The sequence below is a fragment of the Ranitomeya variabilis genome, chromosome 1 (genome assembly GCF_051348905.1).
Source record: "Ranitomeya variabilis isolate aRanVar5 chromosome 1, aRanVar5.hap1, whole genome shotgun sequence".
NCBI lineage: Eukaryota > Metazoa > Chordata > Amphibia > Anura > Dendrobatidae > Ranitomeya > Ranitomeya variabilis.
Window position 1 is genome coordinate 24528560 of NC_135232.1, and position 72089 is coordinate 24600648.

The window sequence follows — 72089 nt, forward strand, 5'->3', positions numbered from 1 at the left end:
ATGTGTCCCTATTACTGCCCCTGATACCCCAATACTGAGCCGCTGCTGCCGTTTGTGTCCCTATTACTGCCCCTGATACCCCAATACTGAGCCGCTGCTGCCATATGTGTCCCTATTACTGCCCCTGATACCCCAATACTGAGCCGCTGCTGCCGTATGTGTCCCTATTACTGCACCTGATACCCCAATACTGAGCCGCTGCTGCCGTATGTGTCCCTATTACTGCACCTGATACCCCAATACTGAGCCCCTACCGTAAGTGTCCCTATTACTGCACCTGATACCCCAATACTGAGCCACTGCTGCCGTATGTGACCCTATTACTGCACCTGATACCCCAATACTGAGCCGCTGCTGCCGTATGTGTTCCTATTACTCCACCTGATACCCCGATACTGAGCCGCTGCTGCCATATGTGACCCTATTACTGCCCCTGATACCCCAATACTGAGCCGCTGCTGCCGTATGTGTCACTATTACTCCACCTGATACCCCAATACTGAGCCGCTGCTGCCGTATGTGTCCCTATTACTGCCCCTGATACCCCGATACTGAGCCGCTGCTGCCATATGTGTCCCTATTACTGCCCCTGATACCCCAATACTGAGCCCCTGCTGCCGTATGTGTCCCTATTACTGCCCATGATACCCCAATACTGAGCCGCTGCTGCCATTTGTGTCCCTATTACTGCACCTGATACCCCAATACTGAGCCCCTACCGTATGTGTCCCTATTACTGCACCTGATACCCCAATACTGAGCCGCTGCTGCCATATGTGTCCCTATTACTGCACCTGATACCCCAATACTGAGCCACTGCTGCCGTATGTGACCCTATTACTGCACCTGGTACCCCAATACTGAGCCGCTGCTGCCGTATGTGTCCCTATTACTGCCCCTGATACCCCGATACTGAGCCGCTGCTGCCATATGTGTCCCTATTACTGCCCCTGATACCCCAATACTGAGCCGCTGCTGCCGTATGTGTCCCTATTACTGCACCTGATACCCCAATACTGAGCCGCTGCTGCCGTATGTGTCCCTGTTACTGCCCGATACCCCAATACTGAGCCACTGCTGCCGTATGTGTCCCTATTACTGCCCCTGATACCCCGATACTGAGCCGCTGCTGCCATATGTGTCCCTATTACTGCCCCTGATACCCCAATACTGAGCCGCTGCTGCCATATGTGTCCCTATTACTGCCCCTGATACTCCAATACTGAGCCCCTGCTGCCGTATGTGTCCCTATTACTGCACCTGATACCCCAATACTGAGCCGCTGCTGCCGTATGTGTCCCTATTACTGCACCTGATACCCCAATACTGAGCCACTGCTGCCGTATGTGTCCCTATTACTGCACCTGATACCCCAATACTGAGCCGCTGCTGCCGTATGTGTCCCTATTACTCCACCTGATACCCCAATACTGAGCCGCTGCTGCCGTATGTGCCCCTATTACTGCCCCTGATACCCCAATACTGAGCCGCTGCTGCCGTTTGTGTCCCTATTACTGCACCTGATACCCCAATACTGAGCCACTGCTGCCATATGTGTCCCTATTACTCCACCTGATACCCCAATACTGAGCCTCTGCTGCCGTATGTGACCCTATTACTGCACCTACTCTGTGGTTCTCTGTACCCTCTAAATTCTAAAGCACCCCTCTATAATATAATAATGCCGGGTGCAAGTGCCCTAGAAAACAGAGCCCACATTTTGCCCTTTTGAAAGTAATAATGCCCTCTGTGTGCCTCTTTGATAGTCACAGTAACCTGAGTTCCCCTATTACAATAAGTGCTCACTTTACATTTAACAATGTCCAGAGTCTCCCCCTGTACAGCTCCCCTATACACAGTATAATGCCCCCTAACTGTATAGTACCACTCACACAGTATACTGACCCCTTAGTAGCCTTCAAACTGTTTGATGGTTCCTGTTATGACCCCAATGGCAGAGGGTCTCAGAAATAATTACTAAGTCTGCAAACACAAAAAAACAGCTCATAGGGCAGTGGTAACTGAGCTGACCATATATCTAATCCTAGCACCACAAATAGCAGCAGCCGGGGAACGTGCCTACGTTGGTTCTAGACGTCTCGCGCCAGCCGGAGAACTAACTAACCCTAGAAGGGAAAAGAAAGACCTTTCTTGCCTCCAGAGAAAAGACCCCAAAAGTTGGATACAAGCCCCCAACAAATAATAACGGTGAGGTAAGAGGAAAAGACAAACATAAGAATGAGCTAGGTATTTAGCAAAGAGAGGCCCACTAGCTAATAGCAGAATATAGTAAGATGACTTATATGGTCAGCAAAAACCCTATCAAAATATCCACGCTGGATATTCAAGAACCCCCGAACCGTCTAACGGCCCGGGGGAAGAACACCAGCCCCCTAGAGCTTCCAGCAAGGTCAGGAATCACATTTAGTACAAGCTGGACAAAAAATGAGAGCAAGCAAATAACCAAAAAACAAAGAAGCAGGACTTAGCTTAATTTTGCACGAACCCGGACCAGCAGACAGGAGCAAACAGAAAGGATCTGATTACAACGATGCCAGGCACTGGACTAAGGATCCAGGAAGCTTATATAGCAACTCCCCTGGACTAACGACCCAGGTGGGTGCCAAACTGAGGAAAGACAATCCCAGAGTCATATCACTAGTAACCACAAGAGGGAGCCAAAAAATCTAATTCACAACAGTACCCCCCCCTTAAGGAGGGGTCACCGAACCCTCACCAAGACCACCAGGGCGATCAGGATGAGCAGCGTGAAAGGCACGAACTAAATCGGCCGCATGCATATCAGAGGCAACCACCCAGGAATTATCCTCCTGACCATAGCCCTTCCACTTGACCAGATACTGAAGCCTCCGTCTGGAGAGACGAGAATCCAAGATCTTCTCCACCACGTACTCCAACTCGCCCTCAACCAACACCGGAGCAGGAGGCTCAACAGAAGGAACCACAGGTACAACGTACCGCCGCAACAAAGACCTATGGAACACGTTGTGAATGGCAAACGACACCGGAAGATCCAAGCGAAAGGACACAGGATTAAGGATTTCCAATATCTTGTAAGGACCGATGAAGCGAGGCTTAAATTTAGGAGAGGAGACCTTCATCGGAACAAATCGAGAAGACAGCCATACCAAATCCCCAACACGAAGACGGGGACCCACACCGCGGCGGCGGTTGGCAAAACGCTGAGCCTTCTCCTGTGACAACTTTAAGTTGTCCACCACATGATTCCAGATCTGCTGCAACCTATCCACCACAGAATCTACCCCAGGACAGTCAGAAGGCTCCACATGTCCCGAGGAAAAACGAGGGTGGAAACCAGAGTTGCAGAAAAATGGCGAAACCAAAGTAGCGGAACTAGCCCGATTATTAAGGGCAAACTCAGCCAACGGCAAGAAGGTCACCCAATCATCCTGATCTGCCGAAACAAAACACCTCAAATAAGCCTCCAGAGTCTGATTAGTTCGCTCCGTTTGTCCATTAGTCTGAGGATGAAAGGCAGACGAAAACGACAAATCAATGCCCATCCTAGCACAAAAGGATCGCCAGAACCTGGAAACAAACTGGGATCCTCTGTCAGACACAATATTCTCAGGAATGCCATGTAAACGAACCACATTCTGCAAGAACACAGGAACCAGATCGGAACAGGAAGGCAGCTTAGGCAAAGGCACCAAATGGACCATTTTAGAAAAGCGATCACACACCACCCAGATGACAGACATGCCCTGAGACACCGGGAGATCTGAAATGAAATCCATGGAAATGTGTGTCCAAGGCCTCTTCGGGACAGGCAAGGGCAAGAGCAACCCGCTGGCACGAGAACAGCAAGGCTTAGCTCGAGCACAAGTCCCACAGGACTGCACAAATGACCGCACATCCCGTGACAAGGAAGGCCACCAAAAGGACCTAGCCACCAGATCTCTGGTGCCAAAAATTCCCGGATGCCCTGCCAACACCGAGGAATGAACCTCGGAAATGACTCTGCTGGTCCACTTATCAGGAACAAACAGTCTGTCAGGTGGACAAGAGTCAGGTCTACCAGCCTGAAATCTCTGCAACACACGTCGCAAATCAGGAGAAATGGCTGACAAAATAACTCCTTCTTTAAGAATACCAACAGGTTCTGTGACTCCAGGAGAGTCAGGCACAAAGCTCCTTGAAAGAGCATCAGCCTTCACATTCTTAGAACCTGGTAAATACGAGACCACAAAGTCAAAACGGGAGAAAAACAATGACCAGCGGGCCTGTCTAGGATTCAGGCGTTTAGCAGACTCGAGATACATCAAATTTTTGTGATCAGTCAAGACCACCACACGATGCTTAGCACCCTCGAGCCAATGACGCCACTCCTCAAATGCCCACTTCATGGCCAGCAACTCCCGATTGCCAACATCATAATTCCGCACAGCAGGCGAAAACTTCCTAGAGAAGAAAGCACATGGTCTCATTACCGAGCAACCAGGGCCTCTCTGCGACAAAACGGCCCCTGCCCCAATCTCAGAAGCATCCACTTCAACCTGAAAGGGAAGTGAGACATCAGGCTGGCACAAAACAGGCGCCGAAGTAAACCGGCGCTTCAACTCTTGGAACGCCTCCACGGCTGCAGGAGCCCAGTTAGCAACATCAGAACCTTTCTTGGTCATATCCGTCAAAGGTTTAACAACGCTAGAAAAATTAGCGATAAAACGACGGTAGAAGTTAGCAAAACCCAAGAACTTCTGAAGACTCTTAACTGACGTGGGTTGAGTCCAGTCATGAATAGCTCGGACCTTGACTGGGTCCATCTCCACAGCAGAAGGGGAAAAAATAAACCCCAAAAAGGGAACCTTCTGTACTCCAAAGAGACACTTTGAGCCCTTAACAAACAAAGCATTCTCACGCAAAACCTGAAACACCATCCTGACCTGCTCCACATGTGAGTCCCAATCTTCAGAGAAAACCAGAATATCATCCAGATAAACAATCATAAATTTATCCAGATACTTCCGGAAAATATCATGCATAAAGGACTGAAACACTGAGGGAGCATTAGAGAGCCCAAAAGGCATCACCAAGTACTCAAAATGACCTTCGGGCGTATTAAATGCTGTCTTCCATTCATCTCCTTGCTTAATGCGCACAAGGTTGTACGCACCACGAAGATCTATCTTGGTGAACCACTTGGCACCTTTAATCCGGGCAAACAAGTCCGACAACAGAGGCAAAGGATACTGAAATTTAACAGTGATTTTATTCAGAAGCCGATAGTCAATACAAGGTCTCAAAGATCCGTCCTTCTTGGCCACAAAAAAGAATCCCGCACCAAGAGGGGAAGAGGATGGACGGATATGCCCCTTCTCCAGAGACTCCTTGATATACGAACGCATTGCGGCATGCTCAGGTACAGACAGATTAAATAGTCTTCCCTTAGGAAATTTACTACCTGGAATCAAATTTATGGCGCAGTCACAGTCCCTATGAGGAGGCAGAGTGTTGTGAAATTGGATTTTGGGCTCCCCCGGTGGCCACTGGTTGGAATTGAACTTGTGTGCATCATCCCCTCTGTTCACCTGTTCCCATCAGGATGTGGGAGTCGCTATTTAACCTTGCTCCTCTGTCACTTCCATGCCGGTCAACATTGTAATCAGAAGCCTTTCTGTGCATGTTCCTGCTTCTAGACAACTCCCAGCTAAGTCGGACTTTTGTCCTTGTTTGTTTTTTGCATTTTGTTCCAGTTCACAGCTGCAGTTTCGTTTCTGTGTCTGGAAAGCTCTTGTGATCTGAAATTGCCACTCTGATGTTATGAGTTAATACTAGAGTCTTAAAGTAATTTCAGGATGGTATTTTGATAGGGTTTTCAGCTGACCATGAAAGTGCCCTTTCTGTCTTCCTGCTATCTAGTAAGCGGACCTCGATTTTGCTAAACCTATTTTCATACTACGTTTGTCATTTTCATCTAAAATCACCGCCAATATATGTGGGGGCCTCTGTCTGCCTTTCGGGGAAATTTCTCTAGAGGTGAGCCAGGACTGTATTTTCCTCTGCCAGGATTAGTTAGTCCTCCGGCTGGCGCTGAGCGTCTAGGGATAAAACGTAGGCACGCTACCCGGCTACTGTTAGTTGTGCGGCAGGTTTAGTTCATGGTCAGTTTAAGTTTCCATCCTTCCAAGAGCTAGTTCATATTTATGCTGGGCTATGTTCTCTTGCCATTGAGAACCATAACAGCAGAGCACTGGACCTGGACTCGCAGAATACATCCTGATAATCAGACAAATACTCAGGAACTTCCGAAGGAGTAGAGGAAGCAATAGACACCGGCGGGGAATCAGCATGAATTCCCTGACAGCCCCAACTTGACACAGACATTGCCTTCCAATCCAAGACTGGATTGTGGGTCTGTAACCATGGCAACCCCAAAACGACCAAATCATGCATTTTATGCAGAACAAGAAAACGAATCACCTCCCGATGTTCAGGAGTCATGCACATGGTTACCTGCGTCCAAAACTGCGGTTTATTTTCCGCCAATGGCGTAGCATCAATACCTCTAAGAGGAATAGGATTTACCAACGGTTCAAGAACAAAACCACAGCGCTTGGCAAATGACAGATCCATAAGACTCAGGGCAGCACCTGAATCCACAAACGCCATAACAGGGTAAGAAGACAATGAGCAAATTAAAGTCACAGACAAAATAAATTTAGGTTGCAAATTACCAATGGCGACAGGACTAACAACCCTTGTAAGGCGTTTAGAGCATGCTGATATAACATGTGTAGAATCACCACAGTAAAAACACAACCCATTCTGACGTCTATGATTTTTCCGCTCATTTCTAGTCTGAATTCTATCACATTGCATTAAATCAGGTGTTTGTTCAGACAACACCACCAGAGGACTAGCGGTTTTGCGCTCCCGCAAACGCCGGTCAATTTGAATAGCCAGCGCCATGGAATCATTCAGACTTGTAGGAATGGGGAAACCCACCATCACATTCTTAATGGCTTCAGAAAGGCCATTTCTGAAATTTGCGGCCAGAGCACACTCATTCCACTGAGTAAGCACGGACCATTTCCGAAATTTTTGGCAATACACTTCAGCTTCATCCTGGACCTGAGAAATAGCCAGCAAGGCTTTTTCTGCCTGAACTTCAAGATTGGGTTCCTCGTAAAGCAATCCGAGCGCCAGAAAAAACGCATCAATATTTGCCAATGCCGGATCTCCTGGCGCTAGCGAGAAAGCCCAATCCTGAGGGTCGCCCCGTAAAAAAAAGATAACAATTTTAACTTGCTGAGCTGAATCTCCAGATGAACGGGGTCTCAGAGATAGAAACAGTTTACAATTATTCCTGAAATTCCTAAACTTCAGAAAACAGTTCAGGAATAGGTATTTTAGGTTCAGACATTGGACTACTGGTAACAAAATCTTGTATGCCCTGCACACGAGCAGCAAGCTGGTCTACACTTGTAATCAAGGTCTGGACATTCATGTCTGCAGCAAGCACAAGCCACTCAGAGGTAAAGGGGAGGAAGAGAGGAAAAAAAAAAAAAAACTCAGAATTTCCTTTCTTATAATCCCACTTCAGCAATGCATAAACATTTAATGTTGGCCTGGCATACTGTTATGACCCCAATGGCAGAGGGTCTCAGAAATAATTACTAAGTCTGCAAACACAAAAAACCAGCTCATAGGGCAGTGGTAACTGAGCTGACCATATATCTAATCCTAGCACCACAAATAGCAGCAGCCGGGGAACGTGCCTACGTTGGTTCTAGACGTCTCGCGCCAGCCGGAGAACTAACTAACCCTAGAAGGGAAAAGAAAGACCTTTCTTGCCTCCAGAGAAAAGACCCCAAAAGTTGGATACAAGCCCCCAACAAATAATAAAGGTGAGGTAAGAGGAAAAGAGAAACATAAGAATGAGCTAGGTATTTAGCAAAGAGAGGCCCACTAGCTAATAGCAGAATATAGTAAGATGACTTATATGGTCAGCAAAAACCCTATCAAAATATCCACGCTGGATATTCAAGAACCCCCGAACCGTCTAACGGCCCGGGGGAAGAACACCAGCCCCCTAGAGCTTCCAGCAAGGTCAGGAATCACATTTAGTACAAGCTGGACAAAAAATGAGAGCAAGCAAATAACCAAAAAACAAAGAAGCAGGACTTAGCTTAATTTTGCACGAACCCGGACCAGCAGACAGGAGCAAACAGAAAGGATCTGATTACAACGATGCCAGGCACTGGACTAAGGATCCAGGAAGCTTATATAGCAACTCCCCTGGACTAACGACCCAGGTGGGTGCCAAACTGAGGAAAGACAATCCCAGAGTCATATCACTAGTAACCACAAGAGGGAGCCAAAAAATCTAATTCACAACAGGTTCCAACACTGTAATCCCCACACTGTATGATGGCCCCATAGATAACCTCCATATAGTATAATGTGCCAGATAGTCCTCAATATAGCACAAGGCAGCACCCCTATAGGCAGACCCTGTAGTTTAAAGCAGCACCCCCATAGGCAAACCCTGTAGTATAAGGCAGCACCCCCCCATAGGCAGATCCTGTAGAATAAGGCAGCACTCCCCCCCCCCATAGGCAGATCCTGTATAATAAGGGTATGTGCACACGTTGCGGATTTTGCTGCGGAGTGCAGAGGTGCACTCTGTGCGCATCTACTCCCCCTCCAACCTCCAACTGGCTGTCATTTACCGCCCCCCAGGGCCAGCCACCATCTTCTTTGACCACTTCACCACCTGGCTACTTCATTTCCTTTCTGCAGACATCCCCACTATCATCATGGGTGATTTCAACATCCCCATTGACACTTCCCTCTCAGCTGCCACTAAACTTCTATCTCTCTCTTCCTCCTTCGGCCTCACTCAATGGTCTTCTGCAGCCACTCACAAAGATGGTCACACACTGGACCTCATCTTCACCCGCCTCTGCTCCCTATCTAACCTCTCTAACTCACCTCTTCCTCTCTCTGACCACAACCTTCTCACATTCTCATCTCTCTCCACTCCATGTCTAGAGTCCCCACCCCGCAAACTTTCACACCCTCGCAGAAATCTTAAACATCTTGACCTACATTCATTCTCTGAATCCCTCCTCCCTCTCACAGACATAAGTTCCATACACAATGCGGATGACGCTGCCGCTCTATATAACACCACAATAGCTGTAGCTTTGGAATCTGCTGCCCCACTTACACATACCAAAGCTTGCAAAATCAACAGACAGCCCTGGCACACCAGCCTGACCAAAGAACTGAGGCGAGCTTCCAGGGCTGCTGAGCGCAGATGGAAAAGATCCCACTCCAACGACCACTTAATCGCATTCAAACAGTCCCTCACTACTTTCAAGACCGCACTCGCCACAGCTAAACAAACCTACTTCTCATCTCTCATATCCTCCCTGTCTCACAACCCTAAACAGTTATTCAACACCTTCAATTCTCTCCTCCGTCTCCCAGCACCTCCTCCCTCCTCACTTATCTCTGCTGAAGACTTTGCCTCATTCTTCAAGCAGAAGATTGATAACATCAGAGACAGTTTTGGTCAACAAGCCCCAGAGCCCTTCCTCCCAACTTCCCTACCCTCCACCTCCAAAACCAACTACTCCACCATTACAGAAGATCAACTCGCCACTCTACTCTCAAGACCGCATCTCACCACCTGTGCACTTGACCCGCTCCCATCCCACCTCATCCCAAACCTCACCACAATCTTCATCCCAACCCTAACCCATCTCTTCAACCTATCACTAACAACTGGTGTTTTCCCCTCAAGCTTTAAACATGCCTCCATCACACCTATCCTCAAAAAGCCCTCTCTTGACCCATCCTCTGTATCTAGCTATCGCCCTATATCACTTCTCCCTTATGCCTCAAAACTACTGGAACAACACGTCTACCTTGAACTGTCCTCCCATCTCTCTTCTTGCTCCCTCTTTGACCGCTTACAATCTGGCTTCCGGTCACACCATTCCACTGAAACTGCACTAACTAAGGTCACCAATGACCTCTTAACCACCAAGAGCAAGCGACACTACTCTGTTCTCCTCCTCCTCGACCTGTCGGCTGCCTTTGACACAGTGGACCATTCCCTATTATTACAGACCCTCTCATCCCTTGGTATCACAGACTTGGCCCTATCCTGGATTTCATCATACCTAACAGACCGGACATTCAGCGTCTCCCACTCACACACCACCTCCTCACCTCGCCCCCTCTGTGTCGGAGTCCCACAAGGTTCAGTCCTTGGGCCCCTGCTCTTCTCCATTTACACCTTTGGCCTGGGACAGCTCATAGAATCTCATGGCTTTCAGTATCACCTCTATGCTGATGACACACAGATCTACATCTCTGGACCAGATATCACCTCCCTACTAACCAGAATCCCTCAATGTCTGTCCGCTATTTCATCCTTCTTCTCCGCTAAATTTCTGAAACTTAACATGGACAAAACAGAATTCATCATCTTTCCCCCATCTCACGTGACCCCCCCAACGAACCTATCCATTACAGTAAATGGCTGCCCACTCTCCCCAGTCCCACAAGCTCGCTACCTCGGGGTTATCCTTGACGCTGATCTCTCCTTCAAACCACATATCCAAGCCCTTTCCACTTCCTGCCGACTTCAACTCAAAAATATTGCACGAATCCGTTCATTCCTCAACCAAGAATCTGCAAAAACCCTAGTCCATGCCCTCATCATCTCTCGCCTTGACTACTGCAACCTCCTGCTCTGTGGCCTCCCCTCAAACACTCTCGCACCCCTCCAATCTATTCTAAACTCTGCTGCCCGACTAATCCACCTGTCCCCCCGCTATTCTCCAGCCTCTCCCCTCTGTCAATCCCTTCACTGGCTCCCCATTGCCCAGAGACTCCAGTACAAAACCCTAACCATGACATACAAAGCCATCCACAACCTGTCTCCTCCTTACATCTGTGACCTCATCTCCCGGTACTTTCCTACACGCAACCTCCGATCCTCACAAGATCTCCTTCTCTACTCCCCTCTTATCTCCTCTTCCCACAATCGTATACAAGATTTCTCTCGCGTATCACCCCAACTCTGGAACCCTCTACCACAACACATCAGACTCTCGCCCACCATCGAAACCTTCAAAAAGAATCTGAAGACCCACCTCTTCCGACAAGCCTACAACCTACAGTAACCACCGATCGACCAAACCGCTGCATGACCAGCTCTACCCTCACCTACTGTATCCTCACCCATCCCTTGTAGATTGTGAGCCTTCGCGGGCAGGGTCCTCTCTCCTACTGTACCAGTTATGACTTGTATTGTTCAAGATTATTGTACTTGTTTTTATTATGTATACCCCTCCTCACTTGTAAAGCGCCATGGAATAAATGGCGCTATAACAATAAATAATAATAATAATAATAATAATTTTTCCGCAGCAGATTTGGAAAATCCGCAGTGCAATACCACTGCGGTTTTCACTGCGGATTTTCACGCGGTTTCTTCTGCAGATTCCTCTGCGGGTTTTCAACTGCACTTTCCTATTGGTGCAGGTTGAAAACCGCTGCGGAATCTGCAGAAAGAAGTGACATGCTACTTCTTTTTTTCTGCAGCGTATCCGCGCGGAATTTTCCGCAGCGTGTGCACTGCGGTTTTTGTTTTCCATTGGTTAACATTGTACTGTACACGGCATGGAAAACTGCTGCGGATCCACAGCGTCAAATCCGGTGCGGATCCGCAGCAAAATCCGCAACGTGTGCACATAGCCTAAGGCAACACTCCCCCCCATAGGCAGATCCTGTAGAATAAGGCAGCACTCCCCCCATAGGCAGATCCTGTATATAAGGCAGCACTCCCCCCCCCATAGGCAGATACTATACAATAAGGCAGCACTCCCCCCCCATAGGCAGATCCTGTAGAATAAGGCAGCTCTCCCCCCTATAGGCTGATCCTGTATATAAGGCAGCACTCCCCCCTATAGGCTGATCCCGTATATAAGGCAGCACTCCCCCCTATTGGCTGGTCCTGTATATAAGGCAGCCCTCCCCCCCTATAGGCTGATCCTGTATATAAGGCAGCACTCCCCCCTATAGGCTGGTCCTGTATATAAGGCAGCCCTCCCCCCTATAGGCAGATCCTGTATATAAGACAGCCCTCCCCCTATAGGCAGAACCTGTATATAAGGCAGCCCTCCCCCCTATAGGCAGATACTGTACAATAAGGCAGCACTCCCCCCTATAGGCAGATACTGTACAATAAGGCAGCACTCCCCCCTATAGGCAGATACTGTACAATAAGGCAGCTCTCCCCCCCTATAGGCAGAAACTGTACAATAAGGCAGCACTCCCCCCCTATAGGCAGATACTGTACAATAATGCAGCACTCCCCCCTATAGGCAGATACTGTACAATACGGCAGCACTCCCCCCATAGGCAGATACTGTACAATAAGGCAGCACTCCCCCCCTATAGGCAGATACTGTACAATAAGGCAGCACTCCCCCCTATAGGCAGATACTGTACAATAAGGCAGCTCTCCCCCCCATAGGCAGATACTGTACAATAAGGCAGCACTCCCCCCTATAGGCAGATACTGTACAATAAGGCAGCACTCCCCCCTATAGGCAGATACTGTACAATAAGGCAGCACTCCCCCCTATAGGCAGATACTGTACAATAAGGCAGCACTCCCCCCCTATAGGCAGATACTGTACAATAAGGCAGCACTCCCCCCCTATAGGCAGATACTGTACAATAAGGCAGCCCCCATAAAAAACAATAAATAAATACTCACCTCTCTAACTCCTTGTTCCAGCGGTGCTTCCTGCTCCAGCTCCCACTCATCTGACAGTGGGCGCTGGGCGGTGACGTCATCGCGCCCGCTGTCAGACGGTGTGGGGGATGATGGGAGGAGCGCAGCGCTCCTTCCCCCATCACTGCGGTGAGCTGTATCGGCTAGATGCCGATACAGCTCACCATGCGATGACGGGCGGGGGGCCTGTTATGGACCTGGTGGTTAGGAGCACCCGGAATGACCTGATGAGTAAACTAGTAATCGGAACAAGCTCTGGGAAAGTGGGAACTCTGCTGACCGCAAACCCTACTCCTATCACACAAACTAGAAATAGCCGTGGAGCGTACCTAACTCTCCCTAGACGCCTCTTCACAGCCTAAGAGCTAACTACCCCTAAAGATAGAAATAGAAGCCTAACCTTGCCTCAGAGAAATTCCCCAAAGGTAAAGGCAGCCCCCCACATATATTGACTGTGAGTTAAGAGGAAAGTCACAAACACAGGAATGAAACAGGTTTTAGCAAAGGAGGCCAGACTTCACTAAAATAGTCAGAGGATAGAAAAGGGAACTATGCGGTCAGCACAAAAGACTACAAAAAACCATGCAGAGTAAGCAAAAAGACTCCCCACACCGACTCACGGTGTAGAGGTGCCACTCTGCACCCCAGAGCTTCCAGCTAGCAAGGGAATATCATGATAGCAAGCTGGACTAGAAATTAGCAGTACTAAGAAATATATTCAGGAAGCAGTAACAACAAATGAACTAGCAAAGACTTAGCTTCTGCTGGAGTAGACAGGTCCTCAGAGAAGTCCAAGAGAGATCTGAACCAATACTGAAACATTGACAGCTGGCATCAAGTAACGATCTGAGTGGAGTTAAATAGGGAAGCCAGCAAGCAATAAACGAGAGCAGCTGACAAAGCCAACCTCAGTGACCAGCAGTTCCGCTCAAAGCCACCAGAGGGAGTCCAAGAGCAGAACTAACCAAAGTACCATTCATGACCACAGGAGGGAATCCGAGAACGGAATTCACAACAGTACCCCCCCCTTGAGGAGGGGTCACCGAACCCTCACCAGGGCCCCCAGGCCGATCAGGACGAGCCAAATGAAAGGCACGATCTAAATCGGCAGCGTGGACATCGGAGGCAACAACCCAGGAATTATCCTCCTGACCATAGCCCTTCCACTTAACCAGGTACTGAAGCTTCTGTCTCGAAATACGAGAATCCAAAATTTTTTCCACCACATACTCCAACTCCCCCTCAACCAACACCGGAGCAGGAGGATCAACGGAGGGAACCATAGGCGCCACGTACCTCCGCAACAACGACCTATGGAACACATTATGGATGGCAAAAGAAGCTGGAAGGACCAAACGAAATGACACAGGGTTGAGAATTTCAGAAATCTTATAAGGACCAATGAAACGAGGCTTAAACTTAGGAGAAGAAACCTTCATAGGAACATAACGAGAAGACAACCAAACCAAATCCCCAACACGAAGTCGAGGACCAACACAATGACGGCGGTTAGCGAAACGTTGAGCCTTCTCCTGGGACAACGTCAGATTGTCCACTACGTGAGTCCAAATTTGCTGCAACCTGTCCACCACAGAATCCACACCAGGACAGTCAGAAGGCTCAACCTGCCCCGAAGAAAAACGAGGATGAAAACCAGAATTGCAGAAAAAAGGCGAAACCAAAGTAGCCGAACTAGCCCGATTATTAAGGGCGAACTCAGCCAATGGCAAGAAGGTCACCCAATCATCCTGATCAGCAGAAACAAAGCATCTCAGATAGGTTTCCAAAGTCTGGTTGGTTCGTTCGGTTTGGCCATTTGTTTGAGGATGGAAAGCCGAAGAAAAAGACAAATCAATGCCCATCCTAGTACAAAAGGACCGCCAAAACCTGGAGACAAACTGAGAACTTCTGTCCGACACAATGTTCTCCGGAATGCCATGCAAACGAACCACATGTTGAAAAAACAATGGCACCAAATCAGAGGAGGAAGGTAATTTAGGCAAGGGTACCAAATGGACCATCTTAGAAAAGCGATCACAAACCACCCAGATGACAGACATCCTTTGAGAGACAGGAAGATCTGAAATAAAATCCATGGAAACATGCGTCCAAGGCCTTTTCGGGACTGGCAAGGGCAAAAGCAACCCACTGGCACGAGAACAGCAGGGCTTAGCCCGAGCACAAGTCCCACAGGACTGCACAAAAGAACGCACATCCCGTGACAAGGAAGGCCACCAAAAGGACCTAGCCACCAAATCTCTGGTCCCAAAAATCCCAGGATGACCAGCCAACACTGAGCAATGAACCTCAGAAATAACTCTGCTAGTCCATCTATCAGGGACAAACAGTTTCTCCGCTGGACAACGGTCAGGTCTATCAGCCTGAAACTCCTGCAGCACCCACCGCAAATCAGGGGAGATGGCAGACAGAATTACCCCCTCTTTGAGAATACCAGCCGGCTCAGGGACTCCCGGAGAATCAGGCACAAAACTCCTAGAAAGGGCATCCGCCTTCACATTCTTAGAACCTGGAAGGTATGAGACCACAAAATCGAAACGGGAGAAAAACAGCGACCATCGAGCCTGTCTAGGATTCAACCGCTTGGCAGACTCGAGATAAGTCAGATTTTTGTGATCCGTCAAGACCACCACGCGGTGCTTGGCTCCCTCAAGCCAATGTCGCCACTCCTCGAATGCCCACTTCATAGCCAGCAGCTCCCGATTGCCAACATCATAATTATGCTCAGCAGGCGAAAACTTTCTAGAAAAGAAGGCACATGGCTTCATCACAGAGCCATCAGAACTTCTTTGAGACAAAACAGCCCCTGCTCCAATCTCAGAAGCATCAACCTCGACCTGAAAAGGGAGCGAAACATCTGGCTGACGCAACACAGGGGCCGAAGAAAAACGGCGTTTCAGCTCCTGAAAAGCCTCAACGGCCGCAGGGGACCAATTCACCACATCAGCACCTTTCTTTGTCAAATCAGTCAAAGGTTTAACCACACTAGAAAAATTAGCGATGAAGCGACGGTAAAAATTAGCAAAGCCCAGGAATTTCTGGAGGCTCTTCACAGATGTAGGTTGAGTCCAATCATAAATGGCCTGAACTTTAACAGGGTCCATCTCGATAGTAGAAGGGGAAAAAATGAAGCCCAAAAAGGAAACCTTCTGAACTCCGAAGAGACATTTAGACCCCTTCACAAACAAGGAATTAGCACGAAGGACCTGGAATACCATTCTGACCTGTTTCACATGAGACTCCCAATATCCGAAAAGACCAAAATATCATCCAAATATACAATCATGAATCTATCCAGATACTTTCGGAAGATGTCGTGCATAAAGGACTGAAACACAGATGGAGCATTTGAAAGCCCGAATGGCATTACCAGGTACTCAAAATGGCCCTCGGGCGTATTAAATGCTGTTTTCCATTCATCGCCCTGTTTAATACGCACAAGGTTATACGCCCCTCGAAGATCTATCTTGGTGAACCAACTAGCCCCCTTAATCCGAGCAAACAAATCAGACAGCAGAGGCAAAGGGTACTGAAATCTGACCGTGATTTTATTGAGAAGGCGGTAATCTATACAGGGTCTCAGAGAACCATCCTTCTTAGCCACAAAAAAGAACCCTGCTCCCAACGGTGATGAAGACGGGCGAATATGCCCTTTCTCCAAGGACTCCTTTATATAACTCCGCATAGCGGCGTGCTCTGGCACAGATAAATTGAAAAGTCGGCCCTTAGGAAACTTACTACCAGGAATCAAATTTATAGCACAATCACAATCCCTATGAGGGGGTAGGACACTGGATTTGGGCTCATCAAATACATCCTGGTAATCCGACAGAAACTCAGGGACTTCAGAAGGAGTGGAAGCAGAAATTGACACCAATGGAACATCGCCATGTACCCCTTGACAACCCCAACTAGACACAGACATTGATTTCCAATCCAATACTGGATTATGAACCTGTAGCCATGGCAAACCCAACACGACCACATCATGCAAATTATGTAACACCAAAAAGCGAATATCTTCCTGATGTGCAGGAGCCATGCACATGGTCAACTGAGTCCAGTACTGAGGTTTATTCTTGGCCAACGGCGTGGCATCAATTCCCCTTAATGGAATAGGATACTGCAAAGGCTTCAAGAAAAAACCACAGCGCCTGGCAAACTCCAAGTCCATCAAATTCAGGGTAGCGCCTGAATCCACAAATGCCATAACCGAGTAGGATGACAAAGAGCAAATCAGAGTAACAGACAAAAGAAATTTAGGCTGTACAGTACCAATGGTGACAGACCTAGCGAACCGCTTAGTGCGCTTAGGACAATCAGAGATAGCATGAGTGGGGTCACCACAGTAAAAACACAGCCTATTCTGACGTCTGTGTTCTTGCCGTTCAGTTCTGGTCAAAGTTCTATCACATTGCAAAAGCTCAGGCCTCTGCTCAGAGGACACCGCCAAATGGTGCACAATTTTGCGCTCACGCAAACGCCGATCAATTTGGATGGCTAAGGACATTGATTCATTCAGACCAGCAGGTGTGGGGAATCCCACCATAACATCCTTAAGGGCTTCAGAAAGACCCTTTCTAAAAATTGCTGCCAGGGCACACTCATTCCATTGAGTAAGCACAGACCATTTTCTAAACTTCTGACAATATATCTCCGCTTCATCCTGACCCTGACACAAAGCTAGCAAGATCTTCTCTGCCTGATCCACTGAATTCGGTTCGTCATAAAGCAATCCAAGCGCCAGAAAAAACGCATCTACATTAAGCAATGTAGGATCTCCTGGCGCAAGGGAGAACGCCCAGTCTTGAGGGTCGCCACGCAACAAAGAAATAATAATTTTTACTTGCTGAATGGGATCACCAGAGGAGCGGGGTCTCAAAGCAAGAAACAGTTTACAATTATTTTTGAAATTCAGAAACTTAGATCTATCCCCAGAAAACAAATCAGGAATTGGAATTCTAGACTCTAACATCGGATTCTGAACTACATAATCTTGAATGCTTTGCACCCTTGCAGCGAGTTGATCCACACAAGAGGACAGACCCTGAATATCCATATCTACACCTGAGTCCTGAACCACCCAGAGATTAAGGGGAAAAGAGAGACAAAACACACTGCAAAGAAAAAAAAATGGGTTCAGAACTTCTCTTATCCCTCTTTTGAGATGCATTAACACTTTGTGGGCCAGCTGTACTGTTATGGACCTGGTGGTTAGGAGCACCCGGAATGACCTGATGAGTAAACTAGTAATCGGAACAAGCTCTGGGAAAGTGGGAACTCTGCTGACCGCAAACCCTACTCCTATCACACAAACTAGAAATAGCCGTGGAGCGTACCTAACTCTCCCTAGACGCCTCTTCACAGCCTAAGAGCTAACTACCCCTAAAGATAGAAATAGAAGCCTAACCTTGCCTCAGAGAAATTCCCCAAAGGTAAAGGCAGCCCCTCACATATATTGACTGTGAGTTAAGAGGAAAGTCACAAACACAGGAATGAAACAGGTTTTAGCAAAGGAGGCCAGACTTCACTAAAATAGTCAGAGGATAGAAAAGGGAACTATGCGGTCAGCACAAAAGACTACAAAAAACCACGCAGAGTAAGCAAAAAGACTCCCCACACCGACTCACGGTGTGGAGGTGCCACTCTGCACCCCAGAGCTTCCAGCTAGCAAGGGAATATCATGATAGCAAGCTGGACTAGAAATTAGCAGTACTAAGAAATATATTCAGGAAGCAGTAACAACAAATGAACTAGCAAAGACTTAGCTTCTGTTGGAGTAGACAGGTCCTCAGAGAAGTCCAAGAGAGATCTGAACCAATACTGAAACATTGACAGCTGGCATCAAGTAACAATCTGAGTAGAGTTAAATAGGGAAGCCAGCAAGCAATAAACGAGAGCAGCTGACAAAGCCAACCTCAGCGACCAGCAGTTCCGCTCAAAGCCACCAGAGGGAGTCCAAGAGCAGAACTAACCAAAGTACCATTCATGACCACAGGAGGGAGTCCGAGAACGGAATTCACAACAGGGGCCCACTGCTGGCACCGGGCCCCCCCCCCCCCCGCCTGCTCAGGGGCCCCATAGCGGCAGAGCAGGGAGATCGATTCTCCCTGCTCTGCCGCAGAATGTAGCTGCATCGGCGCGCTGCGTTACAGTGGTGTAGCTCCCGGTGGGCCCCCTCAGAGCGTGGGGCCCGGGGCGATGGCCCCCTCTGCCCCCCCAGCTACGCTACTGAGTATACCCCTTTAACTCAACTGCTCTCCATTCCCGTATTGCCTTCTGTAGTAAGGAGATCGGTTAGGGTATGTGTCCACGGTCAGTAAACGCTGCTTGTTTGACGCTGCGCAGAGCTGCAGCGTCAAACACGCAGCGTCCAGATGTTCCAGCATAGTGGAGGGGATTTTATGAAATCCCGTGTCCACTATGCGTGGAAACACGCATCCGACTTCCCTGCGACTCCGGACATGCTGCGCGTCTTTTCAGATCGCAGCATGTCCGTGCTACCTGCGGCGATGCTGCGTCGCCGCAAGTAATATCACAGGGCGCTATGGGAGAGAGCGATGATCCCGGATGTGTACAGTTAACACATCCGGCATCATCGCGTCCCAGAAAGGGGGTGGGGCTTAGCGCCGAGCGGCTTCGCTGCTCCGGCGATACCGCCGGCCATCCTGACCGTGGACACGTACCCTTATTCTTAGGGACACTGTCTCCACTTGGAAGGCAGTGAGGAAAAAAGTTTGGCCTTTTAGAATTTCAAAACACCTTCCATTATGGCGAAACTCCGAATTCCCTCAGGTAGAGTAAATATTTTTTTTTTCAAAATGGCAATAGGCGGGAATAAATACTGTTAGTCCTGTTACCAATTTTGAACTGCATTTAGCCCACTTTATTATTTGGGCCTATATCTGTGTTTCCTCCTCATCCTGCCCATTGCCCAGCCACTGCTAGATGACTCTTGTGGTACATTGACCCAGACCACTACATTCCCCTTGCACTTTACACAGTCAGAATCTGACCCTGCTGAAAGTCAGGTTCCCCTTCCCGCATACTATACCACCTTACACGGGGACAAAGAGGAAGGTGCAGATGAAAGTGCAGGTTCCTTCATCAGGTGGGGGGGCATACTTGTTGGCAATGGCACAGGGCCCCTCATAGTACGCAAAAGTGTCTCTGCCAGTGGGAGGCGCCAACCGACGTCAAACACACCGCCGTACTATGAGGGGCCCTGTGCCAGTGCCAACGAGTGGGCCCCCCCTGCTTGCTCAGGATCACAGCACTTGCAAAGTTGAAATACTTACCTCTCACTGCTCCACCGCCGTGACGTTTTCCGCGTTTCCTGGGCCCACAAAAATCTTGAGCCAGCTCTACCCCCCCACAACTTTAGCCAAATGACCCCCAGTTTTCAATGCCTAACTATTATTATAAAGTAAATTAAGATTGACAAGCTTCAATAATAAGAATTGATGTTTTTGGCATTAAAATGGGCACTGTAGGTGTTTTCCTGTCCTCCACTCACTGCCGACTTTGATTCCCCATTGACTTGCATTGGGTTTCGTGTTTCAGACGGCCCCTGACTTTTCGCAATAATCGTCCGATTTCACCCGACCCGACTTTTGACAAAGTCGGGTTTCGCGAAACCCGACCCGATCCGAAAAAAGTAAAAGTCGCTCAACTCTACTGGTGACGTATCCCCAAATCCTTGCCCTCCCCAACACATCCCCACACTCATTTCTAACCCGCTACCACGATCCTCTGCACGTTTTCCCAACCATGACAACCTCATACCCATTCATCCAGCCCCCACTCCCCTTACCTGGAGCACTATGGAACGCACACTCCGTTTGCAACAAACTGTAATTTATCCATGACCTCTTCATCACCAACAAACTCTCCTTCCTCAGCGTCACTGAAACCTGGCTCACCCCCTCTGACTCGGCCTCTCCAGCTGCACTTTCCTATGGCGGATTCCACCTCTCTCACGCCACCAACAAACGTGGTGGAGGGGTTGGCTTGCTCCTGTCCGAAACCTGCTTCTTCACTCCAATCCCGCTACTACCCTCTGCTACTCTTCCCTCGTTTGAGGTGCACTCCGTCCGCATCTATTCCCCCTCCAACCTCCAGCTGGCTGTCATCTACCGCCAAACAGAACTAGCCATCTCCACCTTTCTCAACCACTTCACCACCTGGCTACTTCATTTCCTCTCCGCTGACATCCCCACCATCATCATGGGTGATTTCAATATCCCCACTTGATACTTCCACCTCAGCTGTCTCTACACTTTTATCACTGACTGCCTCCTTTGGCCTCACTCAATGGTCCTCTGAGGCCACTCACAAAGATGGCCACACGCTGGACCTCATCTTCACCCGCCTCTGCTCCCTTACTAATCTCATTAACACACCCCTCCCCCTGTCTGACCACAACCTAGACATTCTCTTCCCTCTCCTCTCCTAGTGCGCAACCCCCACTCCACAAACTCACTCTCCCATGCAGAAATCTCAAACATCTCAACTTACAATCACTCTCTGAGTCCCTTCTCCCTCTTACAGACATAGCTTCCCTTCATGACACAGATGCTGCTGCCTCTTTTTATAACACCACAATAACAGCAACACTCAATTCGGCCGCCCTGCTCATGCATAGTAAAACTAATACTATCAACAGACAGCCCTGGCTGACCAGCCTGACCAAAGAACTGAGACGGGCTTCCAGGATTGCTGAGCAGAGATGGAAGTGATCCCACTCTGCTGACCACTACACTGCATACAAGCAGTCCCTCACCAACTTCAAGTCCACGCTCACTGCCGCAAAACAAACTTACTTCTCATCTCTCATATCCTCCCTGTCTCACAACCCTAAACAGCTTTTCAACACTTTCACCCCTCCCTCCTCTCTAATTTCTGCTGAAGACTTTGCCGCATTCTTTTAGCAGAAGATCGATACGATCAGAGAAAGCTTTGGCCCACAGCGCCCACTGCCCCTCTTAGCTGCTCAACCCTGCTCCTCCAAAACCAGCTTCTCCACCATGACAGAAGATCAGCTCTCCAACCTCCTGTCAAGATCACACCTCACCACTTGCACGCTCGACCCGCTCCCATCCCACCTCATCCCTAACCTTTCCACGGTCTTCATCCCAACCCTAACGCACCTCTTCAACCTCTCACTCACAACAGGTGTCTTCCCCTCATCTGTTATGACCCCAATGGCAGAGGGTCTCAGAAATAATAACCAAGTCTGCAAACACAAAAAAACAGCTCATAGGGCAATGGTAACTGGGCTGACCATATATCTAATCCTAGCAACACAAATAGAAGTAGCCGGGGAACGTGCCTATGTTGGTTCTAGACGTCTCGCGCCAGCCGGAGAACTAACTAACCCTAGAAGGGAAAAGAAAGACCTTTCTTGCCTCCTGAGATAAGACCCCAAAAAGTTGGATACAAGCCCCCAACAAATAATAACGGTGAGGTAAGAGGAAAAGACAAACATAAGAATGAACTAGGTATTTAGCAAAGAGAGGCCCACTAGCTAATAGCAGAATATAGTAAGATGACTTATATGGTCAGCAAAAACCCTATTAACATATCCACGCTGGATATTCAAGAACCCCAGAACCGTCTAACGGCCGGGGGGAGAACACCAGCACCCCTAGAGCTTCCAGCAAGGTCAGAAATCACATTTCGTACAAGCTGGACAAAAATAGAAGCAAAGCAAATAACCAAAATAACCAAAAAGCAAGACTTAGCTTAATTTTGCAAAAACCAGGACCAGCGGACAGGAGCAAACAGAAGGATCTGATTACAACGATGCCAGGTACTGGACTAAGGATCCAGGAAGTTAATATAGCAACACCCCTGGACTAACGGCCCAGGTGAGTGCCAAAGTGAAGAAAGACAATCCCAGAGTCATATCACTAGTGACCACAAGAGGGAGCCAAAAAGTCTAATTCACAACAGTACCCCCCCCTTAAGGAGGGGTCACCGAACCCTCACCAAGACCACCAGGGCGATCAGGATGAGCAGCGTGAAAGGCACGAACTAAATCGGCCGCATGCACATCAGAGGCAACCACCCAGGAATTATCCTCCTGACCATAGCCCTTCCACTTGACCAGATACTGAAGCCTCCGCCTGGAGAGACGAGAATCCAAGATCTTCTCCACCACGTACTCCAACTCGCCCTCAACCAACACCGGAGCAGGAGGCTCAACAGAAGGAACCACAGGAACAACGTACCGCCGCAATAAAAACCTATGGAACGCGTTGTGAATGGCAAACGACACCGGAAGATCCAAGCGAAAGGACACCGGATTAAGGATTTCCAATATTTTGTAAGGACCGATGAAGCGAGGCTTAAATTTAGGAGAGGAGACCTTCATAGGAACAAATCGAGAAGACAGCCATACCAAATCCCCAACACGAAGTCGGGGACCCACACCGCGGCGGCGGTTGGCAAAACGCTGAGCCTTCTCCTGTGACAACTTTAAGTTGTCCACCACATGATTCCAGATCTGCTGCAACCTATCCACCACAGAATCTACCCCAGGACAGTCAGAAGGCTCCACATGTCCCGAGGAAAAACGAGGATGGAAACCAGAGTTGCAGAAAAAAGGCGAAACCAATGTAGCGGAACTAGCCCGATTATTAAGGGCAAACTCAGCCAACGGCAAGAAGGTCACCCAATCATCCTGATCCACAGAAACAAAACACCTCAAATAAGCCTCCAAAGTCTGATTAGTTCGCTCCGTTTGTCCATTAGTCTGAGGATGAAAGGCAGACGAAAACGACAAATCAATGCCCATCCTAGCACAAAAGGATCGCCAGAACCTGGAAACAAACTGGGATCCTCTGTCAGACACAATATTCTCAGGAATGCCGTGTAAACGAACCACATTCTGAAAGAACACAGGAACCAGATCGGAAGAGGAAGGCAGCTTAGGCAAAGGCACCAAATGGACCATCTTAGAAAAGCGATCACATACCACCCAGATGACAGACATGCCCTGAGAAACCGGAAGATCTGAAATGAAATCCATGGAAATGTGTGTCCAAGGCCTCTTCGGGACAGGCAAGGGCAAGAGCAACCCGCTGGCACGAGAACAGCAAGGTTTAGCCCGAGCACAAGTCCCACAGGACTGCACAAACGACCGCAGATCCCGAGACAAGGAAGGCCACCAAAAGGACCTAGCCACCAGATCTCTGGTGCCAAAAATTCCCGGATGCCCTGCCAACACCGAGGAATGAACCTCGGAAATGACTCTGCTGGTCCACTTATCAGGAACAAACAGTCTGTCAGGTGGACAAGAATCAGATCTCCCAGCCTGAAATCTCTGCAACACACGTCGCAAATCCGGAGAAATGGCTGACAAGATAACTCCCTCTTTAAGAATACCAACTGGTTCTGCGACTCCCGGAGAGTCAGGCACAAAGCTCCTTGAAAGAGCATCAGCCTTCACATTCTTTGAACCTGGTAAATACGAGACCACGAAGTCAAAACGGGAGAAAAACAATGACCAGCGGGCCTGTCTAGGATTCAGGCGTTTAGCAGACTCGAGATACATCAAATTTTTGTGATCAGTCAAGACCACCACACGATGCTTAGCACCCTCGAGCCAATGACGCCACTCCTCAAATGCCCACTTCATGGCCAACAACTCCCGATTGCCAACATCATAATTTCGCTCAGCAGGCGAAAACTTCCTAGAGAAAAAGGCACAAGGTCTCATCACAGAGCAACCAGGGCCTCTCTGCGACAAAACGGCCCCTGCCCCAATCTCAGAAGCATCCACTTCAACCTGAAAGGGAAGTGAGACATCAGGCTGGCACAAAACAGGCGCCGAAGTAAACCGGCGTTTCAACTCCTGGAAAGCCTCCACAGCTGCAGGAGCCCAGTTAGCAACATCAGAACCTTTCTTGGTCATATCCGTCAAAGGTTTAACAACGCTAGAAAAATTAGCAATAAAACGACGGTAGAAGTTAGCAAAACCCAAGAACTTCTGAAGACTCTTAACTGACGTGGGCTGAGTCCAATCAAGAATAGCTCGGACCTTGACTGGGTCCATCTCCACAGCAGAAGGGGAAAAAATAAACCCCAAAAAGGGAACCTTCTGTACTCCAAAGAGACACTTTGAGCCCTTAACAAACAACGCATTCTCGCGCAAAACCTGAAACACCATCCTGACCTGCTCCACATGCGAGTCCCAGTCATCAGAAAAAAACAGAATATCATCCAGATAAACAATCATAAATTTATCCAGATACTTCCAGAAAATATCATGCATAAAGGACTGAAACACTGAAGGAGCATTAGAGAGCCCAAAAGGCATCACCAAGTACTCAAAATGACCTTCGGGCGTATTAAACGCGGTTTTCCATTCATCTCCTCGCTTAATGCGCACAAGGTTGTACGCACCACGAAGATCTATCTTGGTGAACCACTTGGCACCTTTAATTCGGGCAAACAAGTCTGACAACAGAGGCAAAGGATACTGAAATTTAACAGTAATTTTATTCAAAAGCCGATAGTCAATACAAGGTCTCAAAGATCCGTCCTTCTTGGCCACAAAAAAGAATCCCGCACCAAGAGGGGAAGAGGATGGACGGATATGCCCCTTCTCCAGAGATTCCTTGATATACGAACGCATTGCGGTATGCTCAGGTACAGACAGATTAAACAGTCTACCCTTAGGAAATCTGCTACCTGGAATCAAATCTATGGCGCAGTCACAGTCCCTATGAGGGGGCAGAGCACTGGACCTGGACTCGCTGAACACATCCTGATAATCAGACAAATACTCAGGAACTTCCGAAGGAGTAGAGGAAGCAATAGACACCGGCGGGGAATCACCATGAATACCCTGACAGCCCCAACTTGACACAGACATTGCCTTCCAATCCAAGACTGGATTATGAGTCTGCAACCATGGCAAACCCAAAACGACCAAATCATGCATTTTATGCAGAACAAGAAAACGAATCACCTCCCGATGTTCAGGAGTCATGCACATGGTTACCTGTGTCCAAAACTGCGGTTTATTTTCCGCCAATGGCGTAGCATCAATACCTCTAAGAGGGATAGGATTTACCAACGGTTCAAGAACAAAACCACAGCGCTTGGCAAATGACAGATCCATAAGACTCAGGGCAGCACCTGAATCCACAAACGCCATAACAGGGTAGGAGGACAATGAGCAAATTAAAGTCACAGACAAAATAAATTTAGGTTGCAAATTACCAATGGCGACAGGACTAACAACCCTTGTTAGGCGTTTAGAGCATGCTGATATAACATGTGTAGAATCACCACAGTAAAAACACAACCCATTCTGACGTCTATGATTTTTCTGCTCATTTCTGGTCTGAATTCTATCACATTGCATCAAACCAGGTGCTTGTTCAGACAACACCACCAGAGGATTAGCGGTTTTGCGCTCCCGCAAATGCCGGTCAATTTGAATAGCCAGCGCCATGGAATCATTCAGACTTGTAGGAATGGGGAAACCCACCATCACATTCTTAATGGCTTCAGAAAGGCCATTTCTGAAATTTGCGGCCAGAGCGCACTCATTCCACTGAGTAAGCACGGACCATTTCCGAAATTTTTGGCAATACACTTCAGCTTCATCCTGGCCCTGAGAAATAGCCAGCAAGGCTTTTTCTGCCTGAACTTCAAGATTGGGTTCCTCGTAAAGCAATCCGAGCGCCAGAAAAAACACATCAATATTTGCCAATGCCGGATCTCCTGGCGCTAGCGAGAAGGCCCAATCCTGAGGGTCGCCCCGTAAAAAAGAGATAACAATTTTAACTTGCTGAGCTGAGTCTCCAGATGAACGGGGTCTCAGAGATAGAAACAATTTACAATTATTCCTGAAATTCCTAAACTTAAATCGATCTCCAGAAAACAGTTCAGGAATAGGTATTTTAGGTTCAGACAAAGGACTCCTGGTAACAAAATCTTGTATGCCTTGCACACGAGCAGCAAGCTGGTCCACACTTGTAATCAAGGTCTGGACATTCATGTCTGCAGCAAGCACAAGCCACTCAAAGGTAAAGGGGAGAAAGAGAGGAAAAAAAAAAAAAAAACTCAGAATTTCCTTTCTTATAATCCCACTTCTGCAATGCATTAAACATTCAATGTTGGCCTGGCATACTGTTATGACCCCAATGGCAGAGGGTCTCAGAAATAATAACCAAGTCTGCAAACACAAAAAACCAGCTCATAGGGCAGTGGTAACTGGGCTGACCATATATCTAATCCTAGCAACACAAATAGAAGTAGCCGGGGAACGTGCCTACGTTGGTTCTAGACGTCTCGCGCCAGCCGGAGAACTAACTAACCCTAGAAGGGAAAAGAAAGACCTTTCTTGCCTCCTGAGATAAGACCCCAAAAAGTTGGATACAAGCCCCCAACAAATAATAACGGTGAGGTAAGAGGAAAAGACAAACATAAGAATGAACTAGGTATTTAGCAAAGAGAGGCCCACTAGCTAATAGCAGAATATAGTAAGATGACTTATATGGTCAGCAAAAACCCTATTAACATATCCACGCTGGATATTCAAGAACCCCCGAACCGTCTAACGGCCGGGGGGAGAACACCAGCACCCCTAGAGCTTCCAGCAAGGTCAGAAATCACATTTCGTACAAGCTGGACAAAAATAGAAGCAAAGCAAATAACCAAAATAACCAAAAAGCAAGACTTAGCTTAATTTTGCAAAAACCAGGACCAGCGGACAGGAGCAAACAGAAGGATCTGATTACAACGATGCCAGGCACTGGACTAAGGATCCAGGAAGTTAATATAGCAACACCCCTGGACTAACGGCCCAGGTGAGTGCCAAAGTGAAGAAAGACAATCCCAGAGTCATATCACTAGTGACCACAAGAGGGAGCCAAAAAGTCTAATTCACAACACTCATCCTTCAAGCATGCCAAGATCACACCCATCCTCAAAGCCCTCCCTTACCCATCCTTTGTGTCTAGCTATCGCCCGATATCTCTTCTCCCTTATGCCTCCAAATTACTGGAGCAACACGTCCATCTTGAACTGTCCTCCCACCTCTCATCCTGCTCCCTCTTTGATTGGTTACAATCTGGCTTCCGTCCCCATCACTCAACTGCCCTAACTAAAGTCACCAATGACCTACTAACTGCCAGGAGCAAGCAACACTACTCTGTCCTCCTTCTCCTGGACCTGTCTTCTGCCTTCGACACTGTGCACCACTCCCTTCGGCTCCTTTCACACTAGCGTCGGGCTCGGCCTGTCGCAGTGCGTTGGGCCGAGGTTACCGACGCTAGCGTTCTCTGCGCCGCACAACGGGGGCAGCGGATGCATTTTTCCAGCGCATCCGCTGCCCCATTGTGAGGTGCGGGGAGGTGGGGGCGGAGTTCCGGCCGCGCATGCGCAGTTGGAAAAAGCGGACCGTCGGCAGCAAAAAACGTTACATGTAACGTTTTTTGCTCCCGGCGGACCGCCACAACACGGCGCAACCGTCTCACGACGGTTGCGACGTGTGTCAATGCGTCGCTAATGCATCGCTAATGTTAGTCAATGGGAAAAAAACGCATCCTGCAAGCACTTTTGCAGGATGCGTTTTTTTGCCAAAACGACGCATTGCGACGTATTGAAAAAAACGCTAGTGTGAAAGTAGCCTTCTGCTACAGGTCCTCTCATCTCTTGGCATCACAGACTCGGCCCTATCCTGGATCTCGTCATATCTGACAGACCGAACATTCAGTGTCTCCCTCCCCCCACACCACCTCCTCACTTCGCCCCTTGTCAGTCGGTGTTCCTCAAGGCTCTGTTCTAGGACCCCTACTCTTCTCCATCTACACCTTCGGCCTTGGACAGCTCATAGAATCCCACGGTATGCAGAATCATCTCTACGCCGATGACAAGCAGATCTACCTAATCGGACCTGACCTCATCTCCTTACTTACCATAATCCCGCACTGTCTGCTATTTCATCCTTCTTTTCTGCTCGCTTTCTAAAACTGAACAGACAAAACAGAATTCATCATCTTTCCCCCATCTCACTCTACCCCTCCACCAGACCTATCCATCAATGTCAATGGCTGCTCACTTTCCCCAGTCCCACACGCCCGGTGCCTCGGGGTGATCCTCGACTCTGCCCTCTCTTTCAAGCCACATATCCAAGCCCTTGCCTCCTCCTGCCGTCTCAAACTCAAAAATATTTCCAGGATCCACGCAATCCTTGACCGCGACACCACAAAAATACTAGTGCATGCCCTTATCTCCCGCCTTGACTACTGCAACCTCCTACTCTCTGGACTCCCCTCTAGCACTCTGGCACTCCTCCAATCCATCCTACACTCTGCTGCCCGACTAATCTACCTGTCTCCCCGCTATTCCCCAGCCTCTCCCCTATGCCAAGCCCTTCACTGGCTTCCTATCGCCCAGAGACTCCAGTTCAAAACTCTTACAATGACATACAAAGCCATCCACAACCTATCTCCTCCATACATCTGTGACATGGTCTCCAGGTACCTACCTACACGCAACCTCCGATCCTCTCAAGATCTCCTTCTCTACTCCCCTCTCATCTCTTCTTCCCACAACCGCATCCAAGACTTCTCCCATGCTTCCCCCATACTCGGGAACTCTCTACCCCAACACATCAGACTCTCGTCTACCATAGAAACCTTCAAAAAGAACCTGAAGACTTGCTGTGATCCTCAACCTACTGAACCGCAGCACAACCTGCTCTACCCTCTCCTAGTGTATCCTCATCCATCCACTGCAGACTGTGATCCTTCGCGGGCAGGGTCTTCCCTCCTTATGTACCTGTGTGCCTTGTTTTTTGCTCATGTTTAAATGTATTTGTCTATATTTGCCCCGTATTTACATGTAAGGCGCCATGGAATAAATGGCGCTATAAAAATGTATAATAATAAAATAATAATAAAAAACAAGTTGGATGTCATTTTGCTATCTCCCATGGGTACCCCTTCAATATCGTTTCTTTATTCTGTAATGAAGTCTAATTTACTGGGGGTGCACGCGGACATTTTAAGTATTGGAAGCAGGAATTAGATCATGTAGAGATTCCAGGCAAGATTAGAGTTGGGTGGAGCTTGTTTAGGAAACACATTATAAATGAAACATGAAGAGAGACTTGGTATAAAATCATGCATGGGGCCATCTATGCTTTCAAAATACCCCCAAAAAGATCCTCTATCAAATAGACTACTTGTCCTAAATGTGATCTCTCCAACTCCGACCTCATACATGTTCTTTGGTCTTGTCCTGCGTCCGACTCTTTTTGGGGGTTGGTATCAAATTTGATTAGTGACATTTGGGGATCAGGCTACTCCCTGCCTCTTTACTTTGCCTTATTTCACTTATGGGATAGCACTGATGCTCCTAACAAGATAGGTGGTCCTCCCAAATTGCTGCATACCTTGCTTATATTAGCATGGAGATAGAACAGCAGGATGCTCTATGTAATAAAGAGACACAGGCTGGCTTCTTTTGAAGTGGAAACAGTTTATTGTAAACTGTTGCTTTTTAGGGGGAAAGAGAATATGGTTAAACCTTTTGTCTCTACAGTCTGGTATATATTGGAGGACTTCAAAAATTAATATGGGATCACTACGCCGACATTGAAGATGGGGAGGGAGGTAACGGACCAAGGTTTATATTCTGCTTATGAATAAAAGCTTTTTCATGATGGTTTTAATAATATACACTGTCAGCTGAATCACTTGTAGGAAGGAAGTTGATGGCTTAAAGGTTTAAGTGTCAAGGAGAGAACAGAAAGGACACTATTGTAGGTGTCGTGAAGTGTGTCATCTGTAACTTTAGACCTTTATTCAATTTATGATGATACACATGCTTGGAATACAAACCTCGAAGGTTACAACTTATTTATAAGAAACAGGATTACCAAGAGGGGAGGAGGGTTGCATTGTATGTTAGGAAAGCGTATATCTCCACAGAGATCCACGCTTCAGAGAATGGTAACTCTGTAGAAGATAATTTGAGATAATTTCAACTAGCTTAACTGTTCACAACAACAGAAATTTTGACATCGAACAACTGGAGCAAGTTTTAGAGAAGAACGACCAGGATGGTGAGTAGACTGGGTCCTACGAGGAATATTTAGCTTGCAGAAAAGAAGGCTGAGAGACTTAATAGCGGTCTACAAATATCTGAAAGGATGTCACAGTGTAGCAGGATCATTATTATTCTCATTTGCACATGTGTTGGACACCGCATTTAATCTGAATTAGGCTACGTTCACATTTGCGTTGTTGGGCGCAGCGTCGGCGACACAACCAACAACGCATGTACACAATGCAGCGTTTTGCGACGCATGCGTTGTCATAAGATAGTAAAGATCAGGAATTTCGGTGTAGGGAAAATGCTACAAGTAGCGTCCTCTGAAACCTGTCTTGTGCGTCAATATAACGCATGCGTCGTAAAACGCATTACAACGCATACCGGCGCATGTCCATGCGCCCCCCCCATGTTAAAGATAGGGGCGCATGACGCATGTGTCGGTATCCGTCGACGACGCTGCCCACAACAACGCAAATGTGAACGTAGCCATACCCAGACATATTTCAGTATGCCCAGGGACATGAGCTACAGTTCCTGTGAGAATGACTGTTGACCCTTATTGTCATTGAATTATTGTTCACTGGCTGCCATTTGTTGACTGGCTGCTGATTAGATACTTTATCTGTCCTTGTATTGCAGTTCTAGTATTGTTCTATCTTTGGGAAACAAAGGCACAATGTTGTTAATCTGTTAATGACCTGTTGGTGCTCTGCAATATGAAGGACAATCTATACATTGTCACACATGTACACATTTGAACACTCCAGCAGTAAGAGATGGCCTCCTTCCACCTTCCCCCAAGCATGTGGTGGAATTACTGAATGAGAAGTTGTGACCTATAAAAAGGAGGATCTGCCAGTGTTTAGAGAGAGTCTACATTACAGAAGTGATAGCATCATGGCACCAACTGGAGAAATACAGAGCTGCCTCATTGACCATCACTGAACCCTCAAAGAGGTTTAGAGAATCCAAGTTGGGACAATATATCAATAGACTGTCAGCTTCCTAAGCTTGTCGTTACCTCATCTTCGTTGGTGCCTGACAAAAGTGGGGTGCCACTGCTGGTGGTAGTCGGCCCTGGAAGCCCCAAAGTTGCGCACAGAGCCATTTCTTATAAATAAATCATCCCACTTTTCCAGATGCGACTTTGAACGATTTGTTTTTTTTATACTGTGGTGTGAACCTAGCCCTGGGGTGACAATAACCATTACCCATTTTCCTCTGGCCCACGTTACCCTTTTCAGCCCCATTGTTCAGTGTTCATGTGATTAAGTACGAGTCAAAAACAAATACAACAGACGCTGCCATCGAGGTAAGATTTCCAGACTTTATTTCTGGAACTGTACACCAGATATTAAAATACAACAAAAATACAAAATAATGTTAAAAAAAAAAAAAAAAGTCAGTGTTTATGTACAAATATTAAAACCAACGCAGTGACCTCCTCCAGCCGCACATGACAGGTCGTTCTGATTGTCATCCAGGGATTCCTCTGGGTCATTACTGGTCATTGTCTGTTTTTATAAACTTAAAAGAAAAAAAAAAAAAAGGGGCAAAAAAATAAAATCAAAACAACAATAAAAAAAAAGCAGACACTGGTGATATAACAGGAATCTTCATACAGAGCTTAACAAATATACATGGCGATCTTTTCCTTTTAATGTTTATTTTATTTCTTTTTTACAAAAGTTACCATTCAGTAAATACTCCATCTCATTGTGTGATTCAGATTTTTTTTTTTTTTCACTTTTTTTTTCTTAGAAAAAATAGAATATTTCTAATTGCTTGGTGGAGGCATAAGATCGGCTGTGAGCAAGCCCGCTTTTGGTTCACTCATTTACCTTGTAGGCAAAAAATATATATAATTCTCACATTCCAGTCATGAGCTCGGCTTTAACATTTGCCAATTGGCTGTGGAATAAAAGGAAAAATAAAACACTGCACAACTGCGGACCTAATAGTACACACTAGAGGATTTCCTTCGGACATGTTGTACACCCCTTCAAGTAAATTCAACAATTAAAAAAAAAAAAAAATCAATACGATGAGTAAGCAGCTATGGACGACAAGAGGCTGAACATAAAGGTGCGGTCCTTAAGGCATTGGAACGCTCGCCAAGTGCGGACGTCAGGTCTGTACTGCGGTCAGTATCTTCACCAAAAACCAGAATGGCTACCACGGGTGAGAAAATACAGATCTGACGTCCGCAATTGTGCTCGCAGGCCCCCCGAGAAACCTTCACCATTGTGTCTTGAGGCTTCCTGGAAAACTCTAGACTGATGCACCGTAACTATCTAAACCCAAGAGCGGGTATTTGAGGCAAATTTTATAAGGCCAGGTGCACGTTATGGCGCCATTCTGTCCCAAATGGAGAAAAAAGAAAAACACAAGCCTCTGACAACCGGTCTGGGGATCGCACCTTTCCGATCAGCCATGTTATCTTGTGTTATGTTGCCTTAAATTACGCTACATAGAAAGTGCCCGCCGCTTAACCAGGACGCCGTATTTACCGCCATGTAGTAACACACTACCAGCTGCAGTATTGCTAGATACGGACCCAATTATTCCGCCCCATGTAACACACCAGACGCCGTTAAAGAAAATAGATGTGATCGTTTTACTTTTTTTTTTTTTTGTTTCTCTGCATGAAACTAAATTGCTGCAAAAAACAAGTAATTCATCGGTTTCCTAGAGAAAATTGTGCTTTAACGTTTCGATACAGAAAGGCAACATAAGATTCTTCATGTTTGCAGGTCCCTTGGCGCCCGTGTGTGGCCGGAGGACGACCATGGTGCCATCAACCAAGCGGCAGAGGAATGAATATTAGACACAGAATGGCCTCCTCCTCCACTACTGGAGCAGTGTTAGGAACCCCAAAGCCGCCATTGACTGTGCATCTGCAGTCCGGCCCACAGAACGAACAGGGGTGGCTGCAACATCAGCTGTTGCGGAACTACAACTCCCAGCAAACCAACAGCTGTAAAAAGTTATAGGTTGCAGACTACTACTTTAGAACTGCAGCAGCTAAGGGGTTAAAAAACTTGTATGACATCTTTAAAACAGAAAGCCCAGCTTTAAAGAGTTAAAAAAAAAAAGGAAAATAAATAGCTATTTTACATGGGTAAAGTTAATAGTGGTACACGTTCTGTCACATTAGGCATGCACAAAGATGATACTATACACCGCAGGAAAACTGAAAACAAATTTTACAGAAATATATATATATCCAAGATAAGAAAATGTACAAGTATTTACAAAAAAAAAAGTCTTGCAATTATTGCCTCGTAACGAGAATTAGAGGTAAATCTTTAATGCTAGCTCACAGTTTCCAACACTCGTCTGCCCACACAATCAGCAACATCGAAAAAGAAAAATAGAGATATAGATTTTATATATATATATTTATATGGAACATACAAAAAGAACTTTGTTAGTTGCTGCGGCCACAGTAGGGAACCCATAGACTGTCGCTGAGGCCAGGAAGGAGTCATCGGCTGCCATGAAAGCACGACTTGCTAGCCTAATGCCTATTGTTCAAAGCAAGAAAAATAAAATAAATAAAATTTGGTCAGAAATTATATATATAAAAAAAAAAAAAAAAAGTAAAAAAAAAATAAATAAAAATCTCTATTCAGTAAGTAAAGTGTCAATACAAAAGTTTTTCTTTTTTTTTTGCTGACAACCAAAACTACTGGCAAGAAACTGGAGAGTCTAGAGAGTCCAGCAATGCATAGATAAACTGAGTATTACTGCATCGGCGGTGGAGAAGCGATCGTGGCAAGAAAAAGTGCAACAGGTTGAAGCATCAGTCATCCAGATGTAACGAGGGGGTGTAAGAGACGACGAGTGCCACCGCCTGCGGGGAAACGAGACCATAGAAAGTCCGCAGGGTCATTGTATCATCCTTCAAGTAAAGCGGTGACGTGGGACTAATCTGAAATGCAGTTCACAGTAAGTGAATAATAAATACCCGATGCCCAAATCTACGATTCCTAAATCTCCCCCAGACACAGCGCATAGGATGAACGATGGAGGTCGCTCAGATAACCGGAGCGTAACGGGAGCAGCAGTGGTAGACGACTGGACAGTGACGGGAAGGACTCTTTGGCAGAGGAAGCACAAGGAAGAAAAAAAAAAGTGTGCATTGTAATAGGAGCACATAGATCATAACTACGAGGCGGATGTATTGGCAAGCTCTGGCTCATGGAGCAGTACATGTACACTGGAGACATGATCACAGCTTGGCAGGGCATGAGGAGGGAAATCGGTGAAGCACAGGCCGAGCCGACGGGATCCACCAACCTGGACCTTGTTCTAGAATCAGAAGCCAAGCTTGGACCACGTCCTCTTCTCCAGAATACTTTCGGATACACAGATTAATGTGTAATTTATTTTACAATCTTCGAGAAGTCGTAGACAAAAGTGTTTACCCCTAATAAAAAAAAAATATATATAATACCACAAAAGGGAAAAAAAAAAAAAAAAGAAATCCTGCAAAAGTACACAAAATTCCACTCTGGCAGTAGAAGAACAATGTGGTGAATATTGGAGCAAAAGGTAGACTTTCGCATGTGCGAGAGGTGATCGTGGTTTATGCACGAGTGCTCCCACGAAATAGCTCAAAATTAACTAAAGACCCTCATCGTCGGTCTGGGTGCCGAACCCGCTTTAAAAATAAAATGCTACATGGAGCGGGATCGGACCGGTACCTGTAAACATTGCTTTCCCGCTGCCCTCTTTGCTCTCGGGGGGACTTGGAACCTGTGCTGGTTTTTGAGATGGGAGACTCAGTTATCTACAGACTTTAACAAAACTTTAAAAAAAAAAAAAATTAAGTCTAAAGCTGCTTCCCCAGAACATAATCTGAGTTCCCGACTCTGCTGAACATTGTCTGTTTCCACATTAATGGACCAAAATGAAGTTAATTCTTGACAAAAATCAAGATATAGTTTCTGTACATACAAAGACATCACTGATGTCATAGCAAAAAAAGGAAGAAAAAAAAAAAAGTTCAAACTTCCAGTGAAAGACTCAGCAAACCCGAAGTTTATGATCAGATTTCATCCTCCGCTGTTTGCCCGGAGGAGGTAAGGTGGAGTTATTCCGATTGTAGGGCCGTGTGGTGTAGTGTGTGGGAGCTTATAAAACTGTTTGTCTCACTTGCAGATAAACTGCTGAAGTCTGCCACAGATACGGCCATTTTGGCACTGGTGATATGGTGCGTGTGGTTCTCAAAGTCCAGGTTATTTACAGAAACGTCGCTGATGTAGGATTCCGGGACGGAGATCCCCATTTTTATCCTCTTCGCCGGCCTCTCAGATTCATCACTGCATAAACTCACTGTGTTAAGTTCCGGAGGATAAAATCCAGTCTCAAATAAGTTAAAACAATCACTTTCCCCATTACTGGGCAATGAAAGCAAGTCTTCTGTTCCAACAGGCACATGATTTACCGGGCCCCGGGGTAACGTGTCCAATGCTGGGAAGCCATCGTTCAAACAGTTCGCGTCTGGATTATTGCATGCTACACTGTGAGACAGTGCTGAAAGGAAAGGTGGGAAATGGTTAGGAGCCCCCTGTAGATGTGGCGGCTGGTGCTGGATGGTGGCACGCAGCATCGCCTCACCTGTGAGATCATTAGCAGTGATGGAGTTCAGCAGGTTGAGCTGGGAGTCGGGGATGGAATCCGATCGGTTTTGGCAGGTTAAGGCTGATGGATTGTCTGCTCCTCCCAGGATCTCCGCTTCATCCAACAATCGGTCCATGTAATCCCTGGATAAGAGAAGGCACAAGAAGGTTTATTCATTGTACAGTGAGCAGCGTCAGCAAACATTTTCCATTTTGAACTTCACACATCAAAATTCAGAGGCAAAGTTTGTAAAGCATCACATAAAGCTCTGGGCCGGAAGCCTGTGCCCGCCAGGTGTACAAGGAGCCAACTGTACTTTCCTAATATCTGCCTCATAAGCATATGGTTCCATGTCCCAAAACTAAATGAAAAAAAAAAAAAAAAAAGTCTCCTTTGTATACAAATGTTTTGCGCGATCAGACGTGCAGATTTTGAGACCGTCAGGAGCGGATTTACAAGGAATAGGAAACAAAGAGGAATTCTACTATTGATGGATCCACAGCTTAGGATAACTGAAAAAAAATGAATAAATAAAAAAAAAAAAAAACACACTACATCAAAAGCAGCTATACGCTTCATAAAACATGAAAGTGGCAGCACTGTGGCACACTTCGCCTTGACGCCTTCCCATCTGCACAGCAGCCGTCTGAGTCTGTGCAGAGAACTACAGCGAGCACTGAGAGATACCACCTATCAGGCCGATATAAGCATTCTATAATTCTGGATATCTGCCCCCAACTCGACCTGAAAGAGAAGAAAAAGACCTTTCATCACTTGCGGGGTGATCCGAAAGGATGGGTGTTGATGTTCTTGATCCGACACCTCCCATCTTCATACGATCGTCGCCCCCCCTTCTTGCTTCGTGTGGATGACATGTCCCTATGTCATCCACACAGTGTCCCCGATGTCAGCAGGGCAGAGAAGTTCACCTGTGCAGGAGCGCGTTACTGAGGAGACTGAATGGATGACGTAGGGACGCTTCATGTGGATGACGCAAGGAGGGAGGCGTTCGTAAGAAGATGGGAGGCGCCGGAACCAAGACCAGCAACACCCATCAGATCAGGCCGCCCCACTGGCAAGTATAATGAAAAGTCTTTTTCTTGTCTTGCAGGTCGGGTTGGGGGCAGATATACAATATTGTAGAATGCTATATCAGTGGTAGGTGGTGGCCGAATCTCATATCGGCCAAACCTGGTGACGGGTTCCCTTTAAAAGAGGAGCATCAGTAAATTCAACTCACGTTACTCCAGGATGATGGTGATATCTCTTCTTCCCAAACCTTGTTTGCTGGGCAAAATTATCATATCGCTCAGATTTCTTCCAGATGTAATAGAAGGCGACACATTCTGCTACTGTCCGGGTCCTCACCTGAAATAATTTAAGAGAAAAAGTCCATATTTACACCAACGTCACAGGCGACTAATGAACAAAATCCCAGTTGTGATACATTCACCACAAGTACCATACAAAATATTTTTTGTGGATATTGTCCGCGCTGCTGAAATAATGGAAATCCGGATGTATTGATGAAAAGGAATGGGTAATTAAAACCCATTCCTTTTCATCAATACATCCGGATTTCCATTTGTTCAGCAGCGCAGACAATATCCACAAAAATCCTTTGTATGGTTCCTGATATGCTCAATCTTTGACCCGTGGATCTGAGGAAGCTGACGTTTATATGCCCTATCAAAGGGGCACCAGGTGAGCAGTTTTCTGAATAACAGATTGTGAAATTGTCGGATAAGACCCTATGTGCGCTTCTTCTCTCCTATAGTTTATTTGTTTGATAATTCACCGCAATTACAATTATTCTATAGGAGTAAACAAAAAAACAAAACCCTGCAACCCCAGAACCGCCACACGGGGACAGGACAGCTCGCTTTATCATCTCAATCATCCGTGATTTCCATCACTTTGTTGGCTGTACTGTAGGGTCAGGGGAGCTCCACCTGCACAGCCACTTTACAGAACTCACTGAAATGTAATCCTACAGTCGGCTTCACTGGCATTATCTTAAATTACCTTATTTTTCTGTATTAGATGAAAATCCTTCCCGTGTATTAGAAGACCGTGTTCAAAATTCCTACATTCATCCTCAGTCCAAGGCCGGATATCAGCTGAAAAAAAACAAAAAACAAAAACACAAGCAGAGAGTCAGTGTTGGCTGCAACGTCATCTGATAAATCACATTCAGATTATAATTAACACTTTTTGTTTTGCTTTGCTGCTAATCTATTTTAGCAACATCACCTTTGTGGTATGGCTTTTACCTTCTATGCTTGTTTTATGTGTCTATATAGGCGGCAGAGCATTGGCATAGCACTGCTAAAGCCTGACTGACGAACGGAACACCAAGAAATGGGGTTCCAATGTCTTACAACAACTTGTACTGAATATCCCTTTCTCTGCGTCTTCTGGATGGCAGATATCACTAAGCCCTGAAGACAAATAAGGATTAAAGTAGAAACACATTTCACTTCACATACGAGATTATAAAATCCAGCTGATAACAGCGCCTCACATTCTCCCGTTATGTTTCCTTCCTACCGGGAACACATATCCAATCTAGCCCAATAACATTTCTTAAGAAACCCAAAAGTAGAGCTCGGTGCTTTTCTACTCCCCTCCATACATTATGACCCATGGACACGACTATTCCCAATGTCTGAAATTCTACAGGATGTGCAAGAAACACAAAGTATTACCGTGTAACATTCTTCTATTCCGGAATCTCTCCATCGCCTCTCGGGTGTTGTATCGACATTTAAAGAGTTCGTGCAAGGCCTGGAAAATAACAAAAATCTTACACTGAATGCAAAAACAGATAAGCACTTTGGGGGACATTACTGATGACAGGATCTGAAAAGTTCCATTTTTTTCATGTAGTTATCTGCTTCGTGTGGCTCACAAAAAAAACAAACAAAAAAAAAACAAAACAAAACACAATATGGTTGTCTACTTTAATGACTTATTTGACACAAGACTATGGACCCACATACCTGTTCATCGTCCTTAATGATTACTCCATCCGAGACTCTGCCCATATCCCGCTTGCTATCGATTCTGGTTTCCAATAGATATTCTTCCACTTTGCTTTCTGGAACTACATCCGGACTCCAGATCAAGTGATCCTCATATTCATGTGCTGTGAATGATGAGAGTTATACACAACTGCAAGCACCGTACGCCGCACATCATGGAGATTATTAGAGAACTTACCTGACGGGTCTGCCGTGTAGTGTCTCTGGAAAGCTGGGATATCTGCCTGATGATAGGGGCCAATCATTATTTCCTGCATAGATGGAGGGACAGATTTCAGCATTCATTATTTAACACAAGTGCAGCATTTATCAAATTTCCATGAAGACACTTACTTTTCTTAAGTCCTCTGAAGAATTCCCCAGATCAATTTCTAAATCCTCGCTTTCTGACTCCTTATCTCCATCAAAGGCCGTGTTTGCTGTTTATCACAAAGCAATTAGTTAATTTTGTGACTTAACACTAAAAAGTGGCTTATAGAGTATAAAGCCCCCCAAAACTATTGTGAACCCACAAATATAGGACTCTATGCTACCATTTGTTCTAGTCAGAAGACGCGATCAGGTTGGGACTTGTAGCAGTAATACAGATACTAAACTGCACCTATATCACACGTGTCTAAATTTGGCCTTAACCTCAGTTTTCACTTACATCTTAAGGGACGTGGAAAAAATTCTGTTGCTTCGTGTGAGGTCACGGATGGCGTCAAATCATCGGCAGAAGATTGTGTTTCTTCGTCATCACCAGACAAAAGGTCCTTTGCGATTTCCTCCTGGAATGAAAAGGTGTAAATGAATCACAGATATAAACTTCAGTTTGGTGTTTGGTTAATATAACTAATAAGACTCAGCCCAAAATAGAATATTTCCCCAAGTGTTTGATAGGTCACATTCCCACAAAAAGCAAACCAGCTCTACACCCTTTGTTCTCCTGCATGAATGAAGCCCTATGGATGCATTATATAAAAGTGCCAAACACAGGGCTGGAGTGAGAACAAGGGCAATCTGCTCATATACAGAAAGAATAGCACTTACCTTATCCAACGTCATGTCCGGCAGCTCATCGGCGAGCTCACTTGGAGAGCTCCCTGCACTGGATGCTGCCATTACTGGATCTGCAGGCTCATATACATAGATTGCCAGTAAATCTTCCAAAGGCATGTTTCCTTCCTGGGGAAACACAATTTACATTGATTAAAAGTGACGCAACATTCACCTAAAATGCATCATTAGAGTTCATTTGTAAACAGCAGATTTGTTACACACCTTTTCTAAATCTTCAATTTCGGAGGTAAAATTTTTGCCGTCCTCCTTCATTTCTTCCTCTTCAAGAGTTCTCTCATCATCATAGTCATGTACCAACATTTCAGCTGTAGGGTCAAAGTCATGATCCTCAGATGACAGAGAGCCGACTGAAAGAAAGCAAGTAAAAAAGGCTGCGATTAATAGAGACAAAGCAACGAGCATCTTCTGAGGCCATAAAAATACAGCGCAAGACACATCATACCGAAATAATAGAGCTGGAAACACTCTGGACATTCGAGGCTGTGCTCGGGAGAGAAGTATATTCACAAGGAAGAAAAATATATCACAAGATAACACAATTTATTTCTGTCAAGAGGTTATACACGGAACCGACATAGGACTGCAGCCTAGAAGGGAGGACGAGGCCTTACAATACAGACAGCAACAGAGACCACAAAGTACAAAAAGTCATCTGGTCCCAATCACACATCCTAGGGCCCGGTCCTCCTGCGTTCTCCCTCCTGGCCGGGATCAATAATGGCGGACTCCCTGGTTTGGGGGCTCTGTTGGATTCAGGCATTTGAGCTGCGTTGCTTCCACCTCCGCTTTATCCGCTGATCCAGAGATTTTTTTTTTTACTTTTCCATGCTTCTTCTTCTTGCCAGATACCCAGATGCACCCACAAAACAATAAGGACGTGATACATGTGCCACGACTCTCACTTTCTGCAGGACTTAGATGCCGGAGTTTGCACTTTTTGTTTCCTGCAGACACTTATAACTAGATCAATCTCTTAAAGCACCTGTCTCACTTCAGCATTTAGAAAATGAAAAAAAAAAAAAAAGAAAAAAAAAAATTGGTTTCACAAATTACCTTTACTTTCTCTTTGTCATTCTGATTGAGTATTTCATTGTGATACGCTTCAGTAGTTATCTATTTCAGAGAAAAATTGAAATAAAAACAGTATTTTCCAGACTCATATTACGTTCCTAACTTCTGATGAGACTCTGCTAGGATTCGTGCCCTCGCCCCATCACACAACACCCAGATCGTTGCTCAGATCCTTTATTTCTCGCAGGTTATGTTTCGTTTAGATCCTTTTTATTACTCTCACCATTTAGATTTTACATATAACAGATTTTAAATCATGATATCTAAGAAGAATCTGACCCGGCCATCTGACGGCAGAATTAATATTTCATATCTGTAATTGTAAGCCATGACAAGTCTTACAGATAGGATTTCAGTCTATGTTCTGAGCCTGGTGTAGACGGGCAGCAGAGTGGGACTGGTGCTATTTTATAAACGTTCTTCTGAATGGAGACATGGCCATACATTGTAAGATCGGGCCGACGCGGTGAGGTTTTCCCCACCATTGTGGCATAAAACCTGGGGATCTTCTCTAGTGCCGCAGCGGGGGGCTAAAAGTGTACGGTTATTGGGGAATCCAATATTTTTAGGCTACGGGTCAATTCACAGGATCGTATTTGCCTGACCACATAAAATATCGCCATAAAACGGTTGTTCGAAACCTCACTATTGGAAACCTGTTCCCTCAGTTGTAAATTTACCAGACCTGATCAGTACATGGGTAAAAGATATGGAATCACGTCTAACTATCAGAACAACTTTCCTACATGCACATCGTCATCCAACCTTCCACATATGGGATGATGTCTGACCTGCGGAGAAGCCTACAACTAATAAGCCTAGAATCCATGACACCAGCAATACGAACCAGGAAAAAGGAACGCTTCAGGCCTGGCTACATTCACATGTCTGGAGCGTATATTTATGGTGCGACTCCTTTACATTATAGGGGGGGGGGGCGTTAGATCAGGCCAGGAGACCAGCGGGTGGGCTGGGAATCATGGTCCGTCCACAGGCTGGAAAGTACAGACACGTGAACCCAGCGCGATATGCCAAGTACAAGGCACGACGGCGATTCTGTCATAGCCAGGGCTTCAGTTTGTCCCAGAATATCCCGTTAATAACACTTTACACTAAATTAAAGTTGTCAAATATAACTGAAATGTTAAAAGCAGTTAAAAAAAAATAAATTAAAGGAGACAGGTCGTTTTTCATTAAGCAAATACACCGAATTTGTCATGATTTCCATTATGTAATGAACCATTGAATTCACATTTAATGGGGCACTAAACATCATTGCTTTAACGTATAGGATATTTCCACAGCAGCAGTATATGCTCAATGTACTGACTGTGGTTCTCCTGACCCCCAAGTAAGGCTATGTGCACACGTTGCTGATTTGCCTGCGGATTCGCAGCAGTTTTCCATGAGTTTACAGTACTATGTAAACCTATGGAAAATAAAATCCGCAGTGCACATGCTGCGGAAAAGTAGCATTATTTATTCCGCAGCATGTCAATTCTTTGTGCGGATTCCGCAGCGGTTTACACCTGCTCCATAATAGGAATCCGCAGGTGTAAAACCGCAGGTGGAATCCGCAGTGCTGGTTACCTGCGGATTTACCAAAATCAGTCCGGAAAAATCAGCAAAGTAATCCGCAAAGTGTGCACGTGGCCTTAAAGGCTCACAGGTGTATATCACACTTTGAGCTGGGTTCAGGCGTCCGTGTCCATACACGGACCATATATTACATTTGTGGCAATGTCGTCTAATGAAGAGGATTCTGAAACACGTATTTCTTAGGCGTTTGTGACATCAGCAGCTCTATTAACACTTTATTTTATGAGATTTTTACTATAGGTTTAGGTCTTTATTATGCAGCAGTTTATGCATTTCCTCCCTCTACATAATAATAATCTTCCCAACGCGGCAGAAAACGTGACCAATATCTAGGATCAATGTGAATATCTGTGGCTCGTACATCATAGCTTTATACATTGCTGAGGCTGGAGGCAATCGGGCTCCTCCCTGATATATCGGGATTGACAGACATGTTCCCATTAGACCATATTCACATGTAGAGGATTTAGTGAAGGAATTCTGGTGACTTTCATTCACGTTATTGGCGTTTACAGAACCAACTATGAAGGTGATTTTCCATCACAAATGTCAGGAGGTTCTGACAGTGTATAGTTTGCATTAAAGCTACATTGCTGGATACTGCATTTCCCCATAATCTTCGCTGCTCATTTTTGGGATATTAATTATTAAAACGTGTGAACGATTCTGTCTCTAACAATATATAAGGCAGTGCTGATAACTGAGAACAAGCAGACAGACGTCCAGCCGTACACTGCATCACCCTTCTGTGCTGTACGGAATTGAAAGAAAGATCCGACTCCATTGTTTGCCATCCATGTGCCGTCTAGATTTAAAGTGGATCACAGACCGACATGATGACCCATAGTCTTTAATGGAACCATTCACACATTGTTTTCTTTCCATGAATCTGTGCTTGTTGCATTAAACTCAATGTGTATCCTGTTCAGAAATGGCCACTACGCTTTATGGGGACCAGTTAGAAATTAGCCAGACACCACAACGCCACCATGTAGATTTTTGATCTGGCTTTGTGAACCCTCAAAAACAAAAAATTGAAGAAAATGCAAAATGTTGCGCGTCAATTCCAGCCTTAATCAGAGTTTTAGCTGTCCTAATTCTCAGGTAGTGGCTTGATAAGACTAATTATGCACATGATCTATATACAACAGAAGATGCCAAATCTTCTACAAGTGGGCCAGTGGCCATCAGTGGGGGGCTAGCTAAGCCTCAGGTGTCCATGACACAACATTTGTGAAGTCCTCACATCAAACACTTAAGAGAAGGAGGCTGTGCACAGGAGCCAAACAACACAGAAGGGTAATGCTGTATACAACCCTAAGTAGCACTGCTTGTTATGTGACAGAGGAGGTGTAATGTAAGAGTAAGGCCAAGTTCACACCTTCAGTATTTGTAGCCAAAGTCAGGAGTGGGTGATAAATACACAAGTGGTGACGGGTTTCTATTAGACTTTTCCTACGATTGTTCCTCTTCTGATTTTGGCTACAAATACTGATTTGAAATCCTGAACAAATACTGAACGTGTGAATGTGGCCTTAAAGTGATATGAAAGAAAATCAAAACTAAGATCTTCCATATTATGGGAAATTTATCATAAATGAGGAAAGCTGGAGTCTAATTATCCGTACATCAAGTGATGACTTATCAGTAAAACCTTCACTTTCTCCTCATCAGATGAACACGTTGAGAGCTCTACTTTGGCTGCAATTATCTCCCCAACAAGCCAGGGAGAAGCGGTGATTAGAAGGTAAGAAAATAGGACCAACCTGGGCTCGAACGGCCAAATGAAGTCTGAAAGAGAGAACACATAAAATGACAAGTTATTAAGTGTCCTCACACATCCCATAAACCGTTACATCCTAGAGATCAATGATTTCCAATCGGCCCAACTGCCAACCCATCTCAAAACAATCTGATGTGCAGCTCACGACCCGATATTTGCCATTCAGGTACCAAGGTAATGGCAGCCATGTCACCCACCAGTCCAGACACCGTTATTAGTATGTGCAGATTCCCATCCTATATTCTGTCTGTGGTGAACGCATCTGATGTAAACCTTCCCAGCATACAGTGGGTACGGAAAGTGATCAGACCCCTTTAAATTTTTCACTCTGTTTCATTGCAGCAATTTTGTAAATTCAAAAAAGTTCATTTTTTCTCATTAATGTACACTCTGCACCCCATCTTGACTGAAAAAAAAAACAAATATAGAAATTTTTGCAAATTTAATTAAAAAAGAAAAACAAATATCACATGGTCATAAGTCTTCAGACCCTTTGCTCAGACACTCATATTTAAGTCACATGATGTCCATGTCCTTGTGATCCTCCTTGAGATGGTTCTACTCCTTCATTGGAGTCCAGCTGTGTGTAATTAAACTGATAGGACTTGATTTGGAAAGGCGCACACCTGTCTATATAAGACCTCACAGCTCACAGTGCATGTCAGACCAAAGGAGAATCATGAGGTCAGAGGAACTGGCCAAGGAGCTCAGAGACAGAATTGTGGCAAGGCGCAGATCTGGCCAAGGTTACAGCAGAATTTCTGCAGTACTCAATGTTCCTAACAGCACAGTGGCCTCCATAATCCTTACATGGAAGAAGTTTGGGACTACCAGAAGTCTTCCTAGACCTGGCCGTCCATCCAAACTGAGCAATCATGGGAGAAGAGCCTTGGTGAGAGGTGAATAAGAACCCCAAGATCACTGTGGCTGAGCTCCAGAGATGAAGTAGGGAGATAGGAGAAAGTTCCACAAAGTCAGCTATCACTGCAGCCCTCCACCAGTCAGACCTTTATGGCAGAGTGGCCCAACGGAAGCCTCTCCTCAGTGCAAGACATATGGAGCTTGCTAAAAAAAACATGAAGGACTCCCAGACTATGAGAAATAAGATTCTCTGGTCTGATGAGATGAAGATAGACCTTTTTGGTGAGAATTCTAAGCGGTATGTGTGGAGAAAACCAGGCACTGCTCATCACCTGCCCAATACAATCCCCACAGTGAAACATGGTGGTGGCAGCATCATGCTATGGGGGTGTTTTTCAGCTGCAGGGACAGGACGACTGGTTGTCATTGAAGGAAACATGAATGCGGCCAAGTACAGAGATATCCTGGATGAAACCTCTTCCAGAGTGCTCTGGACCTCAGACTTGGCCAAAGGTTCACCTTCCAATAAGACAATGACCCTGAGCACACAGCTAAAATAACAAAGGAGTGGCTTCAGAACAACTCTGTGACCATTCTTGACTGGCCCAGCCAGAGCCCTGACCTAAACCCAACTGAGCATCTCGGGAGAGACCTGAAAAATGGCGTCCACCAACGTTCACCATCCAACCTGGCAGAACTGGAGAGGATCTGCAAGGAAGAATGGCCGAGGATCCCCAAATCCAGGCGTGAAAGACTTGTATCATTCCCAAGACGACTCATGGCTTTACTAGCTCAAAAGGTGCTTCTACTCCATATTGAGCAAAGGGGCTAAAGACTTATGGCCATGGGATAGTTCAGTTTTTCTTTTTTATTAAATTTGCAAAAATTACAACATTTTTTTTTTCAGTCAAGATGAGGTGCAGAGTGCACATTAATGAGAAAAAATTAACTTCTCTGAATTTACCAAATGGCTGCACTGAAACAAAGAATGAACAATGGAAAGGGGTCTGAATACTTTCCGTACCCAGTGTACTTCTTACATGCAGGTGTGCATCCGTAAGGGCCGGGCAATGTTCACCCTCCTCTGCCTGTAATTCAGAGGTAGCACTGGGGACCTTAGTATGGTAATTATGAGCACATGATCATTCAGGTCACCGACATCCTCATCCCGCACACAGACAATGGTCCCTACAGATTAGCTGCAATGCACGAGGCCTGATGGACCCCTGGCTCCTCATACTTCACATCCCCAACACATGGGATCTGATGGTGCAGTATATAAGGTGTGTATATCCCGCTCACTATGTGCACATACACGGTGTTATCAGGGCCGAGGGACTATGTTCCAGGTGCTGCACATCGCAGCCTGTGCTAGACAACATGACATTTACAGTGACACGAGGGAAGGATTCTCCATATTGGAGGACACTGCACTCACATGCAGGAATGAATTTGGGCCTAAAAATAGTTAAAAAAAAAGTTGCACTTTGATTTTATTGGCTATTTGTTTCTCTGCACATTCAACATTGATGTCTGTGGACATAATGGAGCCGGGAAGAACTCAGAAAAAGACAGATCAGGGAGTGACAAAGTGGCTCCCAAAACTGTCAGGACGAGCTCCCTGACAAACCCTCAGTGCACTCATTCTGCAGTCACTGATACCAGGGGGAGACAGAGGGCAGACGGCTACATGGTTAATGAATGCTAGCTGCCAAACTGAGCTCATGGCCCTGTTACATGAGGGGGTGGGGGTCTGCACGGGGGCCACTGCACAGGAGGGGGGGGCCACTGCACAGGAGGGGGGGGCCACTGCACAGGAGGGGGGGGCCAGGACTGCCCGTGGATGATGGCCAGTGCCCGGGGTGGGGCAGGTCCCGGCCGGGCTGAGGCGCTCCGCTCCCGGACTCCCCGTCCATCACACATCCCCCGGGGATTGCACGGAGATGAGGAGAGCGGTGTGAGGGCCATTACTGCCGGATACACCGCGCTCACTCATCGGCCACTTCATACCGGAAACCAGTGAACCACTGGCCCCGGCCGCCGCCTCTCCGTCCTCGGTCCCTCCCCCCACCCCGGACAGTCCGCTCCCACCCACGGCCTAAAGGCGATTTTCTCGCCTCAGAGAAGCCCTCTCGCTCCCAGACTTGCTTCAGCGGTGGATGGGGCGGTAAGATCGGGATTACGGGGTTATTGGACCGGTTTCCGTGGCTGTAGAGCGCGGGATTTCCGTCTGTATCGTCCCTCCCCCCGCTCCGGCCCGGTTTTCCTCCTTACCTCCGCCATATTGGTACCTCTAGGCGAACGAGCTGCAACTGCGCAAAGTACCCGGATGGAGAGCGACAGCCAATGACTGAGCGACCAGCCAGAGGTGTCCGACGGCCGAAAGGGGGGCGGGGCCTCCAGCAGTGGACCAGGTGGGGGAGGAGCCACAGTGCCACAGCAATCCTGTACTGTGCGATCTCCTCATATACATCCCTGTACTGTGCGATCTCCTCATATACATCCCCTGTACTGTGCGATCTCCTCATATACATCCCTGTACTGTGCGATCTCCTCATATACATCCCCTGTACTGTGCGATCTCCTCATATACATCCCTGTACTGTGCGATCTCCTCATATACATCCCCTGTACTGTGCGATCTCCTCATATACATCCCTGTACTGTGCGATCTCCTCATATACATCCCTGTACTGTGCGATCTCCTCATATACATCCCTGTACTGTGCGATCTCCTCATATACATCCCTGTACTGTGCGATCTCCTCATACACATCCCTGTACTGTGCGATCTCCTCATATACATCCCTGTACTGTGCGATCTCCTCATATACATCCCCTGTACTGTGCGATCTCCTCATATACATCCCTGTACTGTGCGATCTCCTCATATACATCCCTGTACTGTGCGATCTCCTCATATACATCCCTGTACTGTGCGATCTCCTCATACACATCCCTGTACTGTGCGATCTCCTCATATACATCCCTGTACTGTGCGATCTCCTCATACACATCCCTGTACTGTGCGATCTCCTCATATACATCCCTGTACTGTGCGATCTCCTCATATACATCCCCTGTACTGTGCGATCTCCTCATATACATCCCTGTACTGTGCGATCTCCTCATATACATCCCTGTACTGTGCGATCTCCTCATATACATCCCTGTACTGTGCGATCTCCTCATATATATCCCCTGTACTGTGCGATCTCCTCATATACATCCCTGTACTGTGCGATCTCCTCATATACATCCCTGTACTGTGCGATCTCCTCATATACATCCCTGTACTGTGCGATCTCCTCATATACATCCCCTGTACTGTGCGATCTCCTCATATACATCCCTGTACTGTGCGATCTCCTCATATACATCCCTGTACTGTGCGATCTCCTCATATACATCCCTGTACTGTGCGATCTCCTCATATATATCCCCTGTACTGTGCGATCTCCTCATATACATCCCTGTACTGTGCGATCTCCTCATATACATCCCTGTACTGTGCGATCTCCTCATATACATCCCCTGTACTGTGCGATCTCCTCATATACATCCCTGTACTGTGCGATCTCCTCATATACATCCCTGTACTGTGCGATCTCCTCATATACATCCCTGTACTGTGCGATCTCCTCATATACATCCCTGTACTGTGCGATCTCCTCATATACATCCCTGTACTGTGCGATCTCCTCATATACATCCCCTGTACTGTGCGATCTCCTCATACACATCCCTGTACTGTGCGATCTCCTCATATACATCCCCTGTACTGTGCGATCTCCTCATATACATCCCCTGTACTGTGCGATCTCCTCATATACATCCCTGTACTGTGCGATCTCCTCATACACATCCCTGTACTGTGCGATCTCCTCATATACATCCCTGTACTGTGCGATCTCCTCATATACATCCCTGTACTGTGCGATCTCCTCATATACATCCCCTGTACTGTGCGATCTCCTCATATACATCCCTGTACTGTGCGATCTCCTCATATACATCCCCTGTACTGTGCGATCTCCTCATATACATCCCTGTACTGTGCGATCTCCTCATATACATCCCTGTACTGTGCGATCTCCTCATATACATCCCTGTACTGTGCGATCTCCTCATATACATCCCTGTACTGTGCGATCTCCTCATATACATCCCTGTAATGTGCGATCTCCTCATATACATTCCCTGTACTGTGCGATCTCCTCATATACATCCCTGTACTGTGCGATCTCCTCATATACATCCCCTGTACTGTGCGATCTCCTCATATACATCCCTGTACTGTGCGATCTCCTCATATACACCCCTGTACTGTGCGATCTCATATACATCCCTGTACTGTGCGATCTCCTCATATACATCCCTGTACTGTGCGATCTCCTCATATACATCCCCTGTACTGTGCGATCTCCTCATATACATCCCCTGTACTGTGCGATCTCCTCATATACATCCCTGTACTGTGCGATCTCCTCATATACATCCCTGTACTGTGCGATCTCCTCATATACATCCCCTGTACTGTGCGATCTCCTCATATACATCCCTGTACTGTGCGATCTCCTCATATACATCCCCTGTACTGTGCGATCTCCTCATATACATCCCTGTACTGTGCGATCTCCTCATATACATCCCCTGTACTGTGCGATCTCCTCATATACATCCCTGTACTGTGCGATCTCCTCATATAGATCCCCTGTACTGTGCGATCTCCTCATATACATCCCTGTACTGTGTGATCTCCTCATATACATCCCCTGTACTGTGCGATCTCCTCATATACATCCCCTGTACTGTGCGATCTCCTCATATACATCCCTGTACTGTGCGATCTCCTCATATACATCCCTGTACTGTGCGATCTCCTCATATACATCCCTGTACTGTGCGATCTCCTCATATACATCCCCTGTACTGTGCGATCTCCTCATATACATCCCTGTACTGTGCGATCTCCTCATATACATCCCTGTACTGTGCGATCTCCTCATATACATCCCTGTACTGTGCGATCTCCTCATATACATCCCCTGTACTGTGCGATCTCCTCATATACATCCCTGTACTGTGCGATCTCCTCATATACATCCCCTGTACTGTGCGATCTCCTCATATACATCCCTGTACTGTGCGATCTCCTCATATACATCCCTGTACTGTGCGATCTCCTCATATACATCCCTGTACTGTGCGATCTCCTCATATACATCCCCTGTACTGTGCGATCTCCTCATATACATCCCTGTACTGTGCGATCTCCTCATATACATCCCTGTACTGTGCGATCTCCTCATATACATCCCTGTACTGTGCGATCTCCTCATATACATCCCTGTACTGTGCGATCTCCTCATATACATCCCCTGTACTGTGCGATCTCCTCATATACATCCCTGTACTGTGCGATCTCCTCATATACATCCCTGTACTGTGCGATCTCCTCATATACATCCCTGTACTGTGCGATCTCCTCATATACATCCCTGTACTGTGCGATCTCCTCATATACATCCCCTGTACTGTGCGATCTCCTCATACACATCCCTGTACTGTGCGATCTCCTCATATACATCCCTGTACTGTGCGATCTCCTCATATACATCCCTGTACTGTGCGATCTCCTCATATACATCCCTGTACTGTGCGATCTCCTCATATACATCCCCTGTACTGTGCGATCTCCTCATATACATCCCTCTACTGTGCGATCTCCTCATATACATCCCTGTACTGTGCGATCTCCTCATATACATCCCTGTACTGTGCGATCTCCTCATATACATCCCTGTACTGTGCGATCTCCTCATATACATCCCCTGTACTGTGCGATCTCCTCATATACATCCCCTGTACTGTGCGATCTCCTCATATACATCCCCTGTACTGTGCGATCTCCTCATATACATCCCTGTACTGTGCGATCTCCTCATATACATCCCCTGTACTGTGCGATCTCCTCATATACATCCCTGTACTGTGCGATCTCCTCATATACATCCCTGTACTGTGCGATCTCCTCATATACATCCCTGTACTGTGCGATCTCCTCATATACATCCCTGTACTGTGCGATCTCCTCATATACATCCCTGTACTGTGCGATCTCCTCATATACATCCCTGTACTGTGCGATCTCCTCATATACATCCCCTGTACTGTGCGATCTCCTCATATACATCCCCTGTACTGTGCGATCTCCTCATATACATCCCTGTACTGTGCGATCTCCTCATATACATCCCTGTACTGTGCGATCTCATATACATCCCTGTACTGTGCCATCTCCTCATATACATCCCTGTACTGTGCGATCTCCTCATATACATCCCTGTACTGTGCGATCTCCTCATATACATCCCTGTACTGTGCGATCTCATATACATCCCTGTACTGTGCCATCTCCTCATATACATCCCTGTACTGTGCGATCTCCTCATATACATCCCTGTACTGTGCGATCTCCTCATATACATCCCTGTACTGTGCGATCTCCTCATATACATCCCCTGTACTGTGCGATCTCCTCATATAAATCCCCGTACTGTGCGATCTCTTCATATACATCCCTGTACTGTGCGATCTCCTCATATACATCCCTGTACTGTGCGATCTCCTCATATACATCCCCTGTACTGTGCGATCTCCTCATATAAATCCCCGTACTGTGCGATCTCTTCATATACATCCCTGTACTGTGCGATCTCCTCATATACATCCCTGTACTGTGCGATCTCCTCATATACATCCCTGTACTGTGCGATCTCCTCATATACACCCCTGTACTGTGCGATCTCCTCATATACACCCCTGTACTGTGCGATCTCATATACATCCCTGTACTGTGCGATCTCCTCATATACATCCCCTGTACTGTGCGATCTCCTCATATAAATCCCCGTACTGTGCGATCTCTTCATATACATCCCTGTACTGTGCGATCTCCTCATATACATCCCTGTACTGTGCGATCTCCTCATATAAATCCCTGTACTGTGCGATCTCCTCATATACATCCCCTGTACTGTGCGATCTCCTCATATACATCCCTGTACTGTGCGATCTCCTCATATACATCCTCTGTACTGTGCGATCTCCTCATATACATCCCCTGTACTGTGCGATCTCCTCATATACATCCCCTGTACTGTGCGATCTCCTCATATACATCCCTGTACTGTGCGATCTCCTCATATACATCCCTGTACTGTGCGATCTCCTCATATACATCCCTGTACTGTGCGATCTCCTCATATACATCCCTGTACTGTGCGATCTCCTCATATACATCCCTGTACTGTGCGATCTCCTCATATACATCCCTGTACTGTGCGATCTCCTCATATACATCCCTGTACTGTGCGATCTCCTCATATACATCCCTGTACTGTGCGATCTCCTCATATACATCCACTGTACTGTGCGATCTCCTCATATACATCCCTGTACTGTGCGATCTCCTCATATACATCCCTGTACTGTGCGATCTCCTCATATACATCCCTGTACTGTGCCATCTCCTCATATACATCCCCTGTACTGTGCCATCTCCTCATATACATCCCCTGTACTGTGCCATCTCCTCATATACATCCCTGTACTGTGCGATCTCCTCATATACATCCCTGTACTGTGCGATCTCCTCATATACATCCCTGTACTGTGCGATCTCCTCATATACATCCCCTGTACTGTGCGATCTCCTCATATACATCCCTGTACTGTGCGATCTCCTCATATACATCCCCTGTACTGTGCCATCTCCTCATATACATCCCCTGTACTGTGCGATCTCCTCATATACATCCCCTGTACTGTGCGATCTCCTCATATACATCCCCTGTACTGTGCGATCTCCTCATATACATCCCTGTACTGTGCGATCTCCTCATATACATCCCTGTACTGTGCGATCTCCTCATATACATCCCTGTACTGTGCCATCTCCTCATATACATCCCCTGTACTGTGCCATCTCCTCATATACATCCCCTGTACTGTGCCATCTCCTCATATACATCCCTGTACTGTGCGATCTCCTCATATACATCCCTGTACTGTGCGATCTCCTCATATACATCCCTGTACTGTGCGATCTCCTCATATACATCCACTGTACTGTGCGATCTCCTCATATACATCCCTGTACTGTGCGATCTCCTCATATACATCCCTGTACTGTGCGATCTCCTCATATACATCCCTGTACTGTGCCATCTCCTCATATACATCCCCTGTACTGTGCCATCTCCTCATATACATCCCCTGTACTGTGCCATCTCCTCATATACATCCCTGTACTGTGCGATCTCCTCATATACATCCCTGTACTGTGCGATCTCCTCATATACATCCCTGTACTGTGCGATCTCCTCATATACATCCCTGTACTGTGCGATCTCCTCATATACATCCCTGTACTGTGCGATCTCCTCATATACATCCCCTGTACTGTGCGATCTCCTCATATACATCCCCTGTACTGTGCGATCTCCTCATATACATCCCCTGTACTGTGCGATCTCCTCATATACATCCCCTGTACTGTGCGATCTCCTCATATACATCCCCTGTACTGTGCGATCTCCTCATATACATCCCTGTACTGTGCGATCTCCTCATATAAATCCCCTGTACTGTGCGATCTCCTCATATACATCCCCTGTACTGTGCGATCTCCTCATATACATCCCTGTACTGTGTGATCTCCTCATATACATCCCTGTACTGTGCGATCTCCTCATATACATCCCTGTACTGTGCGATCTCCTCATATACATCCCTGTACTGTGCGATCTCCTCATATACATCCCTGTACTGTGCGATTTCCTCATATACATCCCCTGTACTGTGCGATCTCCTCATATACATCCCTGTACTGTGCGATTTCCTCATATACATCCCTGTACTGTGCGATCTCCTCATATACACCCCTGTACTGTGCGATCTCCTCATATACATCCCCTGTACTGTGCGATCTCCTCATATACATCCCCTGTACTGTGCGATTTCCTCATATACATCCCTGTACTGTGCGATCTCCTCATATACATCCCTGTACTGTGCGATCTCCTCATATACATCCCTGTACTGTGCGATCTCCTCATATACACCCCTGTACTGTGCGATCTCCTCATATACATCCCCTGTACTGTGCGATCTCCTCATATACATCCCCTGTACTGTGCGATTTCCTCATATACATCCCTGTACTGTGCGATCTCCTCATATACATCCCCTGTACTGTGCGATCTCCTCATATACATCCCCTGTACTGTGCGATCTCCTCATATACATCCCTGTAATGTGCGATCTCCTCATATAGATCCCTGTACTGTGCGATCTCCTCATATACATCCCTGTACTGTGCGATCTCCTCATATTCATCCCTGTACTGTGCGATCTCCTCATATACATCCCTGTACTGTGCGATCTCCTCATATACATCCCTGTACTGTGCGATCTCCTCATATACATCCCTGTACTGTGCGATCTCCTCATATACATCCCTGTACTGTGCGATCTCCTCATATACATCCCTGTACTGTGCGATCTCCTCATATACATCCCTGTACTGTGCGATCTCCTCATATACATCCCTGTACTGTGCGATCTCCTCATATACATCCCGTGTACTGTGCGATCTCCTCATATACATCCCTGTACTGTGCGATCTCCTCATATACATCCCCTGTACTGTGCGATCTCCTCATATAACATAGTAACATAGTAACATAGTAACATAGTTAGTAAGGCCGAAAAAAGACATTTGTCCATCCAGTTCAGCCTATATTCCATCATAATAAATCCCCAGATCTACGTCCTTCTACAGAACCTAATAATTGTATGATACAATATTGTTCTGCTCCAGGAAGACATCCAGGCCTCTCTTGAACCCCTCGACTGAGTTCGCCATCACCACCTCCTCAGGCAAGCAATTCCAGATTCTCACTGCCCTAACAGTAAAGAATCCTCTTCTATGTTGGTGGAAAAACCTTCTCTCCTCCAGACGCAAAGAATGCCCCCTTGTGCCCGTCACCTTCCTTGGTATAAACAGATCCTCAGCGAGATATTTGTATTGTCCCCTTATATACTTATACATGGTTATTAGATCGCCCCTCAGTCGTCTTTTTTCTAGACTAAATAATCCTAATTTCGCTAATCTATCTGGGTATTGTAGTTCTCCCATCCCCTTTATTAATTTTGTTGCCCTCCTTTGTACTCTCTCTAGTTCCATTATATCCTTCCTGAGCACCGGTGCCCAAAACTGGACACAGTACTCCATGTGCGGTCTAACTAGGGATTTGTACAGAGGCAGTATAATGCTCTCATCATGTGTATCCAGACCTCTTTTAATGCACCCCATGATCCTGTTTGCCTTGGCAGCTGCTGCCTGGCACTGGCTGCTCCAGGTAAGTTTATCATTAACTAGGATCCCCAAGTCCTTCTCCATGTAAGATTTAAGATATACATCCCCTGTACTGTGCGATCTCCTCATATACATCCCTGTACTGTGCGATCTCCTCATATACATCCCTGTACTGTGCGATCTCCTCATATACATCCCCTGTACTGTGCGATCTCCTCATATACATCCCCTGTACTGTGCGATCTCCTCATATACATCCCTGTACTGTGTGATCTCCTCATATACACCCCTGTACTGTGCGATCTCCTCATATACATCCCCTGTACTGTGCGATCTCCTCATATACATCCCCTGTACTGTGGGATCTCCTCATATACATCCCTGTACTGTGCGATCTCCTCATATACATCCCTGTACTGTGCGATCTCCTCATATACATCCCTGTACTGTGCGATCTCCTCATATAAATCCCTGTACTGTGCGATCTCCTCATATACATCCCCTGTACTGTGCGATCTCCTCATATACATCCCTGTACTGTGCGATCTCCTCATATACATCCCTGTACTGTGCGATCTCCTCATATACATCCCTGTACTGTGCGATCTCCTCATATACATCCCCTGTACTGTGCGATCTCCTCATATACATCCCTGTACTGTGCGATCTCCTCATATACATCCCTGTACTGTGCGATCTCCTCATATACATCCCTCTACTGTGTCATCTCATCCATTAGTGGAGAAAGCGTTTTGGTGTTATCATTTATATTCTCTGAAAAACCCCCAAGAAAGCAAAAATTCTGTATGTAAACTTTTGGACACAACTGTATATATGTAATTATTTTTTCTTGTCATACTGAAATACAAGTGCTTCTCACAAATTTGGAATGTCATCAAAAAGTTAACTTATTTCAGTTCTTCAAAACAAAAAGTGAAACTCATATATTACTTAGAGCCATTACACACAGAGTGATCTATTTCACGTGTTTATTTCTGTTAATGTTGATGATTATGGCTTACAGCCAATGAAATCCCAAAAGTCATTATCTCAGTAAATTAGAATACTTCCTTGTGGCAGCAGCTGCCAAGGCAAACAGGATCATGGGGTGCATTAAAAGAGGTCTGGATACACATGATGAGAGCATTATACTGCCTCTGTACAAATCCCTAGTTAGACCGCACATGGAGTACTGTGTCCAGTTTTGGGCACCGGTGCTCAGGAAGGATATAATGGAACTAGAGAGAGTACAAAGGAGGGCAACAAAATTAATAAAGGGGATGGAAGAACTACAATACCCAGATAGATTAGCGAAATTAGGATTATTTAGTCTAGAAAAAAGACGGCTGAGGGGCGATCTAATAACCATGTATAAGTATATAAGGGGACAATACAAATATCTTGCTGAGGATCTGTTTATACCAAGGAAGGTGACGGGCACAAGGGGGCATTCTTTGCGTCTGGAGGAGAGAAGGTTTTTCCACCAACATAGAAGAGGATTCTTTACTGTTAGGGCAGTGAGAATCTGGAATTGCTTGCCTGAGGAGGTGGTGATGGCGAACTCAGTCGAGGGGTTCAAGAGAGGCCTGGATGTCTTCCTGGAGCAGAACAATATTGTATCATACAATTATTAGGTTCTGTAGAAGGACGTAGATCTGGGGATTTATTATGATGGAATATAGGCTGAACTGGATGGACAAATGTCTTTTTTCGGCCTTACTAACTATGTTACTATGTTACTTTATAACACCAGCTTGAAAATGATTTTAAAATCTGAAATGTTGGCCTACTGAAATGTATGTTCAGTAAATGCCCTCAATACTTGTTCGGGGTGCCTTTGGCATCAATTACTGCATCAATGCGGCGTGGCATGGAGGCGATCAGCCTGTGGTACTGCTGAGGTGTTATGGAAGCCCAGGCTGCTTTGATAGCAGCCTTCAGCTCGTCTGCACTGTTGGGTCTGGTGTGTCATCTTCCTCTTGACAATACCACATAGATTCTGTATGACAAAGGATGTCTCATTTGTGCTAAACATAAGCCCAGTAGACGTTTTCGAGTCCCACAGAAATGCACACCAAAACCAGATCACCCATTTCAGAGACTGCAGGTAGACTACATACAGCTACCTAAGGTAGGTACTTATGAATATGTCCTAGTACGCACTGATCTCTTCCCAAGATGATCTGAAGCTTGGGCCTTGATTACAGTTTATAAATACATTGATCCGTGAAGTGGTTTGTAGATATGGGGTGCCCAAACTATAGAGAGTAAGTGTAAGAATAATGGTGTGCACTCGAGTCAGGGACACGGAGGTGCTGGTGAAACGGACCGTGTGGTCTAGTCAATCATGTAGAGAAATTCACCGCACACTCAATTCTGGTATGATGCAAAAAAAGGGTATATGCCAAATTTATTTGAACACGATAGACAGAAGTTTGCCACAGTAACACTTGTAGAGAGAACCCAACGTTTCGACCCTCCCGGGTCTTATTCATGGGGTTGCTCTGATCCTTGGTATATACACATACACAACAGTGGCAGTGGTAAAGGGTAAGTAAACGATCCCTTCCAGGCAAAACCTTGTTTGGAGGGCCAGATAAAGTTTCTGTGTCCCAGATGGATGGAGCCTGATTATGAGGGCCGTTACAACATGGAGTGGCCTGTGTAGGCTCGTGTCCTGCTTGCTGTCAGCTGTCAGCGGTGCTCCCGCGCCCTGCTGTGGGAGTGAAGTCGCACTCCCAGACTTCTGGAGGGTCGATACCAGAATTGACTGTGCGGTGAATTTCTCTACATGACAAACTATAGAGAGTGACAGAGGCACACTCTTTACTGGAGAAGTGATGAAACAAATCATGATCACTTCTGGGATAGAGCCGGCTTTCCATGTTCCTTAGACTCACAAAATAGTGGGAAGGTGGTATTCTGAAATAAAAATCCAGAGGGGCATGAAGGAAACACACTGGTTCTGGGTAGATTGCTTGTCATTGCATTCAGTGATGACCACTCCAAGGGTAGAGGGAAGCTGTCCTCATATGTAATACTGTTTGGTATTGTCCCTAAGACAGGGTTGTATTTCCCGCAGCAGTTACAGGCCTCCTACAGTTCCCTCGCTGAATATGTCTTGGAGTTGCACAAACATCTGACTGTTACTTATAACCATGTTCTTTCCTCCATCCCAGACCCCAATTGTATAAGCGGCACACGCATTGCTACCAGGAGACTGGGTCATGGTCAAGAGACACATGAGACCACTGGGACCCAGATGCAGAGAGCTATTTCAAGTACTACTGACCACTGCCACTTCTGTCAAGCTCCAAGGCGACCACTGAAAAAGGCCCTGAACCCCGGCAGCAGCAAAGATGATGACTCTGCATCTTTGCACCTTGCTGATGACAATTGCATCCCTTGCTCTAACATTCAATGAGGTACTAAAGGAGGACTAGGAAAGGTGTGAGAGCATAGCTATAATTTGTGATGATAGATATTTTCAGGAAATAACCATGGATATCTGGACAATATTGAGTTGTGTTTTACAGATTCTGCCAAGACTTGTGAACAACTTGACCCATTTGATTACCCTTTTGAGTCTGACATGCCGAAAGGAATGAGGTCGGTTTTCAAAACAATCAAACTTGGTTATGCCAAACCTCCGATGCAAGGACGTTTGGTTTCTATGCGTTGTCTTGGGAAACCCACTGACATCGTACCCTGCATACTGCCTAAGGATTTTATATCTAGTGTGTGGTCATCAGGGCTATAAATGGCTTCTCCCGGGTTCAAAAGGAACCTGAACCTTAGCACGCCTTACTCCTGCTACCTTCTTACTTCCGCATGGTGACCTAGATATAAATGCTGTCCCCAAACGGAGCTGCATCACCCTAGACCGAATGGTAGACCTCATATAACGGAAATGGGTATAGGGAATAAGAGTACATTCATTTACCCTTTCATTGCAGGTATCCAAGGGGTAATGAGATTCTGGTATGGGCTTTTATCCTAAGTCATGTGACTAGCCTCGTTAAAGGGTCAACATTGACTTTTAGGATTGCTACTTCTTATAGGTGGCACTAGAGGTCTAGTCCTCTTCCTCTCTAAAGAGACAATTTGCACACTTTCATTACATAAATGTTGGTATTACTAGTGTACGTAACCGCTAGAACTGGTATATTTATTATGACGAGATTTACAAACAAGGTATCTATCGGTGAATGGGATTCATCCCCTCCAGGCTACCATAGCTGATGGATAAATTGTAATAATAAAAAGGAAGAATTGTTGTGGTAAATATTTATACTTAGCTTTGATTATTATTTTGGACAATTAAATCTACCTATATATCTTTGATAGTTTTGTATTTTAGTATTAGCTTTATAAGTGTTATTCATAAAAGCAATAACACAGGGTGTTGTATCTGATATAGGGGTGTCTGTGTGTTAAACAATCCTTTGTCTCTGAAAGTACAGTAATCTGGGTAGAACTGGTTTGAAAATAATTTGACAGAAACCATAATTTATGATTTAGTTTTCCCCAACTTAAATATCTTCTCTCTTAGGTAATGTAATGTAGGAAGCCATTCCCACATTCTTTATCTCTGTAGTTATATTAAAGACTTGTGACTGGGCTTCTGAGAATCAGACAAGAATTGTGCACGGACAGACACTGGCTGTGTGTATTTTCTTGGCTCTGATGCATCGTATTTATGTAATTTCATTTTAATTTGAACCATCAAGGCAGAGATTTTGGAGATCGTTTGTATCTCAAAACAAATTAGCTCTCCTTGGAAGGGGCTACATGTGGGAAAATGGGGGGGTCGGGGAGCGCCCCAATCTGCTAGCCGGAACCGCATTGGACCAGGCATCGTCCCGCCTAACGCCCGCTCTCCTGTTAACATGCGCATAACGCTATTCAGACAATGCAGGGTGAGGGTAAAACAGTGTGGCAATGCTTTATTGAACCGCAAAACAGGCAGGTAACACGTAGGACAGTCCCAGCAAAATTCCCCAAGATGGTGCACATGACAGAGTCTCACCCTTCCGCTGACCCATCAGGATAATGGTAGCTGTTACGTCAGAGCTCTCAAGGTCGGATACCCCACCTGTGATACACACACAGAGAGGAGGTAACGACAAGCGTAGGGAGATGACAGTCCATAGAGTCGATACTAGGTCCAAAGCCAGTTGACACGTCGCCACCTGGCTTATGCGAACATCTCCATGGAGCCAGGCGACCAGCGGGTCCCAATCCTGGCTTTCTCCAGACTTATCCATGGCTCAGCAATGGTCAATGGAGCAGATCTGGATCCTTCCAACCGGAGCCAAAAACCCCTAGGTTGTTTCCTATACAGTGAAAGATCCATGTCCTTCGTGATGGTGCCATGATGCATTGGCAGCAGTTCTGTCTCTTGTCCGTTGGGTGTTTTTCCAGAATGTCCGGCTGTGTTGCTCTCTCAGTCTCTCTGTCTCAGGGTCTCTTTATACAGAGGCCTGTAACCTATTTTTAGATTTACCCAGTGTCCTTCAGTCCACCCTCACAGATAAGGGAAACAATGGTGATGAGATCACATAGCATTACTTGATTATTTAAACTATTTGCATAGTTTTTCCCTGTCTGCTTTCGAAGTCAACAAACTGGCTCCATAACACAATGCATAATTAGCATATCAGCAGACATCACTATTCATCAAGGATAAGCGCACACTATGTTATATGGAATACCAGCTTACATTTCAATATTCCAGGCTCACACAACAAAAGTCTGTTTTCTTGACCCACCAGAATTCAACACTTAAATCCAAAAGCCAACATACAGATACAAAGTCAATTCTTCTTGATTCTGCAAAACATAGTCTTCTGGGTAATCTATATATATAATTGTCTAAGGGGTACTTCCATCTGTCTGTCCTCAACTTCCGTAACGGTTATTCATTTGCTGATTGGTCTCGCCAGCTGCCTGTCATGGCTGCCACGTCCAATCAGCGACGGGCACAGTCCAATTAGTCCCTCCCTACTCCCCTGCAGTCAGTGCCGGGCGGCTGCTCCATACTCCCCGCAGCCGCGACTCACACAGGGTTAATGCCAGCGGTAGCGGACCGCGTTATGCCGCGGGTAACTCACTCCGTTACCGCCGGTATTAACCCTGTATGACCAAGTTTTTACTATTGACGCAGCCTATGCAGCGTCAATAGTAAAAGGATCTAATGTTAAAAATAATTTAAAAAAAATAAAAATCATTATATACTCACCTTCCGCCGCCTTTCCCGTTCCTCGCCACCCTCCGGTAACCCCTGTGTGCAAGTGGCAGGTTCCGGTATCAAGGATCGTATGGCAGTAGGACCTGCCATGACGTCACGGTAATGTGACCGCGACATCATCACAGGCCCTGCGCGCCTGCGCAAGCAGGACCTGCCATGACGTGACGGTCATGTGACCGCGACGTCATCACACCCTGGGACCGTAAGCTGCCGCCTGTACCGAGCACAGGCGACAGAACTACAAGTATGGTGAGTATGTTAGAACTACAAGGGGCCCTCGGATCGGAAAGTGAGTATGTTTATTTTTTATTTTTTAACCAGTGACATACGTAGCTGGGCAATATACTACGTGGCTGGGCAATATTCTACGTGGCTCTGTGCTCTATACTACATCATTGTGCAATATACTAGGTGGCTCTGTGCTGTATACTACGTCACTGGGCAATATACTACGTCACTCGGCAATATACTACATGGCTGGCCAATATACTACGTCACTGGGCAATATACTACGTCGCTGTGCAATATAGTACGTGGCTCTGTGCTGTATACTACATCACTGGGCAATATACTACATCACTGGGTAATATACTACGTGGCTGGGCAATATACTACGTCGCTGTGCAATATACTATGTGGCTCTGTGCTGTATACTATGTCACTGGGCAATATACTACGTCGCTGGGCAATATACTACGTGGGCTGTGCAATATACTACGTGGACATGCATATTCTAGAATACCCGATGCGTTAGAATCGGGCCACCATCTAGATAAGATATAATCTGGTTTCTTCACACTGCCACAACAGGGTTAAGGTCAGGCGAGTTTGCTGCCAATCAAGCACAGTGATATTGTTGTTTGTAAACCAGGTATTGGTACATTTGCCAGTGTGGACAGGGCCCAAGTCCTGCTGGAGAATGAAATGTCCATGTCCAAAAAGTTTGTCGGCAGAGAAAAGCATGAAGTGCTCTAAAATTTCTTGGTAGACAGCTCCGCTGACTTTGGTCTTGATAAAACACAGTGGACCTACACCAGCAGATGACATGGCTCCCCAAACCATCACAGATTGTGGAAACTTCACACTAGACCTCCAGCAGCTTGGATTGTGGCCTCTCCACTCTTCCTCCAGACTCTGGGACCTTGATTTCCAAGTGAAATGCAAAATTTACTTTCATCTGAAAACAACACGTTGGACCACTGAGCAACAGTCCAGTTCTTTTTCTCCTTGGCCCAGGTAAGACGCTTCTGGTGTTGTCTATTGGTCATGAGTGGCTTGACACAAGGAATGCAACATTTGCAGCCCATGTCCTAGATACGTCTGTGTGTGGTGGCTCTTGAAGCAATGACTCCAGCAGCAGTCCACTCCTTGAGAATTACCCAACATTTTTGAATGGCCTTTTCCTAACAATCCTTTCAAGGCTGCGGTTATCCCGGTTGCTTGTGCACCTTTTGCTACCACACCTTTTCCTTCCACTCAACTTTCCATTAATATGCTTGGATACAGAACTCTGTGAACAGCCAGCTTCTTTAGCAATGACCTTTTGTGGCTTACCCTCCTTGTGGAATGTGTCAATGACTGCCTTCTGGACATATGTCAGGTCAGCAGTCTTCCCCATGATTGTGGAGCTACTGACACAGACTAGGGGACCTTTTTAAACACTTAGGAAGCCTTTGCAAGTGCTTTTTGTTAATTATTCTAATTTACTGAGATAATGACTTTTGGGTTTTCATTGGCTGTAAGCAGGGCTGCCACTAGGAATTTTGGTGCCCCATAGTGGCAACATTTTCTGGGTCCCCATCGGACTCCGCCCAGGCTCCACCCCTTGAACGTTCCACAGTCCCTCTGGCCACTCATAGAAAAACTCCACATCTGCAACACTCCTCACCAATCACACATTAACAGTTCCCATCACCAGATCACATACAGCAGCTTTTGTTTTGGCCAAAAGATTTTTTATGTCACCACTACAACAAGGTAGACTGTTTTGGCCGGGCCCTACTCTACTCTAACTTATTAAACATTTGTTAAAATATGCAATACAATTTAGGTATATTTTTATTTATTTTCCAATTTTTAAAATGACCAATAATATCACATACAAGGGACAAATACCATCACATCAAGACCACATCACATATTACCACCACAGTGACCGGATAATATCACATACAAGGGACAAATACCACACCATGTCCAGACTACATATTACCACCATATGGTGACCAAAAATACCACATACAAGGAACAAATACCACCACATCATGATCGGACCACATATTACCACCACATAGTGACCAAATAAAAGCACATACAAGGGACAAATACCACCACACCATGGCCGGACAACCTATTACCACCACATAGTGATTGAATACTACAATACTGATCATTAATAAAAAAAAACAACACAATACTAATATCACCATAAGTGCCATTATGCACAGGAGATCTGTACTTTGTATGCAGTGTCCTGGTACAGGTAATACAGTGATTACCAGTGACATTATACACAGGAGTTCTGTATATAGTGTCAGTGTACAGGTAATACAGTGATCACCAGTGACATTGTACACAGGACCTCTGTATATAGTATACAGTGTATAGTGTCAGTGTACAGGTAACACACTGACTCATCAGTGACGTCTCTAGGTGAAATCCTTCATCTTTACTTTTCATCTTCATCCAGCACAGACCGCCATCACTTCTTCCAGCCGGTCTCGTCTCTGCAGGAAATAACATCTAGAGCATTGCTTGCAGAACACATTACTTATTTTTTTTCCCAACTTCTACACTACACCAGATGAAGAAAAAATGTCGACATAGTGTCGCTCTGAACAGTAACAAGACTGCCCCAATTTAAAACAATATCCTCAAAAAATAAAATAAATACATCACTGCAGTAATAATATCCCTTAATTAGTCCCTATGATAATAATATCCCCCATCCTGGCCCCAATGTGTCTCATTCCTGGCTCCAGCCATATGTTCTCCCATCCTGCCCTCATGAGTATCCATTCTGCCCCCATGTGATGTCCCATCCTGCCCCATCTGTCTCCATTGTATCCATCCTGCCCCATGATCCTGCACCATGTGTCTCCATCCTGCCCCATGTATCTCTATCCTGCCCCATATTCCTGCCCCATATTCCTGCCCCATCTGTCTCCATCCTGCACCATGTCTCCATCCTGCCCCCTGTGTCTCCATCCTGCCCCCTGTGGCTCCATTCTGTCCCGTGTCTCCATCCTGCTCCCTTTGTCTCTATCCTGTCCTGTATCTCCATCCTGCCCCCTGTTTCTTTCCTGCCCCCTGTGTCTCCATCCTGCCTCCTGTGTCTCCATCCTGCCTCCTGTGTCTCCATCCTAGCCCGTGTCTCCATCCTGCCCCCTGGGTCTCCATCCTGCCCCGTGTTTCCATCCTTCCCCATGTCTCCATCCTGCCCCCTGTGTCTCAATCCTGCCCCCTGTGCATCCATCATGCCCTGTGTCCCCTGTTGTGAATTTGCTTTTTGCTCCCTCTAGTGGTTACTAGTTTTTTGACTCTGGTTTTTCTGTCATTCCTTTTATCCGCACCTGGGTCGTTAGTTAGGGGTGTTGCTATATAAGCTCCCTGGACCTTCAGTTCTATGCCTGGCAACGTAGTTATCAGAGCTAGTCTGCTGTGCTCTTGTCTACTGATCCTGGTTCCAGTTATATCAGCTAAGTCTGCCTTTTGCTTTTTGCTATTTGTTTTGGTTTTGTATTTTTGTCCAGCTTGTTCCAAATCTACATCCTGACCTTTGCTGGAAGCTCTAGGGGGCTGGTGTTCTACCCCCGGACCGTTAGACGGTTCGGGGGTTCTTGAATTTCCAGTGTGGATTTTGATAGGGTTTTTGTTGACCATATAAGTTACCTTTCTTTATTCTGCTATCAGTAAGCGGGCCTCTCTGTGCTAAACCTGGTTCATTTCTGTGTTTGTCATTTCCTCTTACCTCACCGTCATTATTTGTGGGGGGCTTCTATCCAGCTTTGGGGTCCCCTTCTCTGGAGGCAAGAAAGGTCTTTGTTTTCCTCTACTAGGGGTAGCTAGATTCTCCGGCTGGCGCGTGTCATCTAGAATCAACGTAGGAATGATCCCCGGCTACTTCTAGTGTTGGCGTTAGGAGTAGATATATGGTCAACCCAGTTACCACTGCCCTATGAGCTGGATTTTTGTATTCTGCAGACTTCCACGTTCCTCTGAGACCCTCGCCATTGGGGTCATAACAGTTTGCCAGGCCAGTATTAAATGTTTAATGCATTGCAGAAGAGGGATTATAAGAAAGAAGATTCTGAGTTTTTTTTTTTTTTTTTTTTTCTTCTTCCCCTTTACCTCAGAGTGGCTATGCTTGCTGCAGACATGAATGTCCAGACCTTGATTACAAGTGTGGACCAGCTGGCTACTCGTGTGCAGGGCATACAAGACTATGTTATCAGAAATCCTATGTCAGAACCTAAAATACCGATTCCTGAACTGTTTTCCGGAGACAGGTTTAAGTTTAGGAATTTCGTGAATAATTGTAAATTGTTTTTGTCCCTGAGACCCTGTTCATCTGGAGATTCTGCTCAGCAAGTAAAAATTGTTATTTCGTTCTTACGGGGCGACCCTCAGGATTGGGCTTTTTCGCTGGCGCCAGGAGATCCGGCATTGGCTGATCTTGATGCGTTTTTTCTGGCGCTCGGTTTACTTTATGAGGAACCCAATCTTGAGATTCAGGCAGAAAAGGCCTTGCTGGCTATGTCTCAGGGGCAGGACGAGGCTGAAGTGTATTGCCAAAAATTTCGGAAATGGTCCGTGCTGACACATTGGAACGAGTGTGCACTGGCCGCTAATTTTAGAAATGGCCTTTCTGAAGCCATTAAGAATGTTATGGTGGGTTTTCCCATTCCCACAGGTCTGAATGATACTATGGCACTGGCTATTCAAATTGACCGGCGGTTGCGGGAGCGCAAAACCGCAAATTCCCTCATGGTGTTGTCTGAACAGACACCTAATTCGGTGCAATGTGATAGAAAAACCGCAAATTCCCTCATTGTGTTGTCTGAACAGACACCTGATTTAATGCAATGTGATAGAATCCTGACTAGAAATGAGCGGAAAATTCATAGACGCCGGAATGGCTTGTGCTACTACTGTGGTGATTCTACACATGTTATCTCAGCATGCTCTAAACGTATAGCCAAGGTTGTTAGTCCTGTCACCGTTGGTAATTTGCAACCTAAATTTATTCTGTCTGTAACTTTGATTTGCTCACTGTCATCTTATCCTGTCATGGCGTTTGTAGATTCAGGTGCTGCCCTGAGTCTCATGGATCTCTCATTTGCTAAGCGCTGTGGTTTTACTCTTGAACCATTAGAAAATCCTATTCCTCTTAGGGGTATTGATGCTACACCATTGGCAGCAAATAAACCGCAGTATTGGACACAGGTTACCATGTGCATGACTCCTGAACACCGCGAGGTGATACGTTTCCTGGTTTTACATAAAATGCATGATTTGGTTGTTTTAGGGCTGCCATGGTTACAGACCCATAATCCAGTCCTGGACTGGAAGGCTATGTCAGTCTCAAGTTGGGGCTGTCGTGGTATTCATGGGGATTCCTTGCCTGTGTCTATTGCTTCTTCTACGCCTTCGGAAGTTCCGGAGTATTTGTCTGATTATCAGGATGTCTTCAGTGAGTCTGAGTCCAGTGCACTGCCTCCTCATAGGGACTGTGACTGTGCTATAGATTTGATCCCAGGCAGTAAATTTCCTAAGGGAAGACTGTTTAATCTGTCGGTACCTGAACATACCGCTATGCGTTCATATATCAAGGAGTCTCTGGAGAAAGGACATATTCGTCCGTCTTCTTCCCCTCTTGGTGCGGGATTCTTTTTTGTGGCAAAAAAGGACGGATCTTTGAGACCTTGTATTGATTATCGGCTTTTAAATAAGATCACTATCAAATTTCAGTATCCTTTACCGCTGTTGTCTGACTTGTTTGCCCGGATTAAGGGTGCCAAGTGGTTCACCAAGATAGACCTTCGTGGTGCGTACAACCTTGTGCGCATTAAGCAAGGTGATGAATGGAAAACCGCATTCAATACGCCCGAAGGTCATTTTGAGTACTTGGTGATGCCTTTTGGGCTCTCCAATGCGCCTTCAGTTTTTCAGTCCTTTATGCATGACATTTTCCGGAAGTATCTGGATAAATTTTTGATTGTTTATCTGGATGATATTTTGGTTTTTTCTGATAATTGGGATTCGCATGTGGAGCAGGTCAGGTTGGTCTTTAAAATTTTGCGTGAAAATTCTTTGTTTGTCAAGGGCTCAAAGTGTCTCTTTGGTGTACAGAAGGTTCCCTTTTTGGGGTTCATTTTTTCCCCTTCTGCTGTGGAGATGGACCCAGTCAAGGTCCGAGCTATTCTTGATTGGACTCAGCCCTCGTCAGTTAAGAGTCTTCAGAAGTTCTTGGGCTTCGCTAACTTCTACCGTCGTTTTATCGCTAATTTTTCTAGCATTGTGAAACCTTTGACGGATATGACCAAGAAGGGCTCCGATGTAGCTAACTGGACTCCTGCTGCCGTGGAGGCTTTCCAGGAGTTGAAACGCCGGTTTACTTCGGCGCCTGTTTTGTGCCAGCCTGACGTCTCACTTCCCTTTCAGGTTGAGGTGGATGCTTCGGAGATTGGGGCAGGGGCCGTTTTGTCGCAGAGAGGCCCTGGTTGCTCTGTTATGAAACCTTGTGCCTTTTTCTCTAGGAAGTTTTCGCCTGCCGAGCGAAATTATGATGTGGGCAATCGGGAGTTGTTGGCCATGAAATGGGCATTTGAGGAGTGGCGTCATTGGCTCGAGGGTGCTAAGCATCGTGTGGTGGTCTTGACTGATCACAAAAATCTGATGTATCTCGAGTCTGCTAAACGCCTTAATCCGAGCCAGGCCCGCTGGTCATTGTTTTTCTCCCGCTTTGATTTTGTTGTCTCGTATTTACCAGGTTCAAAGAATGTGAAGGCCGATGCTCTTTCTAGGAGCTTTGTGCCTGATGCTCCTGGAGTCGCTGATCCTGTTGGTATTCTTAAAGATGGAGTTATCTTGTCAGCTATTTCTCCGGATCTGCGACGTGTGTTGCAGAGATTTCAGGCTGATAGGCCTGAGTCTTGTCCACCTGACAGACTGTTTGTCCCGGATAAGTGGACCAGCAGAGTCATTTCCGAGGTTCATTCCTCGGTGTTGGCAGGTCACCCGGGCATTTTTGGCACCAGAGATCTGGTGGCCAGGTCCTTTTGGTGGCCTTCCTTGTCAAGGGATGTGCGGTCATTTGTGCAGTCCTGTGGGACTTGTGCTCGAGCTAAGCCTTGCTGTTCTCGTGCCAGCGGTTTGCTCTTGCCCTTGCCTGTCCCGAAGAGACCTTGGACACATATCTCCATGGATTTCATTTCTGATCTTCCGCTATCTCAGGGCATGTCCGTTATCTGGGTGATATGTGATCGCTTCTCCAAGATGGTCCATTTGGTTCCTTTGCCTAAGCTGCCTTCCTCTTCCGATCTGGTTCCTGTGTTTTTCCAGAACGTGGTTCGTTTGCACGGCATCCCTGAGAATATTGTGTCAGACAGAGGATCCCAGTTCGTTTCCAGGTTCTGGCGATCCTTTTGTAGTAGGATGGGCATTGATTTGTCGTTTTCGTCTGCTTTCCATCCTCAGACTAATGGACAGACGGAGCGAACCAATCAGACTTTGGAGGCTTATTTGAGGTGTTTTGTCTCTGCTGATCAGGACGATTGGGTGACATTCTTGCCGTTGGCTGAGTTTGCCCTTAATAATCGGGCTAGTTCCGCCACCTTGGTTTCGCCTTTTTTCTGCAACTCTGGTTTCCATCCTCGCTTTTCTTCGGGTCATGTGGAGCCTTCTGACTGTCCTGGGGTGGATTCTGTGGTGGATAGGTTGCAGCAGATCTGGAATCATGTGGTGGACAACTTGAAGTTGTCACAGGAGAAGGCTCAGCGCTTTGCCAACCGCCGCCGCGGTGTGGGTCCCCGACTACGCGTTGGGGATTTGGTATGGCTTTCTTCCCGCTTTGTTCCTATGAAGGTCTCCTCTCCCAAATTTAAACCTCGTTTTATTGGGCCTTACAAGATATTGGAAATCCTTAATCCTGTATCTTTTCGTCTGGATCTTCCTGTGTCGTTTGCTATTCACAATGTATTTCATAGGTCCTTGTTGCGGCGGTACATTGTGCCTGTAGTTCCTTCTGCTGAGCCTCCTGCTCCGGTGTTGGTTGAGGGCGAGTTGGAGTACGTGGTGGAGAAGATCTTGGATTCTCGCCTCTCCAGGCGGAGGCTTCAGTACCTGGTCAAGTGGAAGGGCTATGGTCAGGAGGATAATTCCTGGGTGGTCGCCTCTGATGTTCATGCGGCCGATTTAGTTCGTGCCTTTCATGCCGCTCATCCTGATCGCCCCGGTGGTCGTGGTGAGGGTTCGGTGACCCCTCACTAAGGGGGGGGGTACTGTTGTGAATTTGCTTTTTGCTCCCTCTAGTGGTTACTAGTTTTTTGACTCTGGTTTTTCTGTCATTCCTTTTATCCGCACCTGGGTCGTTAGTTAGGGGTGTTGCTATATAAGCTCCCTGGACCTTCAGTTCTATGCCTGGCAACGTAGTTATCAGAGCTAGTCTGCTGTGCTCTTGTCTACTGATCCTGGTTCCAGTTATATCAGCTAAGTCTGCCTTTTGCTTTTTGCTATTTGTTTTGGTTTTGTATTTTTGTCCAGCTTGTTCCAAATCTACATCCTGACCTTTGCTGGAAGCTCTAGGGGGCTGGTGTTCTACCCCCGGACCGTTAGACGGTTCGGGGGTTCTTGAATTTCCAGTGTGGATTTTGATAGGGTTTTTGTTGACCATATAAGTTACCTTTCTTTATTCTGCTATCAGTAAGCGGGCCTCTCTGTGCTAAACCTGGTTCATTTCTGTGTTTGTCATTTCCTCTTACCTCACCGTCATTATTTGTGGGGGGCTTCTATCCAGCTTTGGGGTCCCCTTCTCTGGAGGCAAGAAAGGTCTTTGTTTTCCTCTACTAGGGGTAGCTAGATTCTCCGGCTGGCGCGTGTCATCTAGAATCAACGTAGGAATGATCCCCGGCTACTTCTAGTGTTGGCGTTAGGAGTAGATATATGGTCAACCCAGTTACCACTGCCCTATGAGCTGGATTTTTGTATTCTGCAGACTTCCACGTTCCTCTGAGACCCTCGCCATTGGGGTCATAACAGTCCCCATCCTGCCCCCTGTGTCTCAATCCTGCCCCCTTGTCTTCATTCTTTCCCGTGTTTCCATCCTGCCCCGTGTCTCCATCCTGTCCCCTGTGTCTCCATCCTGCCCCATAGTCCTGCCCCATATTCCTGCCCTATCCGTCTCCATCCTGCCCACAGTGTCTCCATCCTGCCCTGCATCCCCATCCTGCCGCTGTGTTTCATTCCTGTTCCGTGTCTCCAACCTGCCTCCTGTGTTTCGATCCTGCCCC

General features: G+C 46.3%; 1 protein-coding gene across 2 annotated transcripts; it reads right to left on the bottom strand.

The window, feature by feature from the left end:
• Positions 1-32205: 32205 nt before the first annotated feature.
• On the bottom strand, positions 32206-48323 carry MIER3 (MIER family member 3). Of its 2 annotated transcripts, XM_077281401.1 has the most exons (14): positions 48221-48323; positions 45069-45093; positions 41686-41745; positions 40834-40979; positions 40603-40737; positions 40220-40340; positions 39904-39989; positions 39749-39821; positions 39529-39674; positions 39235-39313; positions 38552-38646; positions 37767-37894; positions 36524-36669; positions 32206-36439 (listed from the first exon to the last, which is right to left on the bottom strand). In XM_077281401.1, the coding sequence occupies exons 4-14, from the start codon at positions 40930-40932 to the stop codon at positions 35997-35999; spliced, it is 1551 nt and encodes a 516-aa protein (XP_077137516.1). In that variant the 5' UTR covers positions 40933-40979; positions 41686-41745; positions 45069-45093; positions 48221-48323; the 3' UTR covers positions 32206-35996. The 2 variants fall into 2 exon arrangements, with proteins under 2 accessions (XP_077137516.1, XP_077137517.1); XM_077281402.1 differs by lacking the exons at positions 45069-45093; positions 48221-48323 and adding an exon at positions 44931-45000.
• Between the last annotated feature and the right edge of the window lie 23766 nt (positions 48324-72089).

Coding starts and splice junctions, on each gene's coding strand:
- MIER3 (XM_077281401.1), bottom strand. CDS start 40,932: ATGTTGGTACATGACTATGATGATGAGAGAACTCTTGAAGAGGAAGAA. Junction 39,822..39,903: donor CTTCAGAGGACTTAAGAAAA/GTAAGTGTCTTC, acceptor CCATCTATGCAG/GAAATAATGATTGGCCCCTA. Junction 39,675..39,748: donor CTACACGGCAGACCCGTCAG/GTAAGTTCTCTA, acceptor CATCATTCACAG/CACATGAATATGAGGATCAC.